The sequence below is a fragment of the Oncorhynchus mykiss genome, chromosome 17 (genome assembly GCF_013265735.2).
Source record: "Oncorhynchus mykiss isolate Arlee chromosome 17, USDA_OmykA_1.1, whole genome shotgun sequence".
Taxonomy (NCBI): domain Eukaryota; kingdom Metazoa; phylum Chordata; class Actinopteri; order Salmoniformes; family Salmonidae; genus Oncorhynchus; species Oncorhynchus mykiss.
The window spans coordinates 55,662,366-55,720,888 of record NC_048581.1 but is presented as its reverse complement, the minus strand read 5'-3'; the positions used below and the strand labels follow the sequence as shown (position 1 = coordinate 55,720,888).

The window sequence follows — 58,523 nt, the reverse complement described above, 5'->3', positions numbered from 1 at the left end:
GGGGGGGGGGGTTTAAAGGAACCCAATACTCTAATCTCTCTTTCCTACCCCGAGAGAACATGGAATATTCCCCTCTCTCCCCTACCCTGCTTTAAAAGTGCTGCTGAATGTATGAGTGAGTGATGCCTCACAACCTCAAAGCAGAGGTGATGCCCGTTCAATCCACAGCCCATATTGTGTGTGTGTGTGCAGATATTTTAGTCATTTAACAGACACTCCTATCCAGAGTGACTTATAGTTAGTGCATTCATCTTAAGATAGCTAGGTGGTACAACCACATATCTCAGTCATAGTAAGTACACTTTTCTTCAATAAAGTAGCAAATTCAGAACTAGTAAGGGGGGAAAATATGTTATTTAACAAAATATGTTTGGGGGGGGGGGTGCTGTGGGATTATTTAACATTCTTTGAATAGGTAGGGTTTCAGATGTTTTCGGAAGATGGGCAGGGACTCATCTTGGGCAGGGCTGTCCTAGTTTCAGGGGGAAGCTGGTTCCACCATTGTGGTGCCAGGACAGAGAAGAGCTTTGACCTGGCTGAGTGGGAGCTGCCCTCCCTTAGGGGTGAGAGTGCCAAGACACCAGAGGTGGCAGAACTGAAAACTTAGGTATAGGTGTAGGATTTGGCCATAGCCTGAAGGTAGGGAGGGGCAGTTACTCTTGCTGCTCCATAGGCAAGTACCATGATCTTGTAGTGGATGTGAGCTTCGACTGGAAGTCAGTGGAGTGTGCAGAGGAGCGGGGTGACATGGGAGAGGTTGAACACCAGGCCGGCTGCAGCGTTCTGGATAAGTTTCAGGGGTTTGATTGCACAAAAAGGGAGCCCAGCCAGGAGACTGTTGCAGTAGTCCAGATGGGAGATGACAAGTGCCCTGGATTAGGACCTGTGCCACTTCCTGTGTGAGGTAGGGTTGTACTCTACAATTTTCATCATTTTTTTTCTTGAGCAGATGGTCGGGTGGGGGGTGGGGGGGGGGACATAATTAAGCAATAAGGCTGAGGGGGTGTGGTATATGGCCAATATACCATGGCTAAGGGCTGTTCTAAAGCACGATGCAACGTGGAGTGCCTGGATACCGTCCTTAGCTGTTGTATATTGGCCATATACCACAAACCCCTGAGGTGCCTTATTGCTATTATAAACTGGTTACCAACGTAATTACCATATCAAAAATGTTATATAACATATAAATGTTTTGTCATACCCGTGGTATATACGGTCTGATATACCACACCTGTCAGACAATCAGCATTCAGGGCTTGAATCACCAAGTATATAATTACAAATCATTTGTCGACTGCAAATTGACTGCAAGAAGCCCAAACATATATAATGTTTGACTAAAACATTTGTATACGGTCATGTATCTATTATGCATGGGAATACTTGGGAACTGGACTTCTTACATTAAAATCCCTTGGAGCTCATTTCCTGGTGTTTATAGTCTTATAAGTCCAACAATGAAAATAATAAAACATTTAAATAAATGGTTTTGCTCAGAAAACTTGGGTGGCCAAATAAAAGCACCCGCGGGCCGCCCGTTGGGGAACCTTGTTGTAGAGCACAAACCTGCAGGAGTGAGTCACTGCTTTGACATTCGCAGAGACCAACAGGGTGTTGTCCAGAGTCACGCTAAGGTTCTTTGCACTCTAGACAAAACTAGAGGAACTAAGAGCCAGCTGTTGAGTCGTTGTGGTTTTAGCGGAAGCATAGCCCCGATTACCTAGTAGGTTACACCCTTTTCACACCATCATGCTGACCCAAATTGTACTGTGCTGGTTCTGTAATCAGGCCAGCACCGTACAGCTCGCGAAAAAGAGTTTTGGCAGCCAGTAGCCTATCTACCTCTACTAGGCTACTACCACTACCTCTATGCTCTTCAATTTGTTAGATGTGTGTTTATGCCGTCATTACATGTTCATTTGTTTGTCTAAGGCCAATATAACAATAATTTTAAAGATGAAAGCCAGTGTGGACAAATATTAGCTTATTAAGCCATTATTTATAGCCCTGCTGCTGTCAGGGGAGTGTGACTGGCACGCTGGGTTAACAGTGGAGCAAGCCCAGTCACATCTCTCACATGCTTCTATACATATCACTCCTTTACAGAGCCCACGCTTCACTCAAGCGGTCATAGCTAGTTAACTCTCTCTTCACATAAATCTTTCTAACTGTTTTAGAGCATGCAACTTTGTATCATAAGCGAGTCCATTTCACATGTTTAAAAACAGCAGCCAAGGTAGCTGGAAAACCATGTCAATTTGTATTTTTTATGAACAAACTCTTTAACGAGAGACTAGGAAAGGAAGAATGTTCAAAATCATTTGCACCCAGTTTCACGTTCCAAACTCTGCAGCGCAACATTAGCTGGGTTCCAATACTTAAGTGTGACCCTGTTGAGACGGAGAACTGCGCCTTACAATGTGTCAATTAGAGTTCACAAGTCACCCAGTACCACTCCTGTCAGGTTCGGTCATGCCGGCAAGAGAAAATGCTAAAGTGCCAATCAGTGAATAGGGTGTTAGGGCCAGAATCTCCCAACAATGTCTGGGTGGGGGGCTTGTCTATATAAAAGGTCCTGATGTGCTGAAAGCCTTCTTCACCTCGTCATTGTCAATCTTCTCTTTCAGCAAGGTGTTTAACGAGTCAATGTCTAAATAGCATATGTCACTTATGCCATAATCTCTGCCCCTTCACAGCATGGAAGGAGTCTCTAGTAACTTGTTTATTTGAGGTCGTAAAATCAGATAGGTAGCCTGGCGGTTAGAGGTATTGGGCCAATAAGCAAAAAGGTTGGTGGATCGAATGCCTGAGCCGACAAGGCATTTAACGTTAACTTCTCCGGGATCACCGTTGATAATGGCTGATCACCTGGCGGTGACCTCATTCTCTGAGGGCGTCTCAGAGGGAGTGGAATATGCAAAAAACACATTTCCATTTCACACCTGTACAGGTTACTCACATGTACATATAGTAAAACAGGACTGTATAAGCACCCCCTAATTTAGACAATTACAGCTGTCTACATCTAAACTCTAAAGCAACATGTCTGAAGATTACATTTCAAGTTTGACTGCCATTCACTCACCCACACCCCTCAGATGAACAATTGTTCCCGGGCACAGGCAGCTGTCTTTCTCCTCAGAGTTATTCCCAGTTTAAGACACAAATAGCCACTGCTGCTCTACATGCCAGTGGATCCAGAATGGGAAGGCATTGTCACAGTGAGGCTGGGGCAGCTAGTGGATACCAAATGTGCATTGTTACCCTAACACACTGGACATAAACACACAATCTCTTTCTCCCTCTTTCTTACACAATCGCTTTCTCTCTCGCACGATTCCACATAGGCCACACAGGATATACGCCAGCAATTAAACAGTGGTTATGTTTAATATTGTGTGACAAAACTCTACAGGGAAAGCTAGTACATCTTTTGTTAGCATTTGTAAGACATCAATATCTTCATATCGAGCACAGGGCAACATGTTCCTCGTCTAAACGGAATCCTCAAAATGAACATATCTAAAGTTTAGCTCATATCTGTGCATCACTGGTATTTTGCTCCAGCAAAGTTTCTGAAATCTGAAACAGTAGAAGGCTGGACTTATGTAGCAGATGGTAAATTGATAAGCAAGCCTGAAATTAAAATCGATTTAGAACCCTGTTCACTCCCACCCTGATGCGGAGTAAAAACGAAAAATGTCTGCTTCTGTGTGTAGAGGATGTGAGCAAAAGCTTTCTTATTGCACATGTAGGCCAAAATCTGTTCCAAAAGCATTTGCTACGTGACCTTTCAGTGCTACACTGAATTTGGTTGAATATAAATAAATTTAAAAAATGACAGAATTCTTTTTTTTTTTTTTATATCAAGAATAAGTAAATCAAAAGTAAGTAGATATATTAAAGTATAAAGAGTAGGCTTATGTGACTGAAAATACCATATTTGTTCTTGCTGCATGAGAGGTGTTTAGCAGTAGGAAAATGTCGCTCATAATAGCTCAGGAGGATTTGAAAGAAAATGGAAATTGAAGGCTAACTAAAACATGTAGATTTCTTTCTTTAAATCGCTCATGCTACAGTGACGAATCGCATGTAGTTCACTGAAATGAAGTTGAAGATCATAGGATATGTATTTTCCATTCTCATTTAAGTACATCCATGCCTTAAGAATCAGTTAATCAAAGAACATTATTTTATGCACCGATCGATCATAAACAACAATTTCGAGGGTATGTATACACAAGGTAAGGGGAGATTGGGGTAAAAAAAAAAGAGAAATATTCAAGTAGTGGGTTGTAAGCTTAATGATTTCTCAAGCCGCATGTAAGTTTGCTTTTGCGTGTGGAAGTGCATTACACAAGATGGGACCAGGGCAAAATGCTCACTCGATAAAGGACGTTTTTAAAAGAATAATATTCATTTGACATTCAAGAGGACACACAACAATCACTTTTCTCTTTAACAAAAATAGACGTGGCTTTTCCAGCCTTGAGGTTCCCTTTCAGTATCTATAAAAAGTCAGGCTCAGTCTGAAATGGCACCCTAATCTTTAAAGTGTACTACTTTTGACAAAAGCAGTGCACTATATATGGAGTAGGGTGCAATTTCGGACTAAACCTAAGTCTGCCTATTTACAGTGTCAAATAGCATCGTGATGATTTAGAAAGGCCCGAGAGCCAGCTGGTGCTGGGGATTGTAGGTAGCGCAGTTTTAGTGTGTCAGCTGTAGTCATCTAGCTCAGGGATGGACCAATACTAGAGGGCCGCTGTGTGAGTGTAGACTTTATTCCATATCATCTCTAACACACACACCTAATTACACTTGATGAAAATCAAAGACTAGGATTAGTTGATTATTTGAATGAGGTGTGTTAGTGCTGGGCTGTAACAAAAGCCTGCACACACTGCATCCCTAGGAGATGCCCACCACTGATCTAGCTGATATGCACAGGGTGAGAGCAAATCCAGGAGAACATTTCGTTGTGTTTCTAAACTCTGAAGCCTCATCTGTAAGTGCTATTTCCAGGATTTAATTTTGCAGATATTCCAAGCGTTTTTGTCAGTGTTTGTGACAAATGTTATGTTTTGGTCCTTGCTGACTTTAAATGATGGATACTTTTTTTTATTTGTTAATGTATATCAACATTATTATTATTTTTTATTATTTATTCTAGTAAAAACCCATACACATGACATTCAGCTTCGACAGTAGGTCATCAACACTTTAGCTGCTTTTCCTATTGGGCTCTCTAGGTGATGCAGTATTCTGACCCCGCTCCTCTTCCCAAACCCTGGTAAGAACTGAGTGATGTGCTGAGCTGGGGATGTCACTCTTCTAACTGATGTAGCGCTGCTGTCACTCAAACAGATGACTGATCCCACACCTGTACAGAAAGATCAGAGACAAATAGGGTCAGATGATAAGGTTAGTGTTAGGAGATAGGCAAACCCACTATCCAGTATACACTTCCACACTATTCCCCCAGGGGGCTGCAGCAATCTCGTCCATGCGCTGAGCCTGGTTGAATAGCACATCAGGTGCTGCCAATTGAGGTGATCAGTCAGAGTGCCAGCTTGGAGAGCCGTGAGGCTGCTGGTTGGTTTGGTGGCAATGAGGCCTTTCGTTTGGTTTTGAATCTTGTTTGGGCATGCCTGTTTGCACTTTCCTTTTTCGTCACCATCGAAAACAAATAATAATCCGCTTGGACTGGCCGACCAAGAGGTTGAGAGAGACAGAGCTGTACATTCAACACCTAGGCGCATACACTGATTTCTCACATAAATGCACACATTCATTCAGGTTACAGACCGGTTAACTAGGCCTAAGACCCTTAACGAGTGTAACAATATCCATAGGCTAGTTATTGGTTCCGTAACAATATCACTGGAATAGGAACGTCGTATTGAAAAATACATGAGTCAGCATATCCATAGAAACTATAAAAAAAAGACATGGGACCATAGGCCTTTGATCAAAAGTAATGCACCCAATACCACTCAAGTTACGTCCTGTAATGTGGGCAAGGGAAGTACATAGGACTCTGGGAAGTATTCTGTACATAGTCTACTGTCTCACCTTGTTGACCGTGGTGAGGGGCGTGCGACCGGAGCTGGTGTGGAGTCTCTGACGAACTCCAGGCTGCTGCTCCTCGAACCCCCGGCCGGGTGACCTCTCCCTCCTCACGTCCCGGTCCATCAGCTTCCCTGGGGAGCGGTCGAGGCGTAGGCCCCCCCCCATGGCCCTTCCTGGAGATCTGGCCAGACGGGGGTCCATCATCATCCTGCCACTGGGAGACTTCTCCCTCTCCACTGAGTGCGGCGGGCGGCCGGGCGACTTATCGCGGCGGAATTCGGTGCGGGCCTCGCGGTAGCGGCGCGGCGTGCCTGGGTCACTGTGCAACGCGGGGCTGGCCGCCAGGCGCTTGGTGATGTGCTCATTGTAGGAAGGCGGCCCACGCTTGTTGGGGCTGCGGACGGAAAGGGGGTGGAGAGACCCATTGTGGAGATGGAGAGGGCCGGGGACCACATGACAAAGATCACAGGGTCAACATTTTGTTAGACCATCAGAGATGTTGTCTAGAAAGCATTGCATAGTGTACTGCTGTGGTTGTGGGAGGGGAACTATCTGTATGAACAAGAACCGTGGGAGGGGAACTATCTGTATGAACAAGAACTGTGGGAGGGGACCTATCTGTATGAATAAGAACCGTGAGAGGGGCACTATCTGTATGAACAAGAACCGTGAGAGGGGCACTATCTGTATGAACCAAACATTAGGAACACCTTCCTAATATTGAGTTGCAGCCCCCCCCCCCCCCCCACTTGCTCCCAGAACAGCCTTAATTCATCGGCGAATGGACTACAAGGTGTCGAAAGCGGTCCACAGGGACGCTGGCCCATGTTGACTCCAATGCATCCCACAGTTGTGTCAAGTTGGCTGGATGTCCGTTGGGTGGTGGACCATTCTCGATACACACGGGAAACTGTTGAGCGTGGAAAAACCCCCAGCAGCATTGCAGTTCTTGACACAAACCAGTGCACCTGCTACCATACCCCAGTTCAAAGGCACTTAAATCTTTTGTCTTGCCCATTCACCCTCTGAATGGCACACACACACACCCAATTCATGTCTCAATTGTCTCAAGGCTTAAAAAGCTTTTAACTTATCTCCTCCACTTCATCTACACTGATTGAAGTGGATTTAACAAGTGACATCAATAAGGGATCGTAGCTTTCACCTGGATTCACCTAGTCAGTCTATGTCATGGAAGAAGCAGGTGTTCTTAACGTCAGTGTAAATGCATATTAAGCTTATGTCAATCAAAACTATGGCTAGTGTAATACTCTCAATAGCTCTGTAAAATGAAATAATGACTGCAGCGAGCAACGGCTTTGGATGTGGAGAAAGCAATTCTCATTGAAATCCTTGGAGATAATGCAGACAGGTAATTTGTTAGCCACACTCTGTCACAGTAGGAGACTAGAATGAGCAAGTGCAACGGAGAAAAATGAGACATGGCTGACTGCACATTTGGTTCCACCAATGAATAGCGAGCTAAAGAGATTGAGTCATATCGTCACCATGTTAGCTCCAGAAGTCACATCTCCAATTCTATAGCCCACAGAGGATTATGGAATCAATGATATGAAAATTGTAGCTGGTCTTTTTCCATCCGTGACCTGCAGAGGTGGCACACCTACACTTCATTTAGCGTTATAATCAACACTCGTTTTTCAGCCCTAAATTGCACAGAGAGAGTACAACACTTTTCCATGTATGGATAAAGGCTGAATGAGGGTTGACAAATTACATTTGGGATGGCTTTTTCGAATTCGGTCTTTGTACTGTATTTTTGATGAGGAAAAATAGCAATGAACCCTCTCTACTGTCCTTTAAACATCATAAAGGACTATATGGTACGGTGGTCAAATCAGCTAACTCTAAACACACAATCACTGCAATATTATGTACATTAATGCAGGTGCTTGATTGGTTGATATAGGAAGTCTCAGAAAATACAAGAAGTGTCCATACTTTATTTTAAATATTTTATTATAACATCACACAGGGGCCATTTTTAATAAAAATTGCCTGCCTTAGGCTTTGTTACAAATAAAAAATGAAATCTTCCTCCTGCAAAGAACAGAGGCTAGTATTAATCCAGGTCTCAGATGGAACACCATCACCAGATAGTTCCCCAGTTATGTATGCTAACCTATGCCACCTGTTTGCCAAACTATATCAACTGTATGCCAACCTATGCCACCTGTACGCCAACCTATGCCACCTGTACGCCAACCTATGCCACCTGTACGCCAACCTATGCCACCTGTACGCCAACCTATGCCACCTGTACTCCAACCTATATGCCAACCTATGCCACCTGTATGCCAACCCATGCAGCAAGTGTGCCACCTGTGAGAAGCTCCACACCATCACCGTGCACTTCAGTGATTCCTGGTGGAATTTAAACAATGGGCGAAATTAGAGAGAAGGGAAGTCATTCTGAAGTCACACTGTAACCATGACTGCCCCAATCCTGCCTCCACTAACCAGCTCAGCCAACAGAAGGTGCAGTGACAGAATGAAGGATCCCCATTGTTGCTCCAAATCCCAGAAGAAAGAGCCATATTAACGTACCTGCGTCCAGAGCCATTCCTCTGCAGCTCCCCCTCCTGTCCCAGGTTGCCCTTACAGCAGATGACCCGGAGCTTGTTCTGGTAGGACGATGCCAGGTAAATGGCTCCGGAGGAGATGGCTGGGCCCAGGTAGCGCGGGTTGGGGATGTCCAGGTGAGCGTACGAGTGGGCCCTGACCAAGACACAATACCCCCGTTTATTTCTTACAATGTTATGCTAACTAGCTCAGGGTTGCAGTTAAGTAAAGGATCAGTGAGGTGATCTTACCCTAGAGCAGAGTGGCCCTGGACCTCGATCACATCCAACGAGTTGAAGTAGGTCACAAACAGGTAGGGTTCTCTGTAGGCTGATATAGAGAGGAGCACTGTGTTACAAGCCCCAATAATGTCTTATTATAACACTTTACTAGATGGCAATTCTTCAATGCTTTGGTTAGGATCACTCCGAGAGGATGGTTTCCGATGTAAAATGATTTTGACTTACCAAACGAGAGAGGCAGACGGCTCCATTTGATGTCCTCACTTCGACTCCTGCGTCCGTATGCGTCCACAAACACCCCGAACTCTGGATAAGGAATCACCACAATAGAAATACGTGATACTGCTGGTATGCATTGCAAACTATGTGGAAATAAATATAACGGACATTTTGTAGCAGTCATCAGAGCATGGCTACACTACTCAGTCATAGGCACTCTCCCTCCCTCACACACGGACCAGGGTTTCCTTTAAACGGTAAAAAAACAGCTTTTGACCCGGTAAAAAAATTAAAAGCCGATAAAAAAAAAGGAAATAAAGTATTTTTTGCCTATTCATTGATGGAAAAACCAGTCGATGGAAATACATTGGACCGGACATGTGTATCGGCCTATAAGTTCATTTGCATAATTTTGTGGAATTAAATGAGCCGCGTAGTCATTATTTATATTATCACACGCACACAGCCTACAGATACAGAGCCTAGCTTGAGCGGATAATCTGTCAGCGGATGAGCTGTTGCTACAGCTCCTCAAACAGCTAGTTAATTTGTTTCGGGAGTGAAACGTGCTTTTATAAATGTAAGCCCAATCATTGCTTAACAATTATAAAGGCAATCACGTGTTAAAAACAGTTTATGACCATGATTAAAAACAGCTACTCTTTTATTTCTCTACTGGTAACTGAAGCGCGCTTCCTTTCGCCATTCAAGTGCATTGGAAACAGTAAGCAGGCTTCCGCACATCACACATCACACATCACTTTGCAATGAGTTGGAGGCAGTATGCATTTGAAAACATGGTTGAAAATTGAAACTTTTTACCTCATATTGTGAGGCATGTTTTACCTTGCTTCAAAGTAGCCTAGCCAAAATCCGACCATAAAACTTGGAGGCAATTATTTTATTGAGACTTCCATATTCTATTGAAACCAGTAACATATTTCTCTCATGTTGTATTGCTTTTCAAATCAACTTACTTTCATTGTCCAGTAGCCAAAGGCACAATCCTAGTCATTTTAGCAACCAATACGAGTGTTTGCATCTTTAGATCTCCACTCTAAATTGCTAATGGATATTTTAATTTCTATCACATTAAACCACTCACACGTGCAGTGAGCTTGTGTCAGTCGCACAGTCTACTGCCTTGTGTGCACTGTTACGCTTATAACGTGAAAAAATAATAGTTAATCAACATTTCAAGCTAAACATTCTGATCGGTTGGATCAGCCATCAGGTTTTTAATATTTGTTTTATATAGCCTAGGCCAACTGCTGTTCGTTACTCATCTTGTTGTCTGAGGAAAAGTAAATGTGGACAGTTATTCTAACATCTTCAAAGTGCGCATCAGAATTAGGTAGGAATGACACGCCATTGCATCCTCGAGTTGCATGTTCTGTTAAGCTGAAATACCATAATGTAAATGTGATTTCGGTCATTCTAAGCACCTAATCAGGTTATGCAGCCAATGCATATGGGTCCGGTGAATTTCTCAAATATCCGGCACCACATTTTTCCTAACGGAAAGACAAAGGCGCACGCACACGCGTGGCCTATAGAAGTGTGTATGAAACATGTCTGACCGTGGAAGCAGAGCAGGTACTCGTCTTTCTGCGGTGCCTGGGTGACCTGGATGATGGAGATGGGGAAACTGTGGGAGGAGGCCGCAAAGATGGCCGAGGCCAACGTCACATCGTTCTTATCCAGGAACTCTGCAAGAGAGAGGTCCCCACACCAATCAATCAACCAATTATACAACAAATACCCAGGTAATCTCTCTCTGTTTCAGTGTGTTTGGTGCCTAATGAACAACACCCTAGTTATCCCGAGGTAACAGTGTACCTTGAACATGTTGTATCCTGTGTGATGAGTTGCTGACCTACCTTCCAGCACGTACTGCTTCATCTCCATCTCGTAGAACTTGTTGGTGCCGATGATGATGCTGTAGCCTGTGAAATGGATACAGCTGCAGGGCTCTGACGTCTCAATCTCTTTCCTGATGCAGAACTTATTGAGGCTGTCGTTGTAGCGCAGGATGGTGATCTTGTTGGGCATGGCGGCACAGATACACGTGCCATTCTCAATCTGCACAAGGGCCAATAACAACACAGTCGGGAGAACTATCACTCCAGAAATACGGCGTAATCAGTTGTGTCCACAGTTTCGAGGAAGGCACAGACAACATGAAAAGGTGCTTGAATAATTTGCTATGATTGAAACAATGATGATTGAAACAACATTGTTTCGTCCTATTTCGATAAGGTGAAAAATCCACGAAGAAAAGTTAAGAATCGCAAATCGGTGGCTCACCTTGCCAGAGGAGAAGAGGTGGCATCCCTTGACGGTCTCAAAGATGTATGGGCTGAGATCTGGCTGGGCTGGGAGATGGGACTGAGACAGAGACTGCTTCACCTTCTTGATCTCCACCAGACACAGGGCCCGCTCCTCTCCTGGACGGGACATGGTACAGATATCAGAAACAAACACATACAGTACCAACTGCATCCTCCATCCAATATAACACATCTGTGATCAGTTTCAACAGTTATTGCACTATACTAACACGATTCAGAATCGCAGTACTGCTAAACTGCAAGTACTGTAGCGGAGATGGTTCAGTGAACTACACTCACATGCTGAGTAACTTGCCTGTTTATTTAAGCTTTATTTAAGCAGGCGAGCCAGCTAAGGACAAATTCTGAGACCTGAAGACAGATTTTAACTCCCAGAGCCCATGCCTTCTATCAGGCTTTAGCTCGGGGAGCTAACACAAGTCTGTAGGCCCGCAGGCAAGCCGGGTTTGATACTCGCATATACCTGGTATAGGAAATGGGGTCCATTTTTTCAAGACCATGTTTCCAGTAGCTCACGAAGCTAAAGCCTATAATAGTACAATACTGACCAGTAATTATGAGCAGCTTGTCGTGCTCCTTGATAATCTGGATCTGGAAGACGGAGGCCAGGCCGGGGATGTGAGTCAGGCTGTTCTTAATGACGTTCAGGGCATACAGACCCTCCTCAGAGCCAACCAAAACTATCTATGGCGGGGGAGAGAGAAAGCCAATGTGAAACTTTAGGTAACATTTTCCCTGGGTACGTTTCCTGGTTCTGTATGCATAGTGAAGCACAATCCTGCATAAAACTCGCACACGTACCTGGTCGGTGAGGGGCAGGGTACAGTTAATGTCCAGTCGGTCGTCTCCTTCCAGCTTCAGCAGAGAGTTACCCAACAGTTTCTGTCGTCGGAGAGGGAGAGGAACACAGGCCAGGTCAGGGAATCGTGACGTGTAAACCTAACCTTGCATTCTACCAAGACAAAGCCCCCAGTATCTACTAATGTCAACGCAGGACGTTGTGAGGGTCATATAGCCTGCAGGACACAGTGGACGTGACAGAGGCAAGTGGTTTGCAGGGGTTGAAGCAGGCGACGACACGGGGATGGATATGGGCAATTGGGGGTGGGTTTGCAATAAATACAACGATTTTACTTATGTAGCACCGATTCCGATTTCCATACAACATTTCACGCAAGAAAAGAAAAACAGGAAGATATCAAAATGAAAATGGTACACCAGACAAACCAATTGATCGACCAATCCATCGATCAATTGTATCGCAGGGCTGCATGGGCGGGTGTGGCGATTGAGACTCTGGACGTGCACGCACGGCGCCGGCGGACAAAGCTGCACAGCAGTGTTGTCTCACATACATGCGCTGCATGGGTGCTGCATTGTGTGGGTATGTGGCTGCTCTTCAGGGTCGAGAGAGCGGGTGCTTGCACTATATGTGTGACTGACAGGTTGAATGTGTAGCGTGTGTGCATGGGTATGTATACAGTAAGTGTGTTTACTGCATGCTCTGTCAATCAAAGCATACGCTTGGGCCCAAGCATAAGGCAGAGGCTCGTGCAGCTCTTTACCTGGACCAGTGGGGAGAGGTTCTTCTGTCTTTTAGGAACAGCTGTCTACAGTGTGGTCAACAACACCCCAGTGTATTTTACACATACAGCGTGTGTAAAATATGTATTCACGCATAAAATCATTGACAACATCCACAGACACAGACGGTAGAGGGACAACATGCAGACAAAGAGAGAGGGAATGGGGTGGGGAGGGGAGAGAAAGAGATACTATTGAGTGGGAGTACACCCTATTCTCTCGGCAAACACCAAGAAAGTCTTGCTCTCTCATGTTTGAGTGTGGGTTCCATCTGTAAACTAGTAGGAGAACTCCGGCGCAGACCTCGAAAGTAACAACACTTCAAATATCAACCTGACTAGAGATTGAAGACGGCTTTCGAGATATACGTCCACTCACCGCGTCAGCCTCCACCTTGTCCTTGGAGCCCCTGCTGCCGGCTACGACTGACTCCAGGACAGCCACCCAGCGCTGCTTGTCTGGGAAGCTGGGAGCCATGAAGTACAGGGACTGGCCGGGCCAACAGGTGGTGTGTGGGTGAGACTCCAGCTTCAGGATGTACGGGGTGTCTGCACACAGACAGAAGCACAGACAGAAGCACAGACAGAAGCACAGACAGAAGCAAGATACGAGAGTGAAGGGACAGAGACTACAGATCACATTCAAATACAAAACAACAGCGGCAGGCTCAGCAGTTTAGCTACTTGACGACTGTGCAATTACTCCTGCAAAGAGTCATCAGATAGGATCAGTTTAGGTAGTTTTGCACAAGTTAGGATGTAGGGAGAGGTCAGGTGTTCATTAACTTAGTGTGTTCCAGATGGAGTTTTCTGGGAAACAGAAGTTCTACTCTGATCTCCAAGTGCATTAGCCAGGTGGATCCCAGTGCTTGACTTGGGCAGGAGCTCACCGGAGCCGAGTACCGGCACCTCAAATGTTCTACTGCTTGAGCTCCTGTTCCTCTTATAGAACATTAGCTCACACGTATTGTGGCGCTCCTGCACCTAAATATAAACAGTACCGGCACAAAACGAGTACCAGCACTTATTTCTGCCCAAGACAAACACCGGTGGACTCTAATCTACATGTGTACAGTATCTATAAGTGCATTGTACCCGACTTGGCCGTGTTGATGAGCTCCGAGGCTCCCACTGCTCCGTGGATGGTCACCTCTCCATCAGGAAGACACAGCTCAAACTCCTCCTCTGGCTTCAGAGAGTCTGGAAACACACCAGAAGTACATTTACTAGGGCACACGGTAGCAAAACGTTTTGCAACGCTACCAGGCCAGCTACAAGTCCAGGTAGAACCCTCTCTGTTTCAGACTGTTGCCTTATGAATATGATCCAGGAGGGCAAGGGTCATGAAGACGCTGCCAAAACAGTCTGCTGAAAGAGAAAGGCGAGTTAAGTCAAGGAGCAGTACCTTCTCTGGGTTCAGCGTCGTAGATGGACACCTTGGTCCCATCCAGCACCACGTACTTCCTCTCCCAGCCCTGCTGGCCACGCTTGGAGTTCCTGCAGAGACACACACACACAATTCAGAGGTGTTACATTTTCCCTGTCAAGGGCCCTACCCAGAGCTCATGCCCAAGAAAGCTGAAAAGGAGGAGGAAGACGTTTGATTTTCAAACCACTTTCCAACAAATTCTCAAAGTGCTCTACATAAAGCAAGGTAAGGTAGGTAGAAACAGAAGAATGTCCACAATAAAGATGCTCCTGTGAGAACACAGACCTGGGTTGTTTCATCCATCCCTCCAGGCGAACGTGGCCAGCGGCCTCTTTGAGCTGCAGGGCAGGGGAGCTGGCCTTCTCCCGACACAACGCCTCTGAGAAGTGGGTGGCGTACTCCGCCGGCAGGCCGCACGTGGCAGGGAGGCAGGGCGAGCACTTGGGGTGGCAGAGGGTGTTGCACTCTACAGAAGACCAGGAAGAGAGAGAAGGAAATACATGTATTGTGGAGGAGTGATTTTCTTCAGTTATGTTGGCTGAAAACAAGTACTCTGTTGCATTGCATCTTCATACTTGTACACGAGTGTCGGGAATAATAAAAAAAATTATCCAACGTAATGGCCACAAGAAAGGGAAGTTTGGTTGAAAGAAATAGTTGATGAACAGTTAATGAACATAATGCAGTGGTCTGGGACATTGCTCATGAGCGCAACAGCAGTGCTATGGTAGCAGTAATGAGAAAGAAAGGCAGTAAAGCTCATTAGGACTACTAACCTAGGCAGGTGGCGGCCTGGCGTCCAAAGTGCACGGTGTCCAGGCAGACAGAACACTTGGTGGCCCTCATGTTGAGTCCCACGGTGAAGCGATGGGGGATGTTGTGGTGCATCCTCTCCTTCACGCGACGCCCGTACTCTACAACAACAGAGTGACAATGAGTGAAAACTAGAATGAGTGAGTTTTGCAGCGGTCATGCACATAGTTTGCGTATTGTTTTTGTCACTTAAAAACTCCTGACAAGAGAAAGCAAAAATGTTTTGACAGCAAGACAAAGAGAGTACTATATGAGGCATAGCAATTCATTTTCCGCACGTGCATATTTTCAGTTCTAGCGACATAACCATGGTTATGAGTCGATTCATGCAAATGACAATGGGTTTATGTACTTTAACTATGGTATTTGTAAAAGAGATGGTTTCAGATCTACTTCGCTTTGCAGAAAGAAAGGCTGGTCAAAGGACACACTTTATGTTCCAGTCTAAAGTGCTGCTGGGGCCCTAATCCAGCAGGGGTTGGGTCTTGACAACTGTAAACCAGAAGTCCTGAACCGCAACCCCGTCTTTGCTTTTTGAGGGCGTTTGCCAAGAGCCAACCCCACATTGTTTACCAACTGGCATGGAGCCTTTCCTGAGAGCCTTCTGAAGCACTCTCTATTCTTGCCTCCATATTGTTGCCTACTAAATACTAATACTTGGTCCTTCAGTCAATAACCCGCCCAGCATCACGTGCATCTCAGATGCAGACTAGCGTTGTAAATGTGCCCCATGAACCAGTTGAAGGGAGGGGGATGATCCCGCTCTCCGTAGCCAATGTGAGTAAGACCTTTAAACAGATCAACGTTCACAAAGACGGATTACCAAGACACATACTTAGAGCATGCTCTGACCAGCTGGCAAGTGTCTTCAATTATATTTTCAACCTCTCCCTGACCCAGTGTGTAATACCCACGTTTCAAGCAGACCACCATAGTCCCTGTGCCCAAGAACGCCAAGGTATCCTGTCTAAATGACAATCGCCCCCGTAGCACTCACATCTGACACCATGAAATGCTTTCAAAAAAGGCTGGTCATGGCTCACATCAACACCATCATCCCAGACTCCCTGGACCCATTCCAATTCTCATACCGCCCCAATAGATCCACAGATGACACAATCTCTAATGCACTTTCCCACCTGGACAAAAGGAACACGTACTGTATGTGAGAATGCTGTTCATTGACTACAGCTCAGCATTCAACACCATAGTGCCCTACAAGCTCATCACTAAACTAAGGACCCTGGGATTAAACACCTCCCTCTGCAATTGGATACTGGACTTTGACGGGCTGCCCCCAGGTGGTGAGGGTAGGCAACAACATATCCACCACACTGACCCTCAACACGGGGGCCCCCAGGGGTGCGTGCTTAGCCCTCTCCTGTACTTCACGTTCACCCACAACTGTGTTGCCGCACACTGGTACCTAACAATGACGGCAGGCCTGATCACCAACGATGATGAGACAGCCTACAGGGAGGAGGTTAGAGACCTGGCAATGTGGTGCCAGGACAAAAACCTTTCCCTCGACATTAATTAGCAAGACAAAAGAAGCAGATGGTGGACTACCGGAAACGGAGGGCCGCACACGCCCCCATTCACAACGACGGGGCTGGAGTGGAGACAGCTTCAAGTTCCTCAGTGTCCACATCATTAAGGACTCAGGGTCCAAACACACCAACCCAGTCGTGAAGAGCACACGACAAAGCCTCTTCCACCTCAGGAGGCTGAAAAGATGGGCCCTTAGATCCTCAAAAAGTTATACAGCTGCACGACTGAGAGCATTTTGACTGGCTGCTGCTCATCATCCGATCGCAAGGCGCTACAGAAGGTAGTGCACACGTCCCAGTACATTACTTGGGCTGAGCTCCCTGCCATCCGTGACCTCTATACCAGGCGGTGTCAAAGGAAGGCACTAAAAATAGTCAAAGACTCCTGCCACCCAAGTTGAAGTCTGTTCTCTCTGCGACCTCTCAGCAAGCGGTACCGGAGTACCAAGTCTGGGAGCAAAAGGCTCCTGAACCGCTTCTACCCCAAAGCCATGAGACCGTTGAACAGTTAATTAGACAGCTACCCAGACGTTCTGCTTTTTACCCCCTTTCTACACGTACATAGTACTTCAATCAATCACCAAACCAAAATGTACAGTTGAAGTCAGAAGTTTACATACACCTTAGCCAATTACATTTAATCAGTTTCTCACAATTCCTGACATTTAATCCAAGTAAAAATTGTCTTAAGTCAGTTAGGATCACCACTTCATTTTAAGAATGTGAAATGTCAGAATAATAGTAGAGAGAATGATTAATTTCAGCTTTTATTTCCTTCATCACATTCCCAGTGGGTCAGAGGTTTACATGCTACCAAATACTAATTGAGTGTCTTGCCTAAATGATTTAACATGTTAAATCCAAATCTGTCGGATAGCCACTAGCTTACCACAATAAATTGGGTGAATTTTGGCCCATTCCTCCTGACAGAGCTGGTGTAACTGAGTCAGGTTTGTAGGCCTCCTTGATCACACACGCTTTTTCAGTTCTGCCCACAAATGTTCTATTGGATTGAGGTCAGGGCTTTGTGATGGCCACTCCAATACCTTGACTTTGTTGTCCTTAAGCCATTTTGCCACAACTTTGGAAGCATGCTTGGGGTCATTGTCCATTTGGAAGACCCATTTGCGACCAAGCTTTAACTTCCTGACTGATGTCTTGAGATGTTGCTTCAATATATCCACATAATTTTCTTGCCTCATGATGCCATCTATTTTGTGAAGTGCACCAGCCCCTACTGCAGCAAAGCACTCCCACAACATGATGCTGCCACCCCCCTGCTTCACGGTTGGGATGGTGTTCTTCGGCTTGCAAGCTTCCTCCTTTTTCTTTCAAACACAACGATGGTCATTATGCCCAAACATTTTTATTTTTGTTTCATCAGACCAGAGGACTTCTCCAAAAAGTATGACCTTCGTCCCCATGTGCAGTTGCAAACCGTAGTCTGGCTTTTTTATGACGGTTTTGGAGTAGCTCCTTCCTTGCTGAGCGGCCTTTCAGGTTATGTCGATATAGGACTCGATTTACTGTGGATATAGATACTTTTGTACCTGTTTCTTCCAGCATCTTCACAAGGTCCTTTGCTGTTGTTCTGGGATTGATTTGCACTTTTCACACCAAAGTACGTTCATCTCTAGGAGACAGAAAGCGTCTCCTTCCTGAGCGGTATGACGGCTGCGTGGTCCCATGGTGTTTATACTTGCGTACTATTGTTTGTACAGATGAACGTGGTACCTTCAGGCATTTGGAAATTGGTCCCAAGGATGAACCAGACTTGTGGAGGTCTACAATTCTTTTTTTGAGGTCTTGGCTGAATTCCTTTGATTTTCCCATGATGTCAGGAAAAGAGGCACTGAGTTTGAAGGTAGGCCTAGAAATACATCCACAGGTACACCTCCAATTGACTAAAATGATGTCAATTAGCCTATCAGAATCTTCTAAAGCCATGACATAATTTTCTGGAATTTCCAAGCTGTTTAAAGACAGTCAACTTAGTGTATGTAAATCCATTCTGATCCACTGGAATTGTGATACAGTGAATTTAAAGTGAAATAATCTGTCTGTAAAGAATTGTTGGCAAAATTACTTGTGTCATGCACAAAGTAGATGTCCTAACTGACTTGCCAAAACTATAGTTTGTTAACAAAAAATGTGTGGAGTGGTTGAATAACGAGTTTTAATGACTCCAACCTAAGTGTATGTAAACTTCTGACTTCAACTGTACATACAGTATTACCTCAATCAATCAATCACCACAACTACCTCGTACACCAGTACACTCGGTACCGGTACACCTTGTGTATAGGCTATATATAGCCTCGTTAATGTTATTTTATTGTGTTACTATTTTATTGTTATCTATTTGTAAATGTTCTTGCTTTTTAACTGCATTGCTGGGAAAGAGCTCATAAGGAAGCCTTGTTGTATTTGGCGCATGTGACAACTAACATTTGACTTGATGAATACAACAAGCACAATGAGATGGAAGATGGTTACCTCTTCACAACAGTTTCAAACTGGGAATACACTTACTTTCAAAAGTTACCCTTCGCTTCTCTGTGAGCAGAATGAGAGAGAAAGAAAATTAAGAGTTCTCTATATATAGAGATAGTGAGAGGAGACACACACACCGAGAGCAGGGGCTGTGGGACTTACCTTCGGGCGTGGAGCTCTCCTTGCATCGCGCAGAGCTAGAGGGTGCCAGGAGGCTGCTGGGGTTGGGCTGGCGCTCGGGGGACTTGACGATGGCCGACATGAGGATCTGCTGGCGGGCGGAGGCTGGCGTGGCCGGGGCGTGCTCTGAGGCTTTAAAATGGGCCGCTGGAAGGGAGGGAGGAACCGTTAAGCATTTGGCAATACCTGGCACACTTCGACACACCAGAAACATTGCTTCCTGTACATCGTCTCCATCATTAATATACAATCACCCTGTTGAAATACTTCCAAAAATGTGTCCTCACTTCCCTGAAGAAGACAGGGTAAATAAAGTAAGCATTCCACTGGACTGCTCTCCCTAATATGTCAGATCAGTGAGAAGTTCAAGGAAGGGATACAAGGATTTGAACCAAACACTATGACAATCATCAGGGCATGGATTCACAAACAACTCACAGGAGTGCTGACCTAGGATCAGTTTGGCCTGTTCGATAATAATTAATATTATAAACTGGGTGGTTCGAGCCCTGAATGCTGACTGGCTGGCAGCCGTGGTATATCAGACTGTATACCACGGGTATGACAAAACATGTATTTTTACTGCTCTAATTACATTGGTAACCAGTTTATAATGGGAATAAGGAACCTCCGGTGTTTGTGGTGTACAGCCAATATACAACGGCTAAGGGCTATATCCAGGCACACCCCGCTGCGTTGTGTGTAACAGTATAGCTTCCGTCCCTCTCCTCGCCCCTACCTGGGCTCGAACCAGGGACCCTCTGCACAACAACAGCCACCCTCGAAGCATCGTTACCCATGCGCACCCTGCTAACTAGCTAGCCATTTCACATCGGTTACACGTGCATAAGAACAGCCCTTAGCCATGGTATACTGGCCCGTCCCTTATTGCATGAACAGGGAGGACCTGATCCTAGATAAAAACTCCTGCTTTCAGAGGCTTTATGAATATGGGCGTATGTCCTGTAATAAGATTGTTGGCGACACCACCCACCTTCTTCTCTTAGTGATCTCAGCTCTATCCTCATCTTCTGCAGGGCGTCCTCCAGGTCTGAGCAGCGTGTCCTTTCCTTCTCCAGGGCCACCTTCATGTCACTGTACTGCATGGGCAGTGCTGGCTGGGCCTGGGCCCCGGAACCCCCAGCCCCGTTCCCATTGGGCGCCAGCTCATCCCGCCGCCGCCCGAAGATACCCTAACAGGAGAGAGAGGGAGTTAGAGTTAGAGGGACCCGGAGTTTCAGAAGGAGCCACGGACTTGTGTGGCATTCATTTCACATGCAGTAACATTAAGATGTATTGTGTGTGTGTTTGAGCCTGTGTGTCCCCGTCCAGGGACAACCACCATCTGCTCCCTATGCAGACTGCGCCATTCGCCGTCATCGCGGCGTTCTCTCACCTTCTTTTTCTTGGTGGGCTGATCCATTTTGGCCTGGAGGAAGTCGATCAGTTTGGTCTGCTGAGAAATGGTGCCCTCCATCTTGACTTTCTCATGAGAATAAACAGCCTGTGGCGGGAGAAAGAATCAATGTCAATATAAATGCATCAGGCTACCAGCTAACGTCTCACATGGAATTAGCTGTAAGAGCTGAGCCATTCCAGCAACTACGGCGGACGTTTCAAAAAAACGTAAAAAAGCGTTTCTTATTGGACAAGACCACATAGTACCTCCCTTTTTCAGTCTGTTTGGTGCCGAATGAATACGGCCCAGGCCAGCTGAGAACAGCTGGGCTCAGCGGTGTTAAAAACGGTCTGAGTGGGACTGAGTGTAATGTTACCTGGATGTTCTCCAGCTGGTACTCCAGGTCAGTCCTCTCAGTCTTCAGCAGGTCAGTCTGGTCCAGAGCCTCCTGCAGGCCTTGTGTCAGACGAAAGATGTGGCTCTTCTGTAGGTCCATCTGCTGCTGTAGCTTGCCTTGCTGTGGTGGGGAGGTCACCACACCAACACACATCATTCCAAGACAATCGAAAAGCTATTTTCTGTAACTTTTTGTGTAAATTGGACTAGCGTCCTGACCAGGGGTGTACCTGTACATTAAGCTGCCTCACACTACAAACAGGAGACAGGCTCCTGCCCTATGGGCTGTCCTGGCTCGGACAAGGCTTACTTAAATGAAATACAATATTGCGTATTTATTGATGTTTGTGTGAATGTTTGCGGAGTGCTCTCTACCTCGTCCATCAGCCTCTGCTTCAGCTCCCTCTCCGTCTCCAGTTTTTGCTGCAGGGTGCGGGCGTTCATCTCCAGCATGGCGTGCTTCTTCTCCAGGTCATTCAGCTGACAACACACACAACCACAAGTTCAAAGATTGTGTAGAAAAATATAATATATGCCATTTGGCAGACACTTTTATCCAAAGCAATTCAGCACAGTGTGTACATGATGTTTTTCTACATAATGCGACCCCAGCGAGAATCAAACCCATGGACCTGCCGTCGCTAGTGCCATGCTATAGACAAGACTCACCGTATCAGAGAGACTCTCGGCCTTCAGTCTCTGTTCTTTCAGGGCTTGCTGCAGAGCCACGATCTCCGCCGTGTGCTCCCTGACCGCTAGCTCCACCGCCTGGCGGGACTCGATACTGCGCTGGTCCGCACGCAACCTACACACACATGGAAAATTAACACTCCCTGTGTGCGCACAGCTGTGTGTGGGTAGCAGTAGGTTTGTAGTGTGTGTGTGTGTGAAGGCATTTGCATATGTAAATGTGACATGAGCACCTTTGTATGTACTGTATTGTGTGTGTGTGTCATGCATGTGTGTATGTGTTTATGTATGAAGCGTGTAAGACATGTGTGCATATGAGGCTTGTGCGCATGCATGCATGTCGCTTGCTTGACGTGTGTATGATAATCTGCCGTGCGTGTGGGCGTGTCTACCTATTCTGCTTCTCGTTGTCCATCAGGCGCTGCATGTCTCGAGTCCTCCTCTCGGCCTGGTTCTTCTCGTCCTCCAGGGCTCCCCTCCAGGCCTCCCACTGTCTCTCCTTCTCCAGCAGCTCATCATTCAGACTCTCCAGCTCCACAACCTGCTCCTCCAGCATGCTGCACGTCGTCTTCAGAGTCTCAATGTTCTACAGGCACACCAGTCACTTGTTTGATTTTGCCTTTATGTAACCAGGTAAGTCATTGAGAAGTTGAGAACTCATTCTCGTTTGCAATAACGAGGTGATACACTAGTCACTTCCTATGCCGAGTCTGTGTATATACACTACCGTTCAAAAGTTTGGGGTCACTTAGAAATGTTCTTGTTTTTGAAGAAAAGCTCATTTTTTGTCCATTAAAATAACATCAAATTGATCAGAAATACAGTGTAGACATTGTTAATGTTGTAAGTGACTATTGAAGCTGGAAACTGCAGATTTTTTATGGAATATCTACATAGGTGCACAGAGGCCCATTATCAGCAACCATCACTCCTGTGTGCCAACGGCATGTTGTGTTAACTAATCCAAGTTTATCATTTTAAAAGCTAATTGATGGCCAGAAACAAATAACTTTCTTCTGAAACTCGTCAGTCTATTCTTGTTCTGAGAAATTAAGGCTATTCCATGTGAGAAATTGCCAAGAAACTGAAGATCTCGTACAACGCTATGTACTACTCCCTTCACAGAAAGGCGCAAACTGGCCCTAACCAGAATAGAAAGAGGAGTGGGAGGCCCCGGTGCACAACTGAGCAAGAGGACAAGTACATTAGAGTGTCTAGTTTGAGAAACAGATGCCTCACAAGTCCTCAACTGGCAGCTTCATTAAATAGTTAACCGCAAAACACCAGTTTCAACGTCAACAGTGAAGAGGTGACTCCGCGATGCTGGCCTTCTAGGCAGAGTTCCTCTGTCCAGTGTCTGTGTTCTTTTGCCCATCTTAATCTTTTATTTTTATTGGCCAGCCTGAGATATGGCTTTTTCTTCGCAAACCTGCCTAGAAGGCCAGCATCCCGGAGTCACCTCTTCACAGAAACTTGGATTAGCTAACACAATGTGTATTTGGGACACAGGAGTGATGGTTGCTGATAATGGGCCTCTGTACGCCTATGTAGATATTCCATTATAAATCAGCCGTTTCCAGCGACAATAGTAATTTACAACAATAACAATGTCTACACTGTATTTCTGATCAATTTGATATTATTTTAATGGACAATTTTTTTTGCCTTTCTTTCAAAAACAAGGACATTTCTAAGTGACCAAGCAGTCATGGAACGTAATCAAACATTTAAACATTCTGGAAGGTACAGGAAACAAATGATGAGCAGACGTCCGTCACCTGTTTCTGGTTGTTGAGGTGCATCTCTCGGTCGGCCACCTCGCGGCGGAGGCGGTCCACGTCCTGTCCCAGCTGCAGGCGGTCGTCCGTCTCGTCCGTGGCCTCGTCCAGCTGCTTGGACAGGTAGAAGTTCTGTCTGTTCAGCTCGGCGTTCTCCTGGCTCAGCTGGGTCAGCTGCTCCTCCAGATCTGTGATCACCTGGTGGTGGTGGGGGTGAGGAACAAAAGCAACGACTGAACGGAGTTCAATCATTGCTTAAACGCACATTCTAATCTATATTGACATTCACTGCAATTGGAATTCCAATAAATGTTACTTACTGAGCAACTGTCTCTCAGGGCGTCAAACTTGCGTTGGATTTCATCTCTGTGGGCCTGAAAAAAATAAAACAAAAGTCTTGACCTCTGGTGTGATTTACATGACAGGTTGTGTGTGTGTGTGTGTGTACAGCTGTGCAGGTTGACTTGTCCCGTTGACCTGCCAACGTCCTTTCCTCTCACCCTGAGGGCAGTGATCTCCTCCTCGGCCTCGGCGGTGGTGTCCTCCAGCTCTGTCTTGGCCTGCTGCAGCTGGTTCTCCAGGGCGTGGCGTGCCGCCTGCAGTCCGCTAATCTGGGACTCCCGCTCCTGCAGCGACAACGTCAACTCCGTCACCTGGCGCTTGATCTCCAGCTTCTGCTCTTCGTGCTCCAGGCCCATCTAGAACACCAAAGGTTGACGGGTCAGAGGTTAAAGGGTCATGGCATTGCTTTGGATTTGATCGGATAATACAAGGGTGTGGGTAAATTAACTGCACCTTGTTTCATGAATTGTTTCTTTAGAACAGTGCTCGAGGTGAAATACTGTACCTTCGGAAAGTATTCAGACTTTTTCCACATTTTGTTAAGTTACAGACTTATTCTAAAATTGATAAAAAAATATACAAATATATATATAAATCCTCAGCAATCTACACACAATACCCCATAATGACAAATCAAAAACAGTTTTAGACATTTTTGCTGATTTGTTAAAAATAAAAAACAGAAATACCTTATTTAAATAGGTATTCAGCCCGTTTGCTAGGAGACTCAAAATTGAGCTCAGGTACTGTTTTCATTGATCATCACTGAGATGTTTCTACAACTTGATTGGAGTCCACCTGTGTTAAATTCTATTGATTGGACATGATTTGGAAAGACACACACCTGTCTATATAAAAAGGTCCCACAGTTGACAGTGCATGTCAGAGCAAAAACCAAGCCATGAGGTCGAACGAATTGTCCATAGAGCTCCGAGACAGGATTGTGTCGAGGCACAGATCACGGGAAGGATACCAAAAACTTTCTGCAGCATTGAAGGTCCCCAAGAACACAGTGGCCTCCATCATTCTTAAATGGAAGAAGTTTGGAACCACCAAGACTCTTCCTAGAACTGGCCGCCCGACCAAACTGAGCAATCAGGGGAGAAGGGCCTTGGTCAAGGAGTTGACCAAGAACCTAATGGTCACTCTGACAGGGCTCAATAGTGCTTCTGTGGAGATGGGAGAACCTTCCAGAAGGACAACCATCTCTGCAGCACTCCACCAATCAGGCCTTTATGGTAGAGTGGCCAGACGGAAGCCACTCCTCAGTAAAATACACAAATGCCATCCCGCTTGGAGTTTACAAAAAGGCACCTAAAGGACTCTCAGACCATGAGAAACAAGATTCTCTGGTCTGATGAAACCAAGATATTTGGCCTGAATGCCAAGTGTCACGTCTAGAGAAAACCTGGCACCATCCCAAGCATGGTGGTGGCAGCATCATGCTGTGGGGATGTTTTTACTGTGTATACTTATGTAAATGTCTTATTTCAGTGTTTAATTTTTCATAAATTAGCAAAAATGTCTAAAAACCTGTTTTCTGCACAGTGGTCTAAAGCACTGCATTGCAGTGCTAGCTGTGACACTAGAGAACCTGGTTTGAGTCCAGGCTCTGTCGCAGCCGGCAGCGACTGGGAGACCCATGGGGCGGCTGGGATGTTCCTGTCCCATTGCGCACTAGCGACTCTTGTGGCAGGCCGGGCGCAATGCACGCTGACACGATCGCCAGGTGTACAGTGCTTCCTCCGAAGCACTGTACACCTCCGCTTCCTCAAGAAGCAGTGCGGCTTGACTGGGTTGTGTTTCGGAGGACGCACGTCTCTCGACCTTCACCTCTCCCAAGTCCGTAGGGAGTTGCAGCGATGGAACAGGACTGTAACTACCAATTGGATACACGAAATTGGGGAGAAAAAGGGGCAAAATAATATACATTTAAAAATGGGGTATTGCGTGCAGATTGATGAGGAAAAAAATAATATTTAATAAATTTTAGAATGAGGCTGTAACGTAACAAAATGTGGAAAGGAGTTTGAATATTTTCCGAAGGCACTGTATTACTTGAAACTGAAGTTGCATGCAAGTAGCTTTGTGTAAATGCCAGCCAAAGTCAACACTTTTTGGGCTGGTTTCCCAGACACTGATTAAGCTTTGCCCTGGACAACAAAAGCAATTTCAAAAGCACAAATATGCTTCATTGTCTCAGCTTAATCAATGTCTTGGAAGCCAGCCCATAGTCTTACTGTGTACAATACAGGGGGCCCTTCTCTTTCCTGGCTTCTCCCCTATTTATCCAAATTCCCCTCTGGGGATCAATACATTTGATTCAACTCTGACCTCTCGGAGTCTGGTCTCCAGCTCCAGCAGACGGCTCCTCTTGCTTTGCTCCTGCTGACTCATCTTCTCAAGGTGCTCCTCCAGCTTGGCGTTCTGGGCCTCCAGCTTCCCCGCCTGGGACTCTAGGTAGAACTTCTGCTGCCTCAGCTCCGAGATCATCTCCTCCTGGGCTTTCCTGCCACAACCACAGTCAGACAGAGAGAGGGAGACCATTGAGGTTTCAACCAAAATATGCATTCTTTGGGTAACAACAGTAAACTTGTCTGGTTACGTATGCAACTTTGGTTCTCTGAAGGGATAGGGTGGGAATGATATGATTTAAAGAGAACTGAGGGAGATGGAGTTTAGTTAGGTGTGGAGTCTTTTTTAATTTGGTTTTCTGGTGCTGTAATGGTGATGGCTGGTGTCAGTTCCGTCTCCTGTCTGTTTTGTTGACTTTGACTTTATGCATACAATATATGTAAAAATGCATGTGCAGTGCATAGAAGTGGTAATACCAACTAATGAACAACATAAAAAGGTGCCAACCAAAGGATCGTTTAGCATTTTGTCTGATCCCCAGGTATCCATGCAGGATGCAATTGCCACTAGCAGAGAGAGCCTAGCTAGCTACTCTGTCGAGAGGGGCTAGCTGGGGCAACAAGTCGGCGGGGGAGGAGACAGTAGTGGATTGAGGGGCATGGATTGTCCATAGCCGCTGCTCATCTCCATAAATGATGCTGTGAACATGCAACATGCAATGCAATGCTACATCAGACTGCTACAAGATCACCAACTCTTTGGTTTTGCTAGCCTGAGATTGCTAACCAAGGGAAGTCCTACACTATTGCACATGAAGGTTTAAAATGTTGTATTGTCCTGATAGATTGTAAGTTACTGTTTTATATCATTATATTCTCTTAGTATGAATACACCATTTTGATATATCCTTAGAGATAGAAATGAGAGTTAGGTTAAATCTCTGTGTATGAGAAGTGTAATTATGTAGTTGACTGCAGGAATGTGTCCCGATAACTCAAGGCCTCTCCTGAATGATAAGCCTGTGATATGCACGGAGGAGCACAGAGAAATCCTGGGTGATGGAAAAGTACTGAAGTACATCTTTGTGGAAGGGAGGGGGTGAGAGCTAAGGGTATTAATGGACACTGCACTGTATTGAATCTATGTATTCAGCTGGTACATCTTCACTGAGTAAAAATGTGAAACATCACTCAGAGTTTGGGATCATTGGTATGATAAATATGTTTATTTGTATAATGAGATATTGGGTTTCTTATCAGCCCTGTCCTAGCTGTTTATTATTTGTGTAACTTTGTCCTCAGGCGGGTATGTCTGTCTGGTGAGACTACGATTTGTGCCTAGTAGGTGTACTGCGTGGCCTGCTATGTTTAATGTCTTTTGAACCACTCCAAATAAGAAGTTCCCTCATGGGAAAATAAAGCTATTCTAAAGACCGCCACACTGACATGTTTTTGTTTTGGGTATAGATGCTACGGTTAGTACTCACATGTTTTTGTTCTGGGTATAGATGCTACGGTTAGTACTCACATGTTTTTGTTCTGGGTATAGATGCTACGGTTAGTACTCACATGTTTTTGTTTTGGGTATAGATGCTACGGTTAGTACTCACATGTTTTTGTTCTGGGTATAGATGCTACGGTTAGTACTCACATGTTTTTGTTCTGGGTATAGATGCTACGGTTAGTACTCACGTGTTTTTGTTCTGGGTATAGATGCTACGGTTAGTACTCACATGTTTTTGTTCTGGGTATAGATGCTACGGTTAGTACTCACATGTTTTTGTTCTGGGTATAGATGCTACGGTTAGTACTCACATGTTTTTGTTTTGGGTATAGATGCTACGGTTAGTACTCACATGTTTTTGTTCTGGGTATAGATGCTACGGTTAGTACTCACATGTTTTTGTTCTGGGTATAGATGCTACGGTTAGTACTCACATGTTTTTGTTCTGGGTATAGATGCTACGGTTAGTACTCACATGTTTTTGTTCTGGGTATAGATGCTACGGTTAGTACTCACATGTTTTTGTTCTGGGTATAGATGCTATTGTTGGTACTCACATGTTTTTCTGAGTGTAGATGCTACTGTTAGCGGCTAACTTGTTGGCCTCAGAGAGCTCGGTGATCCGCTGCTCCAGATTCTTCATCTTGGAGTCCATGGCGTTGATGGTCTGGAAAAAGGGAATTGTAACACAAACAACACACTTAGATCCATGAAATAAAATTAAGGCCTTTTTCCCCCACCTCCATTTCAATTTAAGGGAACATAATGTGAAAATTGTGCCAGGGTGTGAATAATTGAGACATGGATGCAATGTGATTCTATCTATTTACGAATAAGCACGATTACAGCTTACAGATGTGGTCAAATGTATCAGCACCCTTGCAGTCTTTCTTCTAAAATAAGTTGACATTGAAAACTGTGGGTGTTTACACGAGTATATGTTTGCACAGGCAATGATTCTCGTTTACTGAGTAATCTCTCTCACCTGTGATACGTTTTGAAAAGAGTTTTGAAAAGAAAAATACAGAACATTCTGCTCCATTGCACTCGAATATAAAATGCAAGGGTGACAATATATCTGACCGCATTTGTACATCGCACACAAAAATATGTGTTGATTGTTTATCATTTCCATGAAAATAGACATCTGGAAGAAAAAAAACTTTTTTTGGTGGTTGAAATTTGTAGCCAGAGCCATATATTCAGACAGGGAGTAAATATAAAAGCCATATCATTAAATATATGGCTCTGAATGAAGCTACTGTAGAGCAATTCGACGGTAACGGTGGGATGAGGTAACGGTGTGATTGTGTATACAGTTGTATGGTTCGTTTAACTTGGCAATCATTGGTTTTTGTTTTGACGTACATTTTAAAGTGAAAAATCTGAGTCTCAGTGTTGCTCTGTTACCGTGGACTTGCCCTGTACTGAAATGCTAAACTAATACATAGGCTAATGTTACATTCAGACCAAAAACCCTTTCTGTCAATGTCAAATGTTGTCTGGCTCTGATCATAAAGCCTATTAGCGGTAGATAACTCAAGTCTATCACGTTAACTAGATTATAGACTTAAGCTTGGACTTTGCAGAGTGACCCCATGTAATGGAATACTCCGAATTAAAATCGCAGTCTTGACAGCATTCCCTTCGACAAATTGAGTGGAGCGCCAAACAAAACAAACAACAAAAAAAAACTTTGCCCATAAACATGTCAGAGAATCTGTCCTCAAACAAACAAAAGCTGTGGCAGAAGTCTCGGAGGCTCTCGCCCACACGGCCCCATAATTGGGAGTCTAATTGGCTCACTGCTGTTCTATAACATGTAGCCTATGTGAGTCATACAATTTTCCCATCTCCTCTATTAGCTGCAGTCACCACATTGATATTCGCAGAGATTTCCCCCCTCACAAAAAGCAAACAGTGTTGGACTGTACTGCCCTGCAAGTACTCTATGGAGAATATACACAGCTTTGCGCAGCAATATAGTAAGGAACAGGCGACAATCAAAGAGCGCAGTCAATTAAAAAGTACAAAGCAAGTATGCTAGTTAACTTCTCCAGCTGCACCTTGTTTCATTTTTTTGTCTTTCAGCACAGTTTCCCTGCTTGAGCAGAACTGATAAGCCTGGCAGAGAGAAAGAAGTCAAACACAATGTATTCGTTTTATTACTCCTTATGAAAATTGGCCTTACCGCTTTCTGTTCACTGAGGAGTTTACACTTCTCCCGGGCCTCTTCCTCGTGCTGGGCCCGTTTGGACTCCAGGCTCTCCTTGTCTGCCAGGTCCACCTTCATCTGGGCCTCCAGAACCTGGGCAGTGTTCAAAATGTTTTGAAACTGAGTAGTGCAATGCGAAGGTACTACCTGACCATGTCCAATAAGAACACAGATGTATTTATTTCTGTTGCAAACTGTTTTGCTATGGTGTGCCCAATCGAACAGTACACCTAGTTCAGGGGGACAGAGAAAGCCAAGTCACTAGTACGCTCACTTGGCCACACTTTTCAATACATAAAGATATCCTTGAGACCATGATTTGCAGGCTGACTCAAAAAGTCCTCTCTACCTTAATTTTGTCCTCATAGAGCCTCTCCTTCTGGACCAGGTGAGCCTCCATCCGCTGGGCTGTTGACTGGGTCTCCCTCAAGTTCTCCTCCAGCTCCTGTACAAACAAACACACACACACCATATATCATGCAAGGTAACAACAAAGACCTACAAAATGAAACAACAAAATATGGATGAAAGCACTATCCACACTGTCACTCAGTCCATGACAGAGACACTTGCTTGGAAGAGCTGTTTATCCATGACACGGTGGTAGCGGTGGCCGTTCATGTTGGCATGCAGCCCGGGTCGGTGCGCGTCAAGAAAGACGTCGCCTGTGTGAGCCGTGGTTTCTTCGTGGCTCGTGAGAGCAGGCGGGACATCCAAAGTGAGAGAAATGGGTGTGTGCATGCCATGGGGCAGCAAGCAGGACATTCCCTATGTGTGTGTGTGTGTGCATGCTTTAATCTATGCTCTAGGATAAAGGTAGTATAGAGAGGGATAGAGGAGTGGAGGGGGGGGTCAGGGTATTAAGAGGGGACTTATCCCTTGGCTCTCACCAGGATCTTATCAGCCATCTGCTGGATCTGCTGGGATTTAGTCTGGATGTCATCCTTCAGCTTGTTCTCTCGTCGTTCCACCATCTCCAGACGCTTCACCTGGTTCTCCAGGGTCTTCCTGCCCTCCTGCAGGACACACAACAAGTTCTTAATAATAGCCACATGACTGTCAACAACACTGAAATCAGTGGAGGCTGCTGAGGGAGGACGATTCATAATAACGCCTGGAACGCAGTGAATGGAATGGCATCAAGCGCATAGAAACCATGTGTTTGATACCATTCCACTAATCCCGTTCCAGCCATAAACACGAACCCGTCCTCCCCAATTAAGGTGCCACCAACCTCCTGTGACTGAAACGCAGTACATGGATGTAACACAATAAATCATTACAATTCAAAACAAATACATTTTTTACATAAACACAACACATGAGCAACCGTACCTCGGTCTCTCTGAGACGTCGTCGGAGGGAGTCGCTGGGGTCGGCCTTGCCGCGCAGCCGCTCAAGCTCCTGCTCCAGACGTTCTTTAGCCTGCCGGATGTTCTGCAGCAGCTCTGTGGCTTCTGTACTGGCTTTCACCGCCTGGGGGTCAAGAGTCAAATTAGACATTGTGTGGAGACAACAAAGCCCATTAGGATTCATGCCTTTTTATTCCAAAGAACACAGGCAGCAAGGGCATGACACAATATAAATAAATGGCACTGCCATTTAGCCAAGAAACGTTTGTACCCACAACTTCAGTGAACTGTGAATGTCAATGACTGATTACATCAGAAGCTATTCATAGCTACAGTTGAAGTCGGAAGTTTACATACACCTGAGCCAATTACATTTTCACAAATCAGTCAGTTAGGATCACCACTTTATTTTAAGAATGTGAAATGTCAGAATAACAGTAGAGAGAATGATTTATTTCAGCTTTTATTTCTTTCATCACATTCCCAGTGGGACACAAGTTTACAAAGTAGATGTCCTAACCGACTTGCCAAAACTATAGTTTGTTAACAAGAAATGTGTGGAGTGGTTGAAAAACGAGTTTTAATGACTCCAACCTAAGTGTATGTAAACTTCCGACTTCAACTGTATGTGCCTATTGGACCACAGTGGTGACAGCTGATGACTAACCATTCATTTGGGCTCACGAAGCTATTCTACGGTGACATCCAGGACCCCTGTGTGTGTGTGTGTGTGTGTGTGTGTGTGTGTGTGTGTGTGTGTGTGTACTTTAGAAAATATACCTTGGAGAGTTTGTCTTGGAGTTCCAGGATTTTCACTTGCTGTTCCGCATTGGTCTGAAAAACAGTACGAAAGATTAGCTGACTGTAATGTCAATGTGTGAAATGTATCTATTAATAATGGGACCTAATCTCTGCAGAAGACCGAGGCCAAAACGCATCAGTGCAAGGCAATACATCAATTATTGATGTTATCCATTTCATTCTCTATGGGACTATACAAAACGACGATTCGACACCCAAAGATTTTTGAAGAGTACTCCACAATACAGTTCACCCATGGACAGGACGGCATACCTTCTCCAGTTTGGAAAGGAGCTCCTCCACCTCAGCTTTACCCTGCTCCTTCGCCTTGGGGACAGAAATCCGACATGTTAGCATTCCGACTGCACCTGCATTCACCTCCATGGAGGTCCTACTCAGTATTCACACACCTTCTGGATCCTCTGCTGGTAGTCCACAGCCTTCCTCTTGAGCTCCTCGCTGGTGTTCCGGGAGTCTCGGAGCTCTGACTCGTACAGGTCACTACGGCGCCTGGCGGCAGACAAGTCCTCCTCCAGCTGCCGGATGGTGACCTGCATCTCCTCCAGCTGGGCATGGTACTCCTACGGCCGGGCGCACAGAGAAAGACAAGGGTTCAGGGTGTGCGTGTCTGTCTCCTCTAGCTAGGCATTATACTCCTGGAGCACAGGGAAATGTATGCAGGCCAAGATGAACATATTCTGGGCCCCTGGGAATTAAAGTCTCATGAATTTGTGTGTGTGTGTGTGTGTGTGTGTATGTGACTGGCTCATCATTTCTGCGGAGTTGTCGTGGAGGATTTTAAAAGATTTTATAATTACTATAATGACATCCACTCTTCAGGACGGAAAACATCATCCTTATAATCATCACACCGTCAAAACAAAAATCCTCTTTAGTCTTTTCCCCTTCATGATTCACACATACCCGCTTCTAATAATATTGTTGATAATATCCGACAAGAGCTGGCTTGTTATACTAACAGCAGTAGAATGAGCCTCTCATTGAGACGGTGGGGTTAAAAGCCTCTTACCTGCCGCTCTATAGTATATGAGCATGTGGAGAGGATGAATCACAGACAAAGAGAGGCTTACTAAGCCTGCTGATCCCTACTATGGGTGTGGAACACTCTCTCACACTGCTGCCTGCCTCAGAGGGCATCAATCACTGGCTCCTAGACCAATCACTGGCTCCTAGACCACAGACAATCACCCAGAGATTCACACCAGACCAGAGAGTTAGAGACTGCAGAGGTACGCTAGGCTAGTTTCTACAAAGGATTTTGTGTGTGTGTGTGTGTGTGTGTGTGTGTGTGTGTGTGTGTGTGTGTGTGTGTGTGGGCCTCCTTGTATCTTTGTTTAAAGGGACACAGAGTAATAAATATAATACATGCCATTTAGCAGACACATTTATCCATAGCGACTTACAGTCATGCGTGCAACATTTTACATATGGGTGTCCCGGGAATCGGACCCACTACCCTGGCATTACAATTGCCATGCTCTACCAACTGAGCTATGAAGTAGTGATGGGGGGGGGAATACATAAATACCGTTGCATATCTGGATATTATTTTTTACGATATATCGTATCGTTTTGACAATGTCGCAATATTATTTTTGCTAGTTGGCTGTACCTTTACCAAAACTCGGAGTCAATTTGTTTTCAGAGACTTAATTTCCATGACTGATCAAAACGTGTTCTCTCATCCCTCTACAGCAGACATATGGTTAACAAAATGTTCAGAACATCGAATCCCAATAAAATAAAAGTATCGAATCCCAAAACATATAAAATCGTGAGAGTCGCAATACATACTGTATCGGCACCTAAGTATCATGATAATATTGCGAGGTCCATGGCAATTCCCAGCTCTACTACAAAGGACCGCATAATAAAGCCATACTCTCTATGACAAAGTGTGTGGGTATGAGCCTCATTTGTCGACCAGTATTTACGTGAAGGGTCACAGAATAAGGTAATGATACTGTACAATGATACTGTACAGTTCGTGATGAGTGCAATGATACTGTATTAAAGAGCACATATACTGTATTAAAGAGCACATCCAGCTCCCGAGTGGCGCAGCGGTCTAAGGCACTGCATTTTAGTGCTAGAGGAGTGACTATAGACCCTGGTTTGATCCCGGGCTATATCCCATCCGGCTGTGAACGGGAGTCCCATAGGGCAGCACACAATTGGCCCAGCGTCGTCCGGGTTAGGGGAGGGTTTGGCCGGTGTAGGCCGTCATTGTAAAGTAAGAATTTGCTCTTAAATTATTTGCCTTAGTGAAATGAAAGGTTAAATAAAAAAATATGCATTATGCATTGCAAGTATGATGACCCTATGACCTTATAATGTAGATATGAGAGAGTGGAAAAGTAACACTGGACTGGCTAGGCCCAGGCTACAAAATGAACTAAGGTGCTCAATGACCATTCAGTGCTTGCAGGATGTTACATTATTTTTTTCACCTTTATTATACCAGGTAGGCAAGTTGAGAACAAGTTCTCATTTACAACGGCGACCTGGCCAAGATAAAGCAAAGCAGTGCAACACAAACAACAACACAGTTACACATGGAATAAACAAACGTACAGTCAATAACAAAATAGAAAAAATCTATATACAGTGTGTGCAAATGAGGTGAGGTTAGGTCTCTACCGCAATAAATAGGCCGTAGTGACAAAGTAATTACAATATAGCAATTAAACACTGGAGTGATAGATGTGCAGAAGATGAATGTGCAAGTAGAGATACAGGGGTGCAAAGGAGACAAAAAATAAATAACAATATGGGGATGAGATAGTTGGATGGGCTATGTACAGGTGCAATGATCTGTATACTGCTCTGACAGCTGATGCTTAAAGTTAGTGAGGGAGATATGAGTCTCCAGCTTCAGTGATTTTTGCAATTTGTTCCAGTCATTGGCAGCAGAGAACTGGAGGGAAAGGCGGCCAAAGGAAGAATTGGCTTTGGGGGTGACCAGTGAAATATACCTGCTGGAGCGCGTGCTACGGGGGGGTGCTGCTATGGTGACCAGTGAGCTGAGATAAGGCGGGGCTTTACCAAGCACAGACTTATAGATGACCAGGGGCCAGTGGGTTTGGTGAGGAATGTGAAGCGAGGGCCAGCAAATTAGAGCATACAGGTCGCAGTGGTGGGTAGTATATGGGGCTTTGGTGACAAAACTGATGGCACTGTGATAGACTGCATCCAATTTGCTGAGTAGAGTGTTGGGAGGCTATTTTGTAAATGACATCGCCGAAGTCAAGGATCGGTAGGATGGTCAGTTTTACGAGGGTATGTTTGGCAGCATGAGTGAAGGATGCTTTGTTTGCGAAATAGGAAGCCGATTCTAGATTTAATTTTGGATTGGAGATGCTTAGTGTGAGTTTGTAGTTGTCCACATATTCTAAGTCAGAACCGTCCAGTGTAGTGATGCTGGACAGGCGGGCAGGTGCGGGCAGCGATCAGTTGAAGAGCATGCATTTAGTTTTACTTGCACTTAAGAGCAGTTGGAGGCCACGGAAGGAGAGTTGTACTGCATTGAAGCTCGTCTGGAGGTTTGTTAACACAGTGTCCAAAGAAGGGCCAGAAGTATACAGAATGGTGGCATCTGCGTAGAGGTGGATCAGAGAATCACCAGCAGCAAGAGCGACATCAATGATGTATACAGAGAAAAGAGTCAGCCCGAGAATTGAATCCTGTGGCACCCCCATAGAGACGGCCAGAGGTCTGGACAACAGCCCCTCCAAGTTGACACACTGAACTCTGTCTGAGAAGTAGGTGGTGAACCAGGCGAGGCAGTCATTTGAGAAGCCAAGGCTATTGAGTCTGCCGATAAGAATGTGGTGATTGACAAGAGTCGAAAGCCTTGGCCAGGTCAATGAATACGGCTGCACAGTATTGTCTTTTATCGATGGCGGTTATGATATTGTTTAGGACCTTGAGCGTGGCTGAGGTGCACCCATGACCAGCTCGGGAACCAGATTGTATAGCGGAGAAGGTAAGGTGGGATTCGAAATGGTCGGTGATCTGTTTGTTAACTTGGCTTTCGAAGACCTTGGAAAGGCAGGGTAGGGCATACATAGGTCTGTAACAGTTTGGGTCTAGAGTGTCTCCCCATTTGAAGAGGGGGATGACCGTGGCAGCTTTCCAATCTTTGGGGATCTCAGACGATACGAAAGAGAGGTTGAACAGGCTAGTAATAGGGGTTGCAACAATTGCGGCGGATAATTTTAGAAAGAGAGGGTCCAGATTGTCTAGCCCAGCTGATTTGCAGGGGTCCCGATTTTGCAGATCTTTCAGAACATCAGCCATCTGAATTTGGGTGAAGGAGAAATGGGGGAGGCTTGGGCAAGTTTCTATGGGGGGTGCAGGGCTGTTGACCGGGGTAGGGGTAGCCAGGCGGAAAGCATGGCCAGCCGTAGAAAAATGCTTATTCTCAATTATCGTGGATTTATCGGTGGTGACAGTGTTTCCTAGCCTCAGTGCAGTAGGCAGCTGGGAGGAGGTGCTCTTATTCTCCATGGACTTTACAGTGTCCCAGAACGTTTTGGAGTTTGTGCTACAGGAAGCAAATTTCTGTTTGAAAAAGCTAGCCTTTGCTTTCCTAACTGCCTGGGTATATTGGTTCCTAACTTCCCTGAAATGCAAGAGTCCTGATCATAGACATAGGAGTAAATTGTCTGTGTTCTAGATTTTGGGAAAGTCTCCAAAATGGCGTTTCCCTTACTAGAACCTCTAGAGGACATGTCTTGAGTTTGGGACACAACTTTAGTTGTGTGACGCATACAACTCAGAAAGGCAGAGGGTTAGTTAGTAGGTTTGGTGCTGTATGTATTAAAGATCAGTTTTGGCCCTTCACATCATGACCTGATCCAACTCATACTCTGCAGGGCTCTATGCTGACTTGTTTTTACAAGGAACAAGTGTGCAGCTACGTTGAAAGATGTAGGCGCACAATTAAAAATATTTGCGATATTAGACATAGCTTCTAAAATACAATTCCATTCCGCACAGCAAAGTATTTCGGCGCATTTGCAAGTAAAATGGTTGCACTGTAGAGCCCTGCTCTCGCATGCTTGATACGTACGGCCCTCTGGGTGAAAACTCAGTAAGCATGCGGTTCACTGGTAAGGAAGGGGTTGATGAAGTGAAGACAAAGTTGAAGTGTGACTCTACCTGCTCCTTGATCTCCTGCAGCTTGCTGCTTTGCTCTCTGATGTCATGCAGCAGCTGCAGAGCCTTGTCATCCTCCTGAGACACCTCCACACGGGCTGCCTCCAGGCTGCGCTTTAAGCTCTGTGGAAACACACGCACAAATAACACACGCACACACAGTAAATAAATCACAACGCATTCAAATATATCACCCTATAATGCGGTAGGTCTACTCTAATCAAATGGAGAAATGCATGACGACACCGCATTATCATCAGTCATGCATATACTAAACTATATGGGACACATTAACAAGGTTGTAATGAAGAAAAATAATGTAAGAGACACTCCACTGTCCAATATGCACTCAACTGTGTTGATATGCAACTAGATATTTGAACACAGAGTTAACACATTACTTTTCTAGCAAAATGGCTGTAACCGTAAGGATAGTTTGGATGGACACATAGCATTAGGTACTCACACTGCACTCAGTGATGTAGGTGGCCAGGTCCTGCTCCAGGATGGTCCTCTGGTTCTCAGAGGCTTTGAGCTCCACATCCTTTTGGTGCAGAACTGACTCCAGGTCAGTCATCTTGCGCTGAAACCTAGAGATCTCCTGCTCCATCTAGGAAGGAAGCCACAAGGGACACCGAAGCTAGCTATTATACCGTGACTCAAAGGTTTATTTTTCAGAGTTGTACAGTGGGTAGAACAAGTATTTGATACACTGCCGATTTTGCAGGTTTTCCTACTTACAAAGCATGTAGAGGTCTGTAATTTTTATCATAGGTACACTTCAACTGTGAGAGACGGAATCTAAAACAAAAATACAGAAAATCACATTGTATGATTTTTAAGTAATTAATTTGCATTTTATTGCATGCAATGTGATTTTCTGGATTTTTGTTTTAGATTCCGTCTCACAGTAGAAGTGTACCTATGATAAAAATTACAGACCTCTACATGCATTGGAGGTAGGAAAAGCTGCAAAATCGTCAGTGTATCAAATACTTGTTCTCCTCACTGTATATAGAAATGTATATTTCTCAGAGTTGTACACATTTTGTCAAATGAGACGAGATAGTCACTCAAAAGGAGTTCAACGTTTGCCCCATGTCACGGTAAATGCCACGAGAGATCTCCTGCCCCATCTGTTAATCAATACATAATTAATTAACAGTAATGAATTGGGTTAAAAATAAGATGTTTTACTATATTGGTTATTATAGCACTCAAATCAATATCCATCTAGAGAGTATGCCATGCATATGCTACGCTGACGTATGGACCTTAAAACTCCACGACAATCTCCTAATTCTCTCGGATTCCAATGAGATATTACAAGAAGATCATCATTTAAAAATCAGTGTGTAAAAACAACTCATCGGAGAAGGTGAATACTGTTGGAGTGTCAAGATTTGTTTACATTCAGGTTAAATAGTGCCTGGAGACTTTAGATATAGACCACCATTCAGAATCATTTACATGTGGACCATTTCCAGGAAAAAAAATAAAAATAAAAATTAAGCAGCACAGTACCTTGTGACATTTGTCTTGAGTTTCTTGAAGTTCTTTGCTTTTAATATGAAGCTTTTTCTCCATGGAGTTGGTTTTGGCAGGAGAGTTGAGGCCTGAAGCCACTGACCTGGGACAAGGCATATGGGAGAACACACTCATTGCACCATTCTGATAAAACATTCACATCTCATTTTGAATTGAATGCAAAGGGTTGTGCTCCACGAGTTTGACAAATATGTCAGATTCTAACTGGCATTCAATAGTTTCTTCAATCCAGACTATAGGCCATTGACTAGGCTATTACATGACTGCAATTCAAGCTCAATAATAACACATTTTTAATGCCATTTAATTCAAAGCAACTAGGCCCATTTCTCTTCTCAATATAATTTGGTACAATGACTGTCCATCTTGATTGACTACGTTGAGTCAAACTGAAAAGTTAAATTGGATTTGGCAGACAATGACTTTGAAGTCAATCCTCATGCTTAGAGGCTTAGTTTGTGGCAATAAGATGAGGGATGATTAACGTAGTAATCAAGATATTAATTAAGATATTAAAGAGAAGTTACAATAAATCAACCGCTTGAATTTGTAGGATGGAACAATTCCCAAGTGGCGTTATTATCATAACCCCCAAAACAATGAAGCCTATGTTTTTGTTGGCAAATGACTAAACACATGATGTTTAGGCCTACCTCTTCAAGCTATATTTTAAAATTGAAGGCTAATCTTGCTCCCAGTGTCTTACCTTCACCACTACAGATACAGTAGGCTATATCAGAGAAATGAAGTGCTACAGTGCCTTGCGAAAGTATTCGGCCCCCTTGAACTTTGCGACCTTTCGCCACATTTCAGGCTTCAAACATAAAGATATAAAACAGTATTTTTTTGTGAAGAATCAACAACAAGTGGGACACAATCATGAAGTGGAACGACATTTATTGGATATTTTAAACTTTTTTAACAAATCAAAAACTGAAAAATTGGCCGTGCAAAATTATTCAGCCCCTTTACTTTCAGTGCAGCAAACTCTCTCCAGAAGTTCAGTGAGGATCTCTGAATGATCCAATGATGACCTAAATGACTAATGATGATAAATACAATCCACCTGTGTGTAATCAAGTCTCCGTATAAATGCACCTGCACTGTGATAGTCTCAGAGGTCCGTTAAAAGCGCAGAGAACATCATGAAGAACAAGGAACACACCAGGCAGGTCCGAGATACTGTTGTGAAGAAGTTTAAAGCCGGATTTGGATACAAAAAGATTTCCCAAGCTTTAAACATCCCAAGGAGCACTGTGCAAGCGATAATATTGAAATGGAAGGAGTATCAGACCACTGCAAATCTACCAAGACCTGGCCGTCCCTCTAAACTTTCAGCTCATACAAGGAGAAGACTGATCAGAGATGCAGCCAAGAGGCCCATGATCACTCTGGATGAACTGCAGAGATCTACAGCTGAGGTGGGAGACTCTGTCCATAGGACAACAATCAGTCGTATATTGCACAAATCTGGCCTTTATGGAAGATTGGCAAGAAGAAAGCCATTTCTTAAAGATATCCATAAAAAGTGTCGTTTAAAGTTTGCCACAAGCCACCTGGGAGACACACCAAACATGTGGAAGAAGGTGCTCTGGTCAGATGAAACCAAAATTGAACTTTTTGGCAACAATGCAAAACGTTATGTTTGGCGTAAAAGCAACACAGCTGACACACCATCCCCACTGTCAAACATGGTGGTGGCAGCATCATGGTTTGGGCCTGCTTTTCTTCAGCAGGGACAGGGAAGATGGTTAAAATTGATGGGAAGATGGATGGAGCCAAATACAGGACCATTCTGGAAGAAAACCTGATGGAGTCTGCAAAAGACCTGAGACTGGGACGGAGATATGTCTTCCAACAAGACAATGATCCAAAACATAAAGCAAAATCTACAATGGAATGGTTCAAAAATAAACATATCCAGGTGTTAGAATGGCCAAGTCAAAGTCCAGACCTGAATCCAATCGAGAATCTGTGGAAAGAACTGAAAACTGCTGTTCACAAATGCTCTCCATCCAACCTCACTGAGCTCGAGCTGTTTTGCAAGGAGGAATGGGAAATAATGTCAGTCTCTCGATGTGCAAAACTGATAGAGACATACCCCAAGCGACTTACAGCTGTAATCGCAGCAAAAGGTGGCGCTACAAAGTATTAACTTAAGGGGGCTGAATAATTTTGCACGCCCAATTTTTCAGTTTTTGATTTGTTAAAAAAGTTTGAAATATCCAATAAATGTCGTTCCACTTCATGATTGTGTCCCACTTGTTGTTTATTCTTCACAAAAAATACAGTTTTATATCTTTATGTTTGAAGCCTGAAATGTGGCAAAAGGTCGCAAAGTTCAAGGGGGCCGAATACTTTCGCAAGGCACTGTACATGTCAGGTAACAAAATGCCACGACGGGCCTGATGGAAAGCACAAATTTGTGGGTAAACTTGCCAAATGTAGACAAGTTAAGAACTACACTACCGGTCAAAAGTTTTAGAACACCTACTCATTCAAGGGTTTTTCTTTATTTTTACTATATTGTAGAAATAGTGAAGACCTCAAAACTATGAACACATATGGAATCATGCAGTAACCAAAATATTTTATATTTGAGTTTCTTCAAATAGCCACCCTTTGCCTTGATGACCGCATTGCACACTCTTGGCATTCTCTCAGCCAGCTTCAACTGGAATGCTTTTTCAACAGTCTTCACTCCGCGGTCCGACTCATCCCAAACCATCTCAATTTGGAGGAGGTCGGGGGATTGTGGAGGCCAGGTCATCTGATGCAGCACACCATCACTCTCCTTGGTAAAAAAAATAGCCCGTACACAGCCTGGAGTTGTGTTGGGTCATTGTCCTGTTGAAAAACAAATGATAGTCCCACTAAGCCGAAACCAGATGGGATGGCGTATCGCTGCAGAATGCTGTGGTAGCCAAACTGGTTAAGTGCGCCTTGAATTCTAAATAAATCATAGACAGTGTTACTAGAAAAGCACCCCCACACCATAACCCTTCCTCCATGCTTTATGGTGGGAAAAACACATAAGGAGATCATCCGTTCACCCACACCGCGCCTCACAAATGACACGGTGGTTGGAACCAAAAAACTCACATTTGGACTCGAGACCAAAGGACAAATTTCCACCGGTCTAATGTCCAATGCTCGTGTTTCTTGGCCCAAGCAAGTCTCCTCTTCTTAATGGTGTCCTTTAGTAGTGGTTTCTTTGCAGCAATTCGAACAAGGCCTGATTCACACAGTCTCCTCTGAACAGATGAGGTTACGATGTGTATGTTACTTGAACTCTGTGAAGCATTTATTTGGGCTGCAATTTCTGAGGCTGGTAACTCTAACAAATTTATCCTCTGCAGCAGAGGTAACTCTGGGTCTTCCATTCCTGTGGCAGTCCTCATAAGAGCCAATTTAATCATAGTACTTGATGGTTTTTGCAACTGCACTTGAATAAACTTTCAAAGTTCTTGAAAATGTCCGTATTGACTGACCTTCATGTCTTAAAGTAATGATGGACTGTCGTTTATCTTTGCTTATTTGAGCTGTTCTTGCCATAATCTGGACTTAGTCTTTTACCAAATAGGGCCATCTTCTGTATACCCTCCTACCTTATCACAACACAACTGATTGGCTCAAACGGATGAAGAAGGAAAGAAATTCCACAAATGAACTTCTAAGAAGGCACATCTGTTAATTGAAATGCATTCCTGGTGACTACCTCATGAAGCTGGTCGAGAGAATGCCAAGAGTGTGCTAAGCTGTCATCAAGGCAAAAGGTGACTATTTGAAGAAACTCAAATATAAAATATATTTTGATTTGTTTAACACTTTTCACCTCATGATTCCATATGTGTGATTTCATAGTGTTGACGTTTTAACTATTATTATACGATGTAGAAAATAATACAAATAAAGAAAAATCCTTAAATGAGAGGTGTTCTAAAAACTTTGACTGGTACTGTGTGACCTTTTCCACAATTTGCTGTGTTCCAGCCTGAATTAAACATTACTTGAGACTTTGTGTCACTGGCCTACACACAATACCCCATAATGTCAAAGTGGAATTGTTTTTTTTCTTTATTGTAATTTAACAAATAATGAGGAAAAGCTAAAATGTCTTCGGTCAAAAAGTATTCAACCCCTTTGTTATGGCAAGCCTAAATAAATTCAATTCAAATGCATTTCAAACAGAGATTACACCACAAAGACAAAGGAGGTTTTCCAATGCCTCAAAGAAGGGCACCTATTGGTGAAGTTATTAAATACACTTTGGATGGTGTATCAAATCACCCAGTCACTACAAATACAGGCGTCCTTAACTTAGTTGCCGGAGAGGAAGGACATCGCTCATGCATTTTTACCATGAGGCCAATGGTGACTTTAAAACAGTTAATGGCTGTGATACAAGAAAACTGAGGATGGATCAACAACATTGTAGTTACTCAACAATACTAACCTAAACCTAAGTGAAACGAAGGAAGCCTGTACAGAATAAAAATGTTAATCCCACTTTGTAAGAACAAAATGTGGAAAAGGTTGTGTGAATACTTTCTGAAAGCACTATGTTGTGTGGTCCATGCAGTTTATGAGGCTACACTTTTCACAGAGTGGTGAAAGTGCAAGGTGATGAACTTGATTCTCCTTTCCAATAAAAATCTAGGGTCTTATTCTGATGACAGATCCTTGGCTGCAGTTTGTCAAACCTTTTTGTTCATAAAAATATCATCATGTAGGCTATAGGCTACCTGCACTGTATCTGCAAGCTGTTGGCTAGAGCACACGTGCCAAGACCAAGTAGAAGGAATTGTCCGTATCGTCCCGAGATAGAAGTGTGTACAGGCACAGATATGGGTACCAAAAAAAGGTCCCAAAGAACACAGTGGCCTACATCATTCTTAAATGGAAGAAGTTTGGCGCCACCAGAACTGTTCCTAGAGCTGGCCGCCCGGCAAAACTGAGCAATGGGGGGGGAAAGAGCCTTGGTCAGGGAGTTGACCCGATGGTCACTCTGACAGGGCTCCAGAGTTCCTGTCGAGATGGGAGAACCTTCCAGAAGGACAACCATCTCTGCAGCACTCCACCAATCAGACCTTTATTGTAGACCGGCCAGACTAAAGCCATTCCTCAGTAAAAGGCACATGACAGACCGCTTGGAGGACTCTCAGACCATAAGAAACAAGATTCTCTGTTCTGATGAAACCAAGATTGAACTCTTTGGCTTGAATGCCAAGCGTCACGTCTGGAGGAAACCTGGCACCATCCCTACGGTGAAGCATGATGGTGACAGTATTGTGCTGTGGGGATGTTCTTCAACGGAAGGAACGGGGAGACTAGTCCGGAGCGAGGGAAAGATGAACAAAGCAAAGTACAGAGAGATCCTTGATGAAAACCTGCTCCAGAGCACTCAGGACCACAGACTGGGGCGAAGGTTCACCTTCCAACAGGACAACAACCCTAAGCATACAGCCAGGACAACGCAGGAGTGGCTTTGGGACAAGTCTTTGAATGTCCCTAAGTGGCCCAGCCAGAGCCCAGACTTGAACCCGTCTCTGGAGAGACCTGAAAATAGCTGTGCAGCTACCCTGCCCATCCAACCTGACAGAGCTTGAGAGGATCTGCAGAGAAGAATGGGAGAAACTCCCCAATAATAGATGTCAAGCTTGTAGCATCATACCCAAGAACTCTCAAGGATGTAATCACTGCCAAAAGGTGCTTCAACAAAGTACTGAGTAAAAAGTCTGAATACTTATGTAAATGTCATATTTCATTTTTTTTTTTTGTTATAACTTTTTTACAAATTAAATTATTTGCAAACATTTCTAAAATATGTTTTTTGCTTTGTCATTATGGGGTATTGTGTGTAGATTGATGAGGGGGAAAACTATGTAATCCATTTTAAAATAAGGCTATAACGTAATTGTTTTGTGAAAAGTCAAGGGGTTTGAACACTTTCTGCGTGACAAAACCATCTGAATTGAAAATCCGATGGAAACCCATTGAACTTGTAGTCGGTACATAGGAATTTTGCCGCAAAAGTTATTTTCATGTCCACTACGTCATGCACAGCCTTTTATCCGCAACAAGTCAATGTCTAGCAATCACAGAATCTTGTTTACATAACGACATATGGTCCGACAAACAAACCATGAGAAAAATTGCAATGTAAACACAACAGCACATTTCCTAGAGCGCTCAGGACCACCATTACATGAGTACAGATTGAAATGGGCTGATACATTGAAATGCCAAAAACACAGGTACATGACATAACACGCATCCATAAAAATCAGCACCAGTTTTCCTTGAATGCGTACTGAGCAACATACTTCCCTCATCATCACAATGCCCCTGGGAGAGACGGTGCCTGGCGAACAGCAAAACACACAGGATGGGCATCACTGCCTCCATCACACTGTGCAGAGATCATAGATCAACAGCCAGCGCTGGCTGCATTTTCATAGATAGCCAGGATGGATGGCTGGGCAGGCTCTGTGTGGTTACATGTTAGCACTTGTCAGCTACAGGAGCTCCCATCTGCTTCCACTATGCTAAACAAATGACCATTTGCCTGGATTGCTCTGCATTTTTCCCTAATTGGGCTTAATGAGCAGTTTAATATACAACAAGCCCTCATATGTTAACACAATCAGCTTCTGTGTCTTGTTTGCGCTGCTTGTTTGGTACCATTAAAAGCAGTGCAAAAAATGAAACCAAAAACAGATCACCGTGTCTTAGGGAGATGCAGCATCGTGGGAAAGAAAATAAAATATATGAATGTAAAATAGGGAGGAGAGAGAGAACGAGAGCGCGAGAAAGAGAGAAAAAGAGAGACATACAGAGATGGGTCAAAAAAACATCCTCGTTTCCATAGAAATACATTCGCTCCACCAATCTGCATCCCTCCTTTCTCTGACTAATCTAATCTGCCCTTTGTTTCATATTTTTTGTGCTCCTTTTCTTCTTTCTGTTCCTTTTCTGCATCATCACCCACAGATTCTGCAATTAACCTGCCACAGGGAACAGTCAGTGCTAGAAATCAACCAGGGGCAACATTATTAGGGAATCAGCAAGCCACTGACTAGTTGAGTCAATTACCAACCAAACCACACCGCTGTTAATTTGGCAAAGCCATTATACACTGCGCGGCAATAACAAAGGCAGAGCACCATAACATGCACACAACTGAGGAGGGGAGAGAGGGGAGGGTCTCCTCCACCTCACAGCAGCGCACGCCATCGACACACTCACCGGAATACCAACCAGCTCTGATAGTCCAATAACATCAGCAAGCTACGTTCTCCTACCATTCAGCTCTGGTGTGTCTGATCTCCACAGCAGTCAGAGGTAGACGACAAACCTCTCGTCTCATTCTTTATCCCAACCTTTCTCAATCAGAGAGCTCTGTTTTCAAATGGTGAAAACAGTCAGAATCCGGTCTGTGTTTATGACTGGATGAACGCATGAAAGAGGGGCTTGTCTCCAACGAGAAAGGAGAGAGAGGAGTTCCCCTCATTCTGTCTGACACAGCACATAGCCACCAAGCCCATAATAGAGCCACCAGCCAAGCACTGCCACTGCAGGAAAAAAACTGCCTATAGACTCAGGCAGCATATAGAAAGACATGGTTGGATGATACCTGGAGAGCGTTGCCGTGGCGTTACTCAAGGCAGATCAGACCTGCCACCACCTGTGAATGGCGCCTATCAAGCAGAGGGGTTCGGCTGACAGACGCAGGTCAAGGTACAGTACTTACTCAGACTTGGCCAGCGCTGTCAACGCCCTGCTGAAGAACCAGCCTAGAAAGGGCAGGTCCTGGCCCTGGAAGCCCGGCCGCAGGGGGTCTCGCTGGGCATCCGCTCGCCGGGGCCGAGGCTTCTCCGGGGGCTCCTCAAAATTGGAGGTATCATCTTCGGCGCGGAGTGTCGGCACGAAGGGAGGGAGGGCTGCGGGAGGAGGGAGAAAAGAACGAACGAGGGAGAGAGAGTGAATGAGCGAGAGAGATACGCCGGGAAAGAGTCAACAGATACAAAAAACGGGGGAAGTGAGGAGAAGAAACATGCGATGTGGCTGTAGCGCAGCAATTCGCGCACTCTCACACACACACACTCCTTCTCTCACACACACACTCATAAATTGCTCTCCCCCCCCTCCCATACATACGTTGTAGCGTCTCCCTCTCTCTCACTGCAGCAGCTCGGTCTAATCAGCTGGAGCCATAGCCGCCAAAGCACAGCCCTATAGTCTAGCGCTCTATCTGCACTCACTCAACCATTAACAAGCCCAGCCTCATACATTTGCACAACACACACACGCATTTAAGACGCACACCAATCACACCATCTTATGGTAGTCTTTAAGAGCATTTTAAAGCAGAGGCAGTATTTGGATTCCCAAAGGTTCCTTTGATCAGCATATTTGACAAATAGCCCATTAAGCTAGGTGGGTGAATAGCCACCCAGGTCAATTTTTTTTTTAAATAATTTTTTAATTCTTATTTACAATGACGACCTACACCGGCCAAACCCGAATGACGCTGGGCCAATTGTGCGCAGCCCTGTGGGACTCCCAATCACGGGCCGGTTGTGATACAGACTGGGTTTCGAACCAGGGTGTCTGTAGTGACGCCTCTAGCACTGAGATGCAGTGCCTTAGACCGCTGCGCCAAAACATCCTGATGCTGTGTTTTAATGTCAATGAAACAAAGGAGCTCTATGATCAAGTACTTGGACACGGGACTCCATTTCTTACTGAATTCAGCAACAATTTTCTTTCAATCAGGGTCCACAAATAACAGCTCTTCCATGAAAGGAAAAATATTCCAGTAAATCCTCTTCCAGAAATAGAATAGTCCACAGTAATTCTAATTCCAGACGTTCATCTATTTACCCTGACAACAATATGATATTGTGAGCATCAATGAGGCAATTTCACATATCTGGTCAATCAAAGGCTCTGGCATTCTTCTCATGACATTCTCACCACGTGTCAATGCTGAGTGATTCTGAGCTGTAACACACAAGCGTTTATCTCATTAATATATTCCCTCATCCTAGTGTCAGGCTTTATGTCCAGCCTTTTCCCTGCTCTCCTGGGGATCACACACACACAGACACACACAGTAGTAGTGGCATCAGTAGTTGTGAGATAATGAGATTCGCTACGGTCTGGCAGGAGGCCAGCTTAGTCCAGAGGGGGGATGTTGAGGAGAGATCAGCAGCTCTGTGTGTGTGTGTGTGTGTACACATTACGCTGTACGTAGTATACTGTGTACAATTTTTGTTTCCTTTAGTAGTATAGTGAAGCATGGAAAGCGCTTGAGTGCTGTATTTCAAGTGTGTGCATTCCATCGATCAATAAGAAAGAGCTCTACAAACCATTTACTGAAGTAAGCAAAATATACTGTATATCCAAAAACTGTCTTAGTGAATCAACAACCAAGCTAAGTGGAAAACCATGCCAGCTTTAAGTTTGAGTGAACTATCCCTTTAAACCGAATCAAACCCTAATTTTTCTTCAAATGGTTCTTCTCTACCTTGCAACACTTAACAGATGTAAGACACACATTCATAAACAAGGCTGAGGTGAGAGGACCATGATCAGCTTATAACCAGGGTCGTACTCATCAGGGCACTCAACGGATAAGTTTGAAAACGTTTCGCAAACGGAAAATGAAAATAAGTGTTTCTTATTGGACAAGTTCACTTGTTTTCCATTTGGTGGCTAATGAATACGACCCTGGTCAGTTAGGAGGGGGCCAGGGCTCACCTTGTCTCAGCTTGTTCCAGTCCACAGTGGAGAAGAAGGGGTGACAACGGAGCTCCTCAAAGCCTAGCCGCTCCTGCGCTCCACAGAGTAGACTCTGAACCAGGTCTACAAAGTGCTTACTTGCCTTTGGATCCTGGGGGAACCTCAAAAAACGCTGGGAGGAAAACGATAGGGACAGAATGCAGAGTCACAATGGTCTTAAACATAGAATTCAGATAACTCTGTGGCAGCTAAGGTTGTCAAGAATCACTAAATGTTTTGTTATGACTACTGTAGTTGGTGTAAAATTGCTACGCCTATTTTCCCTGTAGACTGCCTGAAGAGATAGCGGACAGCCTCATACATCATTTGTCAGGTAACCCCCCCCCCCAGCAGATTCAAAATAAAAATGACCTACTTTTCCAGGATACCAGTTCTTTATCATTCCATACCTTTTTACAGACTTCCAGACCAGTGCAAGAAGTATCAGACAGTACGTATTAGATATAATAATGGGACCCTACCTGGAAGTTCATGATATTGTGGGCAGTCTTGGTGGCGGTGCCATCGGTGAACGGAGACTTCATGTAGATCATCTCGTAGGCGATGATCCCTAGTGACCACCAGTCACACTCCAGGCCGTAGCTACACTGGGACCCCCCGTTCATAGCCCCCAACACCTCAGGGGACAGGTAGTCCTGCGTCCCGACAGATGCCCTGGGGGTAAACACCTGCAAAACAGCCATCTCAGTTACTCTGACCTCATGAATAATCTCTAAATGAATGTTATTATGTGGAAGTTGTAACTGCTATTGCATTATGTTATAACCCAATGTTTGAGTAGTAATCCATCCCTTGCACAGGTTTCACATGTTGTTTCAATGGAGCCAGCAACTTGGTAGTTCCATGAGCTTTTTGTTTTGTTTTTGCGGCACAACCTTCTCACACATTCAATAGGAAAAATAAGAAATCCTCTTCAGTATATTCATTCTGATGTGTGAGCTTTTACCTTTTTATTAGCAGTGAGCTTGGCAGCTGAACCAAAGTCTGCCAGCTTGATGTGCCCAGTGCGGTCAATGAGCACATTCTCTGGTTTGACATCTCTGCAACAGCAAAGATGCGAGGAGGATGTGAGAGAATGCAGGAGAAAGCGAATGGGAACAGAAGGACAAGGAGGAGCGAGACCAGACAAAACAATTTGACCTAAACGCAGGTGAGAGATCTTACAAAGAGCGAGAAGGATCTCTCTCTTATACCTGTGGTGTATTAACCGTATATGAACATTGACACTAGTAGTCACGTTGTTATTCTGGGGATTCACATTAGCGGTACAGAGGTGTGCAGCCCATTTGAGTGTATTAAAAGTGTGGAATTTGGAAGTCACCTGTGGACAAAACCCATCTGATGCACAGCGTGGATGGCCTCCACTAGTTCGGCCAGGTAAAACTGGGCCATGGCCTCGTCAAATTGCTCCTCATATCTGTTCATCAGGGCCATCAGATCCCCACCCGGGAGGTAATCCATCGCCTATCAACACACACACACGGAAATTAAACACAAACACGGCCATGTGCATAGTAACGTGACAATCATGTTTTCAGACAAACAGGAAACTGTCTTGCAACAGCCTGGCCAAACAGCTTCATTCATTTTGTGTTTATTTGAAACCCTGCGAAAAAAGACAAGTATCACCATGCCACATTGCAGACAACACAGTTTCTATGGTCATTGGTCCCATATTAAACCACCAAGAGCTCCAAAATGTGTCTGGAAATCAAATTGAAATACTTGTCACAAGCTTTGTAGACAACAGCTGTAGACTAAAAGTGAAATGCTTACTTACAGGTCCATTTCCAACAATACAGAGTTAAAGATAAGATAACATTTTTATAAAAAATATAAATAGTGAGGAATAAATAGACTTTGAATAACAACTATAAATAATAAGTAAAAATAACATGGCTATATATAGGGAGTAGAAAATAACAAAGCAACCGTTTCTAATTAATTCTACCAGTGCTGCCGTTGTTCCATGCATTCTAAATATAAACAGGAAGCAATAAAGGCAGCAGCTATCAGTAGGGGTGTTAAAAGTTCAGCAACGAGGAGCATACCGCAGCGCATGAATGGTCGGGGAGTCTGAATGAACAGCAGCATTCTAAAGAGGTTACCTAGCAACAGGGTACTGAGAGACACTTTGGAGCAGTCTAACACTTGGGTAGAGATGGATTCTTTGTATTTTCTCTGGGCTCAGTATGGAAGTGTGGGCAGAGATCAGAGCTGGGAGCGGGGGCTGACTGAGCTGAAGCAGACATGGAAAATAACTCATTTCTAATTTAAGCCACTCAGTTCGCTTTCCGAGCAGCAATGCATTGCTCACTTGGCATTTGTTTTGGATATTCTAATCCCACTAAATTCACAGGAAGAAGTGGACAGAGCGTTCCAGCAAACGGAGTACAGTGAGGGAAACACACAATTGTACTGATTAGGTAAAGTGGGAAAAAACATCTAAAATGCCAACTTTTTGGCTGAAGGGACACATTTGGGATTTCGAAATTGAATTACAAGCCACAAAATTGTAATAGCGGCTCAAAGAAGGCTGCAAAGGAACGAAAATTAAACCAATGAACGGTTTGAACAATTTGATTATTTATTTTTATTTAGCTACGCAAGTCAGTTAAGAACAAATTCTTATTTATTATCGGCCTACTAAGGTCTATAGATGCTATTTATGCATGCATTCGGTTTATATTATTGTTGTTGTTATGAAAAGGAAGACATCGGAGCATCCATACCCTGCAAACACTATGCATCGATAACATGTTTTGAAAATCTATAGTACTGTTTATCAGCCCAATACAAAATATGGTACATGACGCCATCTATTGGACATCTGATGGATAGCAATGGAGAGGTATGAGACTATGTAAGAAAATTGAAAAGCAACCCGGGTTCCATTTGGATTGACAGAGCGCAATGCCATGATGAATTCATTTAACTACGGATGTAAATATAGGGTCCCAGGCCATATTGAAGTACATGTTCGGCCCTAGGGCCATAGATTGCCCACCGCTGTACTGACCCATAACCAATCTGGAATCTGATTTGTTCCCAGCCAAATTGCCTTGTTTTTAACGAGACTTTTCTGTGAAAGCAAGGTCGACGGAATGTTTTCGAGCGAGACAGACGAGTGGCCATGGCCATCATTTTCAGCGTTGTCTTAGGGGCATTCTCGCTAGTAATATCTATAGATTTTGACAAATTGTGTCGAATATTGATATTGCATTGTGGTGTCAATCACACAACAAATAATTCATAGGCCATAACCTATGTATTTCAATACTGTTACCAGGTAGACATTGTCTTGGTCCTGGAAGGCATACAGGAGCCGTGGGATCCAGGGGCTGCAGCTCAGTGCCAGTATCTTCCTCTCCTCCTCATAGAACACCTGAGGGAGGAACAGAACATGAGTTACAGAGGAAGGGAATGCTACGCCTATCAACTACATTTCAGGAAACCACAAACAACGGATATTTTCCAAACATGGTACAGTTTTCACAGATTGACTCCTCAGTCAAAGGTGAATACTTACTTCCATTTAAGTTGACTTTCAAAGTCTCTCTTCGACATTGACGCATGACTAAGTGAAAATTCTATGATTTACATGGAAGTGAGGACCCGCCCCCACAACGAATAACTATTTTTGGAGCAGAATGAAAAATTGTGTAGCTTACATTTTCTTTGGAGCGCAGGCCTGCCTTCTCCATGACCTTCAAGGCACACACATCTCCTGTGGATCTCTCTCGGACCACCTGTACTTCAGCAAAGCGGCCGCGTCCAACCACCCCGCGCTTCTCAAAGTCCCGCAACCCAGGCTGCAACTCATGTAACTCTGACACCACCTCAGAGTCTGAGAGTCACACAAACATACACAGTTAAACATTAGTAATTGAGTATTCGAACAGACGTCAAAGCTCAATCTTTAACCAGAGATAATTTTTTTCAACAAATACTGTCAAACTATTTTGTGCAATGCGCTTTGTGGTTGCCCAAACAGGCAAGTGTAATTTCACCTAGAAGACAACATAAACTTGCTTTGACTCTAGTGTTCCATTTGTACATGTACATTTGCAGGGGCACAACAAAAAAGAAACCAAGCCAAGCATCGCAAGTTCTTTTCCCTAAATTCCCTTTCCTCTCAGTGTCTCATTCACTCAACTGCGTTCTGACCGCTCCTTACACACACATGTGCTGAGTGAGCATACAAGCTCCCATTAGGCCTCCAGAAATCAATGCCTATAAAAACATTATCTAACTAATGGGATACACAAGCTACATTCCTTGCCAAATGATGACAGTTCACAAATTCAAAATGGACTTGTTGAATGAAGTAGGAAAATGTGTGTTCCAACCACAAGCTGCAGTTTTGGACTAATTGCTTCCTATCTATTATCCGCGTAGGCTCCTTTGCGAACTGCTAGTGCCATTAAGAATTGGTTAGCTTAGCTTATAACCACCCTAAACATAGACAAGTTCGAAACTGAAAATACGCAAAAACATTTGTTTGATTAAAACAAAAACTACATTTTCATGACAATCATTAAGCATAGGCCAACTCACCAAACTGATGTCATGGCCATAATTCACCACCATGCAGAGTTCAATGTGGAATTGTTAATCCAATTTAGAAAATTCCAAAGAACAGGCAGGACAAACTAAATTGAATGCCTGTATTTCGAAAAAACAGATCTTGGTTTGTAACCCTGAAAAAAAGTATTTCAACTTGCCAAATTGAGCCCTGTTTCAAATGATCACTCTTTGAGAATAACTGTTCCAGACGTGAGATGCGCATCCCTTCGCACGGTCTAACTGTTCTGTCTAAATTGTTTCACTTGGGAAAAATACGAGGTTCTATTTTATTCTGTTATATTACACAATATTTTTCTTCTTCTATAAAATTGACTGTGATAAGGGCTAAAGGAAATAAGAGTCTATTGTCTGCTAAATTAACAAAGCAAGGCTATGCTATTACACAGCAATAGGCTGCACAAGCAAGCGCCACTGCTGAGGTTCTGAAGATTATGTTCCACAATATGATATAACCAGTTGATATTACGGTTTCAATAAATGAATATTAAAATGGCACTTGCTTTTTTCTTGACTGAATATATAAATGGGCCATGTTATCTGTAATGGTTATGAAAAATTAGGAATTGTTGCACACTGTTGGCATAGGCCTATAGACAAATGCACACATATTTGTTTTACATGCAAGTACTCCAACAGTCAAAACATGTAAAATACCCATCCCTATTAAACATAGGAGTATAATAAGATGATATCCTTTACTACTAAAACACTTCAGTAGTAAATGATAGATGCAAATCAAATGCTTACACTTGTTGACAAAGTTGGCCACATATTCTATCTTCATCAGGTCTGGGGAAGAGCACTCCTGGTAGAGAAGGAGCAGAGCGTCCAACAGCTCCTCCCTCGTCACATTCACCCCACCCTGTAGGCCATGGTTGGATGTCTTTCCCTGGAGTGTTAAAGCAACAGGGGCATACATTAATCATTCTTATCAATTAAACGAGGCTTGCCAACGACCATCTCAGACCTTGCTGAACCTTTATCTGCATTGAACTGTTGAGCTAATTAGCTATATTAGTCGCTAGCAAGTTTATAACCAAATTATTAGGAGTATGTATTTCTACTGTTGTTTTGATTATTCTCTCTTACTAGCCCATATATAAAGGCAGTACATCAAGTAGCTACACCAGACAGTAATATTCACCTGCAGTAGGTGGTTGAGGCGGGAGCAGCGACTGGTCATTGGATCGAGAGACGCCAGATCTTTCACACTCCCTTGATATTTGAATTTAAACATACCGACGCCTCGACTCTTTCCTAATCCAACAGAGATTGACACAGCAGGATCAGTTTTAGAATCACAAAACCAGCTGGTACGTTAGCTATGAGCAGCAATAACAGCTAGTCAACTAGCTATCTTGCCCTGGATAATTCAACACATTCATTGCAAGCAAACTAACAGAGATAGAATACGAATGAACTTTCCAACCTAGTACGTACATATAATAAAAACGTAATGTAGCCTATCTAAAATTTAGCCAACGGACAATATACTTAAAAAAAAAAAGAAAACATTAGGATCCTCCTGCTGTCTGCGGACCTGCGGTTGATTTTACTTCCGGTCCACTTTCGAATTTTGCGCGTTCTCTGTTCGCCTCATTACGTCATCACATCACGTTCTCACAGTGCTCGTTCATTGGATCAAGGGCGTCTAGTCCCGCCCTCCTTACTTGGCTGACGCGCGACACACTTGACTACACAGTGGCTGGTGTTCGAAAGACTAGTATTCTCCTCTCTCTCTCTGTAAAGAAAATCATGCCGTCTGGTTTCCTTTAACTGGAATTTGATGTATAGCATTTACTTTTAATTAAGTATGAAAATGTAGTATTTTTCCCACAGTAGCCTACTTAAGTACATTTTTGGGGGACAATATTTTCCTCCTTCAGACTAGATGGACATCATATTTTACAATTTGTGTCTCCCCTTTTTGTAGGCTGGATTAGATGGGTGCATTCAAGACAAGGTGTTGTCATTCATTTTTTGTCTTAATTTAAAAAAAATTGCCCCCACACCAGATACAAACATAACACACACATACGAACAACAATTGAACTTACAGACGCACAGAAACAACTATTACATCTCATCTGCCCAGACCCACATGCTCACACCCTCATCCCCAGTGCCTGCATTATTGTTTGCCACATGGCCTTACATTTTTACCAATTTAATAAATAATTCAACATTTTCATTGTGTTATTGATGACGGATTGATGAGAAGAGAATCATCCAGCATTGGGTTTCTGTAAAAAGAGGGTGACCCAATTACCACCTCATCGTTGAGTGGATTGTGCGGTAAACCTCCAGGTAAACGCCGCACTTCCCAGGAGTCATGTGTATCCCCTGTCACAGGAGGAGACGGTGGCTATGGAGACATATGTCACCGAATCTCTGGGACAGGGGTACATTCGGCCCTCCACGTCATCCGTCTCCTCAAGTTATTTTTAATAAATAATTGGCACGGACGCAGACCTTATGAGTACCTAGTCATGCCATATGGGTTGAAAAATGCTCCAGCGGTCTTCCAATCTTTTGTAGACAATATTCTCCGGGACCTGCACGGGTGTCTCTGGTGCGCAGGGTACTTGGGCAACTGTTGGAGCATGACCTGTACGTCAAGGCCGAGAAATGTGTGTTCTCCAAACAAGCCGTCTCTTTCCTGTGGTATCGCATTTCCACATCTGGGGTGGTGATGGAGTGTGACCGCATTGCGGTACGGTAAAGGAGGTGCAGCGGTTTTTAGGGTTTGCCAATTACTACCAGACGTTTATCCGGGGTTTTGGGCAGGTGTCTACTCTCATTACCTCACTTCTGAAGGGGGAGCCGGTGCTTTTGCGGTGGTCGGCGGAGGCGGGCAGAGCTTTTGGTTGTCTGAAGGCTTTGTTTACCGATGCTCCCGTATTGGCTCATCCGGACCCCTCTTTGGCATTCAGAGTGGAGGTGGACGCGTCCGAGGCTGGTGTTGGAGCCGTGCTATCACAGCGCTTGGGCACGCCACTGAAGCTTCGACCCTGTGCTTTCTTTTCGAGGGAGCGAAACTATGATGTGGGGGACCGGGGGTTGCTGGCTGTGGTAAAGGCTCTGAAGGTGTGGAGACATTGGCTTGAGGGGGCGCAACACTCTTTTCTCATCTGGACTGACCACATCCGGGCGGCGAGGAGACTGAATCCTTGCCAGGCAAGGTGGGTGATGTTTTTCACAAGATTTAGTTTCACCATCTCATATAGACCAGGTTCCCGTAACGCTAAGGCCGACGCACTGTCCTGTCTCTATGATACCGACGAGTGGTCCATCGAGCCCACCCCCATACTTCCGGCCTCTTGTTTCGTGGCATGGGAGGTGGACGCAGACATTGAGCGGGAGTCACGGTTAGAACCTACTCCACCACAGTGTCTAGCTGGTCGGAGGTACGTCCCGCTTGGTGTTCGCGACAGATTGATCAGGTGGGCCCACACAGGACGGTGCGGGATCTTAGGGGGAAGTATTGGTGGCCCACCTTGGCCAAGGACTTGAGGGTTTTGAGGGTCTCCTCCTGTTCGGTGTGCGCCGAGTGTAAGGCTCCTAGACACCTGCCTAGAGGGAAGTTACAACCCCTCCCCGTTCCACAGCGGCCTTGGTCACACCTGTCGGTGGACTTCCTCACTGATCTTCCGCCATCACAGGGGAACACCACGATCCTGGTCGTTGTGGATCGGTTTTCTAAGTCCTGCCATCTCCTCCCTTTGCCCGATCTCCCTACGGCCCTACAGACTGCGGAGGCCCTGTTTACACACGTCTTCCGGCACTACTTGGTGCCTGAGGACATTGTTTCTGATCGGGGTCCCCAGTTCACGTCCCTGGTTTGGAGGGCGTTCATGGAGCGTCTGGTGGTCTCGATCAGCCTGACCATCGGGATTTCACCCCGAGAGTAATGGGCAGGTGGAGAGAGTTAACCAGGATGTGGGTAGGTTTCTGCGGTCGTATTGCCAGAACCGGCCAGGAGAGTGGGCGAGGTTCGTCCCATGGGCCGAGATGGCCCAAAATTCACTCCGCCACTCCGCCACTCCTCCATGAACCTGTCGCCGTTTCAGGACCGGGCTATCAGCCGGTCCTGGTACCGTGGCATCAGTCAGACCGAGGCTACTGCGTTGGAGGAATCCCTGAAACAGGCTGGTGGGCGGCAGAAGGAGAGAGCTGACTGCCACCGCAGTGAGGCCCCCGTGTTCGCACCGGGGGACCGGGTCTGGCTCTCGACCCGAAACCTGCCCCTCCGCCTGCCCTGCCGGAAGCTGGGCCTGCGGTTTATGGGGCCATTTATAGTCCAGAGGGGAATAAACGAGGTGTGTTATAGGTTACAGCTCCCCCTTACTATCATATTAACCCCTCATTTCATGTGTCTCTCCTCAGGCCGGTGGTAGCTGGTCCAGTGCAGGACATTGAGGTGCGGGAGGTCCCTGCTCCCCTCCTGGACATCGAGGAGGCCCCGGCGTACACGGTGCGTTCCATCCTGGACTCTAGGCGTCGGGTGGGGGGCCTGCAGTACTTTGTGGATTGGGAGGGGTACGGTCCGGAGGAGAGGTGCTGGGTGCCGGTGGGGGACATCTTGGACTAATTTCTGCTGAGTGAGTTCCACAGCCTCCATCCGGATCGACCTGCGCCTCGCCCTCCGGGTCATCCTCGAGGCTGGCGTCGACACGCTGCGGGAGCCGCGCGTCACCACCATGGCTTTTGGGCACTGCATCTCACAACCGGCTGTGATTGGGAGTCCCATAGGGCGGCACACAATTGGCCCAGCGTCGTCCGGGTTTTTCTGACTTGCCTCGTTAAATAAAGGTTACATTTTAAATACAAATTGTAAAAATGACTCCAAATAGGCGCTCCTCCACCATTGTAAAAAATACTAACCAAAATATAAACGCACCATGTAAAGTGTTGGTTCCATGTTTCATGAGTTGAAATAATAGATCACAGAAATGTTCAATATGCAACCCAAAAATATTTATCTCAAATTTTGTGCACAAATTTGTTTACATCTCTGTTAGTGAGCATTTCTCCTTTGCCAATATAATCCA

The 58,523-nt window shown here is 44.7% G+C and overlaps 1 protein-coding gene across 6 annotated transcripts; it reads right to left on the bottom strand.

Moving 5' to 3' along the window:
* Window positions 1–3,374: 3,374 nt before the first annotated feature.
* On the bottom strand, window positions 3,375–55,045 carry cita (citron rho-interacting serine/threonine kinase a). 6 transcript variants are annotated; one of them, XM_036950205.1, is made up of 49 exons: window positions 54,913–55,045; window positions 54,617–54,729; window positions 54,220–54,361; window positions 52,557–52,732; window positions 52,172–52,270; window positions 50,207–50,349; window positions 49,832–49,925; window positions 49,347–49,553; window positions 48,844–48,997; window positions 46,832–47,021; window positions 39,055–39,160; window positions 37,997–38,140; window positions 37,534–37,653; window positions 32,760–32,930; window positions 32,623–32,676; window positions 32,329–32,382; window positions 31,532–31,672; window positions 31,087–31,212; window positions 30,546–30,641; window positions 30,173–30,289; window positions 28,539–28,648; window positions 26,458–26,641; window positions 24,282–24,479; window positions 24,102–24,155; window positions 23,782–23,979; window positions 22,396–22,589; window positions 21,983–22,118; window positions 21,689–21,793; window positions 21,294–21,434; window positions 20,915–21,022; window positions 20,513–20,711; window positions 19,501–19,665; window positions 19,378–19,401; window positions 15,259–15,396; window positions 14,768–14,948; window positions 14,459–14,550; window positions 14,149–14,253; window positions 13,433–13,602; window positions 13,036–13,080; window positions 12,272–12,352; window positions 12,019–12,154; window positions 11,427–11,566; window positions 11,000–11,201; window positions 10,700–10,828; window positions 9,126–9,206; window positions 8,910–8,988; window positions 8,644–8,814; window positions 6,079–6,469; window positions 3,375–5,386 (listed from the first exon to the last, which is right to left on the bottom strand). In XM_036950205.1, exons 2-49 carry the CDS (start codon window positions 54,707–54,709, stop codon window positions 5,363–5,365), a joined length of 6,408 nt encoding a protein of 2,135 aa, XP_036806100.1. In that variant the 5' UTR covers window positions 54,710–54,729; window positions 54,913–55,045; the 3' UTR covers window positions 3,375–5,362. The 6 variants fall into 6 exon arrangements, with proteins under 6 accessions (XP_036806100.1, XP_021424530.2, XP_036806102.1 ...); XM_021568855.2 differs by having other exon boundaries at window positions 26,458–26,632; XM_036950207.1 differs by lacking the exon at window positions 13,036–13,080.
* Window positions 55,046–58,523: the final 3,478 nt, after the last annotated feature.

Bases quoted from the DNA above. Each gene is read 5' to 3' on its own strand.
- cita (XM_036950205.1), bottom strand. From the start codon at position 54,709: ATGTTTAAATTCAAATATCAAGGGAGTGTGAAAGATCTGGCGTCTCTC. The intron at 50,350-52,171 runs GTAACAGTATTG...GTGTGTTGATAG, and splicing joins ACCAAGACAATGTCTACCTG to GCGATGGATTACCTCCCGGG. The intron at 11,567-12,018 runs GTCAGTATTGTA...TGTCCCGTCCAG, and splicing joins CAAGCTGCTCATAATTACTG to GAGAGGAGCGGGCCCTGTGT.